We start from the raw sequence: 72089 nt of genomic DNA on the forward strand, positions 1-72089 counted from the left end.
ATGTTGGCTGTGGGTTTGTGATGTATGGCCTTTATTATGTTGAGGTAAGTTCCCTCTATGCCTACTTTCTGGAAAATTTTTATCATAAATAGGTGTTGAATTTTGTTGAAAACTTTTTCTGCATCTATTGAGATGATCATATGATTTTATCCTTCAATTTGTTAATGTGGTGTATCACATTGATTGATTTGCATATATTGAAGAATCCTTGCATTCCTGGGATAAACCCCACTTGATCATGGTGTATGATCCTTTTAATGTGCTGCTGGATTCTGTTTGCTAGTATTTTGTTGAGGATTTTCACATCTATGTTCATCAGTGATATTGGCCTGTAGTTTTCTTTTCTTGTGACATCTTTGTCTGGTTTCGGTATCAGGGTGATGGTGGCCTTGTAGAATGAGTTTGAGAGTGTTTCTTCCTCTGCTATATTTTGGAAGAGTTTGAGAAGGTTAGGTGTTAGCTCTTCTCTAAGTGTTTGATAGAATTTGCCTGTGAAGCCATCTGGTCTTGGGTTTTTGATTTTGGAAAATTTCTAATCACATTTTCAATTTCAGTCCCTCTGATTGGTCTTTTTATATTTTCTATTTCTTCCTGGTTCAGTCTCAGAGGTTGTGCTTTTCTAAGGATTTGTCCATTTCTTCCAGGTTGTCCATTTTATTGGTATATTGTTGCTGGTAGTAATCTCTCATCATCCTTTGTATTTCTGCAGTGTCAGTTGTTCCTCCTTTTTCATTTCTAATTCCATTGATTTGAGTCTTCTCCCTTTTTTTTCTTGATGAGTCCGGCTAATGGTTTATCAGTTTTGTTTATCTTCTCAAAGAACCAGCTTTTAGTTTTAGTGATCCTTGCGATTGTTTCCTTCATTTCTTTTTCATTTATTTCTGATCAGATCTTTATGATTTCTTTCCTTCTGCTAACTTTGGGTGTTTTGTTGTTGTTGTTATTCTTTCTCTAATTTCTTTAGGTGTAAGGTTAGGTTGTTTATTTGAGATGTTTCTTGTTTCTTGAGGTAAGTTTGTATTGCTATAAACTTTCCTCTTAGAACTGCTTTTGCTGCATCACATAGGTTTTGTGCCATCATGTTTTCATTGTCATTTCTTTCTAGGTATTTTTTTATTTCTTCTTTGGTTCCTTCAGTGATCTCTTGGTTATTTAGTATTGTATTGTTTACCCTCCATGTGTTTGTATTTTTTACTGTTTTTTCCTTGTAATTGTACCTAGGCTCATAGCATTGTGGTTGGAAAAGATACTTGATATGATTTCAATTTTCTTAAATGTACCAAGGCTTGGTTTGTGACCCAAGAAATGATCTATCCTGGAGAATATTCCATGAGCACTTGAGAAGAAAGTGTATTCTGTTGTTGTTTTTTTTTGATGGAATGTCCTATAAATATCAATTCAGCCCATCTTGTTTAATGTATCATTTAAAGCTGTGTTTCCTTATTTATTTTCATTTTAGATGATCTGCCCATTGGTGAATGTGGGATGTTAAAGTCCCCCACTATTATTGTGTTACTGTCGATTTCCTCTTTTATGGCTTACAGTATTTGCCTATGTATTGAGGTGCTCTTATGTTGGATGCATAAATATTTACAATTGTTATGTCTTATTCTTGGATTGATCCCCTGATCATTATATAGTGTCCTTCTTTATCTCTTGTAATAGTCTTTGTTTTAAAGTCTATTTTGTCTAATATGAGATTTGCTACTCCAGGTTTCTTTAGATTTCCATTTTCATGGAATATCTTTTACCATCCCCTCACTTTCAGTCTGTATTTGTCCCTAGGTCTGAAGTGGGTCTCTTGTAGACAGCATATACACGGGTCTTGTTTTTGTATCCATTTATCCAGTCTATGTCTTTTGGTTGGAACATTTAGTACATTTTCATTGAAGGTTATTATTGATATGTATGTTCCTATTACCATTTTCTTAATTGTTTTGGGTTTGTTTCTGTAGGTCTTTTCCTTCTCTTGTTTTCCCTGCCTAGAAACGTTCCTTTAGCATTTGTCGTAGAGCTGGTTTGGTGGTGCTCAATTCTCTTAGGTTTTGTTTGTCTGTAAAGGTTTTAATTTCTCCTTCGAATCCGAATAAGTTCCTTGCTGGGTAGGGTAATTTTGGTTGTAGGTTTTTCCCTTTCATCTCTTTAAATATGTCCTGCCACTCCCTTCTGCCTTGCAGAGTTTCTCCTGAAAGATCAGATGTTAACCTTATGGGGAATCCCTTGTATATTATTTTTTTTCCCTTGCTGCTTTTAATATTTTTTCTTTGTATTTAATTTTGAAAATTTGATTAATATGTGTCTTGGTGTGTTTCTCTTTGGTTTTTTCCTGTATGGGACTCTCTGTGCTTCCTGGGCTTTACTGACTATTTCCTTTCCCAAATTAGGGAAGTTTTCAACTATAATCTCTTCAAATATTTTCTCAGTGCCTTTCTTTTTCTCTTCTTTCTCTGGGACCCTTATTATTCGAAAGTTGGTGTGTTTAATGTTGTCCCAGATATCTCTGAGACTGTCCTCAGCTCTTTTCATTCTTTTTTCTTTATTCTGTTTTGCAGTAATTATTTCCACTATTTTGCCTTCCAGGTCACTTATCCATTCTTCTGCCTCAGTTATTCTGCTCTTTCTAGAGAACTTTTAACTTTATTTCTTGTGTTGTTCATCACTGTTTCTTTACTCTTTAGTTCTTCTAGGTCCTTGTTAATATTTCTTCTATTTTCTCCATTCTATTTCCAAGATTTTGGTCACCTTTACTATCATTACTCTGAATTATTTTTCTGGTAGACTGCCTATTTCCTCTTCATTTGTTTGGTCTGGTGGGTTTTTACCTTGCTCCTTCATCTCCTGCATATTTCTCTGTATTCATTTTGCTTAACTTACTGTGTTTGGGGTCTTCATTTCACAGACTGCAGTTTAATAGTTACCATTGTTTTTGGTGTCTACACTCAGTGGGTAAGGTTGGTTCAGTGGTGTGTGTAGGCTTCCTCATGGAGAGGACTGGTGCCTGTATTCTGGTGAATGAGGCTGGATCTTGTCTTTCTGGTGGGAAGGACTGAGTCCAGTGGTGTGTTTTGTGGTGTCTGTGACCTTTTTATAATTTTAGGCAGCCTCTCTGTTAATTGGTGGGGTTGTATTCCTGTCTTGCTAGTTGTTTGGCATGGGGTGTTCAGCACTGGAACTTGCTGGTCGTTGAATGGAGCTGAGTCTTAGTGTTGAGATGGAGATCTCTGGGAGATCTCTCTCTGATTGATATTACATGGTCCAGGAGGTCTCTGGTGGTCCAGTGTCCTGAACTCGGCTCTCCCACTTCCAAGGCTCAGGTCTGACACCCAGCCAGAGCACCAAGACCCTGTCAGCCACACCACTCAGAAGAAAAGAAGAAAGAAAGAAAGAAAGAAAGAAAGAAAGAAAGAAAGAAAGAAAATGAAATAAAATTATTAAAATAAAAAATTTTAATATATTATTCACATAAAAACTAAAAACAGCAATTAATAAAAACAAAAGAGCAACAAAACCAATAAACTAATTCATGAATGATAACAAGTGCTAAAATCTAAACTAAGATAAACATATAGATCAGAAACTAGTCAATAGCATACAGCAAACCCCAAGTCTACAGTTGCTGTCAAAGTCCACTACCTCAATTTTGGGATGATATGTTGTCTATTCAGGTATTCCACAGATGCAGGATACATCAAGTTGATTGTAGAGATTTAATCTGCTGCTCCTGAGGCTGCTGGGGGAAATTTCCCTTTCTCTTCTTTGTTAGCACAGCTCCTGGGGTTCAGCTTTGTATTTGGCCCAACCTCTGCATGTAGGTTGCCCTTTGAAGTCTGTTCTTCATCCAGACAGGAGGGGGTTAAAGGAGCGGCTGATTATGGTCTCTGGCTCACTCAGGCCAAGGGGAGGGAGGGATACGGAATCTGGGGCGAGCCTGTGGTGGCAGAGGCCGGCGTGATGTTGGAACAGCCTGAGGTACACTGTGTGTTCTACTGGGGAAGTTGTCCCTGGATCACGGGACCTTGGCAGTGGCGGGCTGCACAGGCTCCCAGAAGGGGAGGTATGGATAGTGACCTGTGCTTGCACAGAGGATTCTTGGTGGCTGAAGCAGCTGTGTTCATTTTTCATGCCCTTCTCTGGTGTCCACACTGATAGCCACAGCTCGTGCCCATCTCTGAAGCTCATTTAAGCTGTGCTCTGAATCCCCTCTCCTCATGCACCCTGAAACAATGGCCTATTGGGCATGTCCAGACTTTTTCCTGGATACACTCCTGGCTAGCTGTGGCGAACTAGTCCCCTTCAGTCTGTGTTCACGCAGCCAACCCCAGTCCTCTCCCTGGGATCTGACCTCCAAAGCACGAGCTTCATCTCCCAGCCCACACCCGCCCTGGCGGGTGAGCAAACAAGCCTCTCAGGCTGGTGAGTTTGGTCAGCACCGATCCTCTGTGTGGGAATCTCTCCACTTTGCCCTCCACACTCCTGTGGCTGCACTCTCCTCTGTGGCTCTGAAACTCCCCCCTCCACCACCCTCAGTCTCTGCCTGCAAAGGGGCTTCCTAGTGTGTGGAAACTCTTCCTCCTTCACAGCTCCCTCTCAAAGGTGCAGGTTCCGTCCCTATTTTTTGTTTCTGTTTTTCCTTTTTTCTTTTGCCCTACCCAGGTACTGGGGATTTTCTTGCCTTTTGGGAAGTCTGAGGTCTTCTGCCAGCATTCAGTAGGTGTTCTGTAGGAGTTGTTCCACATGTATTTTTGATGTATTTGTGGGCAGGAAGGTGATCTCTGTGTCTTGCTCCTACACCATCTTGAAGGTCCTCAAGCTTTTTTAATTTGATGCAGTCTCACCCATCCATTTTTGCTTTTGTTGTCTGTGCTTTTGGACTCATGACCAAAAAATTGTTGTCAAGAAAAATGTCAGGAAGCATTTTCCCTATTTCCTTCTAGTAGTTCTACAGTTTCAGGTCTTACATTTATGTCTTTAATCCATTTTGAGTTGATTTTTATATATGGTGTGAAGTAAGAGTCCAGTTTCATTCTATTTTATGTGGTTATCCAGTTTTCCCTTGGCCATTTAATGAAGAGACTATTCTTTCCACATAGTGTGTGCTTGGCAACCTTGTTGAAGATCAGTTGACTGTAAGTGTGTGTTTATTCCTTGGCTCGTTATTTCCTTCCATTTGTCCATGTGTCTCTTTTTATGTCAGTACCATAATGTCTTGATTATTGCAGTTTGTATTATATTTTGAAATCAGGAAGTGTGATACCTCCAGTGTTTTCTTCTTTTTCAAAATTGCTTTGGCTGTTTAGGGTCTTTTGTGGTTCCATATGAAGTTTAGGATTGTTTCTTTCCATTTCTGTAAAGAATGAAATTGGAATTTTTATAAGTATTGCATTGAATCTGTAGATCACTTTGTGTGGTAGATATTTAAACAATATCAATTCTTCCAATCCATGAACACAGCATGTCTTTCTATGTGTCTTCTTTAATTTCCTTCATTAATATTCTATTGTTTTTAGTGTATATATCTCTCTGTTCTTTGGATAAGTTTTTCCTTAGTATTTTACTCTCCTTGTTGTTATGGAATTATTTTCTTAATTCCCTCTTCAGATGGTTTGCTGTTAGTGTATTGAAATTCAACTGATTTTTGAATGTTGATTTTGGACCCTGAAACTTTTCTGTATTTAATAGTTATAACAGTTTTTTTTTAATTGAGTCTTTAGGGTTTCCTATATATATAATTATATATTATATATATAATATATTATATCTCTTTGCTGTCATAGCAAAGAGATAGTTTTTCCTTTTCCTTTCCCATCTTGGATGCCTTTTATTTCTTTTTCCTGTTTAACTGCTCTGGCAAGGACTGCCAGTATTATTTTGTTTTGTTTTGCTTTGTTTTGTTTTTGTGGTATGTGGGCCTCTCACTGTTGTGGCCTCTCCCTTTGCAGAGCACAGGCTCCGGACGTGCAGGCTCAGCAGCCATGGCTCACAGGCTCAGCCACTGCGTGGCATGTGGGATCTTCCCAGACCGGGGCACAAAACCATGTCCCCTGCATTGGCAGGCGGACTCTCAACCACTGTGCCACCAGGGAAGCCCTGCCAGTATTATTTTGAATAGGAATGGTCAAAGTGGGTATCTTTGCCTCATATCAAATCTTAAAGAAAAAAACCTTCAATTTTCCCATTGATTATGATGTTTTCCCATTGAGTATTGATTATGATGAATGGAAGTTGAATTTTGTAAAATGTTTTTTCTATATCTATTGATATAATCATATAGATCTTATTTTCATTCTCTTAATGTAGTGTATCAAACCGATCAACTTGTGTAAGTTAAAACATCTTTGTATTCCAGGGATAAATCCCATTTGATCAGGGTGTGTAATTCCTTTACTGTGCTGCTGAATATGGTTTGCTAGTATTGTATTGAAGATTTTGCATCTATGGTCATTAGGGATATTGACACATGGTTTTCTTTTCTTGTGATATCTTTGGTATCAAGGTAATGCTGGCTTCATAAAATGAGTTTGAAAGTGTTCCCTCTTCAATTTTTGTAATAGTTTAAGAAATACTCGTATTAAATGTTTGAATGTTTGGTAAATTCACTAATGAAAGAATCTGGTCCTCGTTTTTTCTTTGCAGGGAGGGTTTTGATTACTGCTTTTTCTGCTTCCGTCTCTTTGTCTTTTGTCTGTTCAGACTTTCTATTTCTTTTTTATTTAGTCTTTGTAGGTTTTACATAACTAGGAATTTATCCACTACTTCTAAGGTATCCAATTTGTATGTAATTGTTCATAATAGTATGTTCTGATCCTTTTTATTTCTGAAGCATTCATTATTTGGTTTTAATTGGGCTTTCTAAGTGTGGATTTCTATTTCTGTACATGGGTTTGGGAAGTTTTCAGCTATTATTTCTTGGAACAAACTTTCTGCTTCTTTACACCTCTCTTCTCTTTTTCTGGAGCTCCCATAGTACATATATTGCTTCACTTGGTGAAACCCTATAGCTGTAAGCTACCTTCACGCTTTTTCTTTCTTTCTTTCTTTTTTCTCTTCTGACTGAATGATTTTCAATGATCTGTCTTTGAGTTTCCTGATTCTTTATTCTGATTGATTGAGTCTGCTGCTGAATCTCTCTATTAAATTTTCAGTTCAGTTACTGTATTCCTCAGCTTTATTATTTTTATTTGGTACTTTTTATATTTTCTCTCTGTTGAAATTCTAAATTTGTTCATGCACTTTCCTGACCTTGGTGAACATCTTTATAACCATTATTTTGAATTCTCTGTCCAGTAAATTATATTACCTCCATTTCATTCAGGTTAGTTTCTAGAGCTTTTTCTTGTTCTTTTATTGGGAACATATTTTTCTGTTTCTCTACTTTCCTAGACTTTCTGTGTTGGTTTCTGCACATTAGATGAAACAGCTACCTCACCCAGTCTTCGCAGGTTGGCCTTGTATAGACGGACCTCACCAATCAACTTGGCCAGAGAGCCTGAATGCCTCACAAATCTTTGTGCTAGTCTAAACTACTGTCTTTGTTCTTAGTGGCTTCCAGGGTACTATGCTATACCAAGTACTTTCAGTACCCTGAGACAGGCAAGATAGAAGCAAATTCCTCATGTAGTAGCCAGCAAAGTTGGGACAATATATCCAATTTCTTCTCTCCTCAGAGAGCAGGTGGGAACTGGAGTTTATCACCCACTCACTCCACACTGATCCAGGAATAGGAACTGCAGCACACATGCTTTCAAACCATACTGTCTTTCAAACTGTTGCTTTGCTGTCTGTCACCCTGAGAGGCCTAACAAATGCTGGGACTCATCAGCTCTCAGAGACAGGCCCTTGGGCAACAACTGGAAAAGTCAGGGTACCAGGTATATAGTCCAGATTCTTCCAGGTAGAAGCTGGAGGCTTGGTTTTTATCATTGGAGCAAGTTGCGGGGAGAAGCCCTGGGAAGTGCCCACATACCTGTTCAGATTCCCAAAGAACCCTGTCAGCTCCCAGATGCAGGCTAGTTAGAAGCCAGACTATGGGCACCAGCTGGAGAAATCAAAATACTAGATGTGAAGTCAAACCCCTTCCAGGAAGAAACTAAGAGCTAGACTTCATTTCCTGCTCACTGTGTGCTGAGTCAGGGAGAGATCCATAGGAAGTACCTGCATGCCCATTTAAAATTGTTCTTTGTTCTCTATGGCCCCAGAGGCTAACAAATGCTATGCTGTGTCAGCTCCAAGATCTAGTTAAGTTAGGAGCTAATCCCTCAGATGGTGGTCATAAAAGTTGTGGTGCTATATGTGTGGTCCAATTCTTTCTGGGAAGAAACTATAGGCTTTGTTTTATCATTGGTGTGAGTTGAGGAAAGATGCCTCAGGAAGTACCCACACACCCATTCAAGCTCTCAAAGGACAGTTTCAGCTTGCAGATGCAGTCTAGTTAGAAGCCAGACCCTTTGACAGCAGCCAGAAAAGTCAGAGCTTAAGATTTGCGGTCTAATTCCTTCCAAGGAGAAGCTGGGAGCTGGGCTTTATTGCATACACATTCTATAGTAAGCCAGAAGAAAGAGTCATGGGAAGTGCTCATGCATCCATTTAAATCCACTTCTTTGTTCCTTGTGGTCCAAGAGGACTAGTGAATGCTAGGCTCTGTCAACTCCCAGAAATGCACAAGGTAGTATCCAGTCCCTCAAATAGCAGCAGATTAAAAGTAAAATAACACATGTACCAGGCAGTCTGGAAGACTGTGTGCATACACAAGGCTAGACTATCTTAGGAGTGATCAGAGAGGGAACATACAAGTTTTTAATGAAACAAAAACATAAACTCCAGGAACTGTGACAGCAGTCTCCAAGTCATACATACATCCCATGATAAAAGGTAAATATCTATCTGCTAAAGGGGCTTAAGCACAACAATTGATCAAATTGACGTACACTGACTGAGGCAGCTGCTAGGTAACCAGGCTAAAAGATATTGAAAATAAAAGTAATAAATCTGAGCAGACATATTAGAGGCTACACACACTACGATAGACCATACAGTAGGTCATAAAACAAGTCTTAATAAACATAAAAGGTTTAAAATCATACAAAGCATATTCTCCAACCACAAAACCATAAAATTAGAAAACTAGAAAAGGAAATGTATGAGATTCACAAAGATGTGAAAGTTATTCAAAACACTCAAAATAATTGATGAGTCAAAGAGAATTCCCTGTGGAAATTAGAAAATAATTTGAGATGAATAAAATTAAAACACAATATACTAACACTTATGGGATGCAGCCGAAGCAGTGCCAAGATGCAAATTGATGGCTGTAAATGCCTATATTAGAAAGGAAAAAAGATCTCAAATCAATAATTTAAGAAACTAGAAATAAACAGCAATCTAAGCCCAAACAAGGCAGATCAAATAATAAAGATTATATTGGAAATGCATAAAATAGAGAATAGAAAAATGATTGGGAAAAACCAAAAAAAAAAAACAAAAGCTGTTTAAGTCTCAACAACATTAACAAACATTTGGCTATATGATGAAGAAAACAAAGACTGGAAAGTAAACTACCAAAATCAGGAATAAGAATATATAACTACTGACCTTATATAAATAAGGGAATATTGTGAACAACCATGCTGTACCCCTTAAACTTATACAGTGCTATATGTCAATTATATCTCAATAAAAATGGAAGAAAAAATAAATGAATGAACAAAGGTTATAGAAAAAGAAGTCTTTTTTAACATATGAACATAGTCGCTGGGATGAACCCTCCCAAAGCAATGGCATGGGAGACTGTTTCCCTTGTAGCAAAGACAGATAGGAAGCCATATGTGGTTTACAGCTACTTGAAGCCCTCTTAGCCATGTTAATGTCCATTAGAAATAATACTATATATATATATATATATATACACACACACATACAAATATATATGCACACACACATATATATACACATATACAAACAATATATACACATATACAAACAATATATACACAAACACACACACACCCCATAAAATCAAGTCTCAACCATCAGGCTTCCAGCTCTCTGTGCTAACTCCATCCACGTCATTCATTCCATATCTCAGGTTTCTGGATGACAGCTAATGTAGATTCGCATGTCTCTAAGATGTATTCTCCTTACTAAAGGATACAACAAGATTGTTTATTATTGAGAGGTTAACATACAGGAAAGGAAGAAATAGACATATTTTGCTAATTGAAATGAGAGGTGCATAAAATATGAATTATGAGTGTTTCTGTTCTCACAGACACCCTAGAGCCTCAGTTTGCACATGGTCTCTTGTTTTTCCTTGAAAACACATGCTGGTGATTCATGGCAGAGCTTTGGATTCAATTATCAACACTGTGAAGTAAATTGGCTTTTCAACAAAGGCAATAAATAATCTATACATGGTTTAATGTAAAGCAATGAATATCTTATTCTTAGTAAAAAAATGTGTCCTTTCATGAAGACACTTACACAAGCAACCTAGAGCTATCTCTATGGCAGGTTATTTTTGAGAATCTTTATATTTTCTTTAAAGGGGTTGGAGGAGAAACCACTTAAGCAATGCACAGTGCAGTGGGGGCCCTGGTGGCAAATCACACCTCTAATGAAGGCACCAGGCTAACAGACCATCTGTGAAACAATGTTGAGATTCAATTGAAAATGTTTTCCTGGCACTCTGTGCAAATGTGCATGTGTTTCTCCTGCTTGGGGCCAACTACCCTACTGTTTTTGCTTTTCTTTGGAGCAGCTAATGTGTATGATTGCAAACTCCTTAAACACAAAGCCATTTTTTAAATAACATATATTAAGCCTGTTTATATCCTATATTAAAGAAAATCATGTACCCAGTTCTTCCTCTTAATGAAGGCAATAATGATGTTGACAGATGATATAAGCTGCCCTAGGAAATGGGACCAGTCACATTAGGATCGATTTGCCCACGGTTCCTTCTTTGGCTGAAGCCAAGGTCTAGCAAAGACACTTAGGATCCCCGGGGTGAGGGAGGGAGAATTCTTCCCTCTGGAACACAGAGGCTACAGAGACAAAGAGCATTGGTGACTGCAATTACATAGGAACTCATCCTTTTATTGATAAAAGAAATGACTGGAAAAGGCCCCAGCTAAGCAGAAAGACTGAGTGGGGAGCATCTGTTCTCTGCTCCACCGTAGGGTGAAGTGTATTACATGGCTGCATTTGAGACACTGTGGTTGCCATGCCTGGTGGCTGTCCTGGAATGCTATTCCTTTTGGCTATAAGTCCCAACCCCATGATCACAGCAGTGGCCTTGTGACCCAGGTCTGGACAAATGATAATACTCCACTTTTTTGAACACAGTGACAGCTCTGGGTATATATATATATGTAACCTAGGCAGGGCCAGTCAACGGAATAATTCATTTTTTGACAGAATTGGGAAATATTGGGGAAAATAAATCTGGGGAAGCAAGCAGCTATCTTCCCCCACTACCTGAAAGGGTCCATCAGCAGAATGAGAAGTAAAACAGCACAGAAAAAGAAGAACAAGAAGATAGAGAATATAGGGTGAGAAGGGGATGTGAGGCCAGATAGCATCAGCTTGGGCTCCTGGATTGAGCAGTGCCTGAAGCTAAACCTCTCTGTGGACTTCTCCGTAACATGAGTCAACATATCACCACTTTGCTCATGCAGTTTTGAGTTGGGTTTTCTTTCCTTACAACTGAAAAGAGTCCTGACTAATCAAGTTCTAGTTCCTGAATACAGGCAGCCAGAAGGAAGACCTCTAGGGGCCTCTGTTTTAGACAGTACACACTGCAACCCATACTGGGGCTTTTTGACAAAAGCTGGCGCAAGCTCCAAAATGATCAAAACAACATCACCACTCCCTGCCCTCCACCCCTAAGTCTATCCTATAACGTTAAAAGTGGAATACTAGAAAGAAAGCAATAAGACCAACCTACAAGCTGCAGAATTAGATTATAAACCCAGTTCTCAAAAGACTTACTAATAGAGTAAGAGCAAAGCTGTCATTTGGTATCTTCATGTGGTGAAGAGGGGCAGGTTCCCAGGAGGACAACAGCTTCTGACCAAGGATTGGAGAAGCATAAGAAAGGGAGACAGGAGGTGGGAGCCAGCGTCACAGATCAGGTCCAGGACCAAGGAAGGAAGTCTGGAAAAGTCTCCAAAGACCAAAGACTCAGAGAGAAAAATCCAAGCCAGGAATTCACAGATAGAAGCAAAACAGTGAAAAGCACATCAAGAACAAACACAGCTGGTCTTGGGTGATTGACTAAATGGTGTCATCTGCACCTGGCCCATGCAAGCCCGCAGCAGAATGGTGCCGAACCTACAGGGGTGAGAAGAGAGGGAAGGGTAGAGAGGGCACAGGCCATTAGTGTACTGGAACAAAGACATTAAGCAAAGCCCTTGATAGACTCAAATGAAACACTGAAGCCCCTAAAGAGCACAGACATTAACATCTGGAAATAGACTTGGGTGATTTAAGAAGGAGCATGCTGCAGAGAAATCACTGGTCCATATCCCAGTTTCCTCTGGGATGCCTTCACCCAAGAGTGACAATCAATTCTCATGAGGGCAACAAGCCTGGTCTGATGGACATTGACCCTGCAGCGTTACAGAATTTTTCATGGAATGATTGTGATTATACTGAGCATAAAGCTCACTGCACCATGATGAACCTCTGGTCTGGAATATATTGCCTCAGACAGCCATCCAGATCCTCTGCAATCTGCAATCAACACAGCAGAAGACTACAGCAATCACAGGGAATTCCAGAGAGTACATTTTCTCTATAATCCACCATGTCACACTTGGAGAGTGACCACAGGATGGGCATCTACCTCCTGCTCGTGTCCGTTGCAGGACACAGGACAACATCCCAGCAGAAAAGACTGTGTGGTTGTTCTATGCCAGAAGAGAAGGATGGATTGGAAATGAGTTTCTGTGGGCAATCCTGGCATGTCTGTGGGCTCATGTCACCCATGGGTGAGCTGCTCAGTGGCACCAGAGAAAGAAGGACATCAGGGCATCACAAGCCCCTAAGCAATTCCTGCACAAACAAATTGAGTGACACTCAATAAAATGATATGCACCATTTTCTGAACAGCTTTCTTAACTATGGAGAAACTTCTGGAAAGTATAAACAAGTGCATCAGAGAGTAAGCAAACAGAAGTCACCTAGGTGGGACCGCTGGGGTCAGGGGGGAAGAAGAGGAGTATGCATAGCCCTGAGCGCTGCTGTGCTCTCTCAGCAAGTCACCAAACTCTCTGAGCCTCCCTCTCCTCAACTGGAAACTAGAGGGAGGGTGGCTGGTCTCACAGCCAAAGAGGACCTGGGTCTCTTCTTATTTGGATGCTGATACCACAAGTACACTAAGCCTCTGCGGTGAAGGGTCACCACCTGCGTGCTCCAGGCTGTCTTGTAGTTGAGGCACGATGCTCTCACTAACTGGGTGTGCCCACACTTTTCTACACAGAACCTGCAAAGGGAACTTGGCTAAGCAATTGCAAGGTCTAAGGATTCAGGGAACTCTGGAAAGTTTCCTGCTGACCCTCAAAATACTTCTGTCCTTTGCCATAAATTTCATCATCAAGCCATAGACATGAAATCAGGTTGGCCCAGGTTTCTAAGAGGCTGTACCACTATCAACTCTGGTCACTTGGGCAAGTACTCACTTTTTTTTAAATTGGGGTATAGTTGTTTTACAATGTTGTGTTAGTTTCTACTGTACAGCAAAGTGGAGTTCCCTGTGCTATACAGCAGGTTCTCATTAGTTATCTATTTTATACATATTAGTGTATATATGTCCATCGCAATCTCCCAATTCATCCCCCAATCTCCCCCCTTGGTGTCCATACATTTGTTCTCTACATCTGTATCTCTATTTCTGCCTTGCCAACCAGTTCATCTGTATCATTTTTCGAGATTCCACATATATGCTTTAATATATGATATTTGTTTTTCTCTTTCTGACTTACTTCACTCTGTATGACAGTCTCTAGTTCCATCTACATCTCTACAAATGACCCAATTTCATTCCTTTTTATGGCTGAGCAATATTCCATTGTATATATGCACGACATCTTTTTTATCCATTCATCTGCCGATGGACATTTAGGTTGCTTCCATGACCTGGCTATTGTAAATAGTGCTGCAGTGAACACTGGGGTGTATGTGTCCTTTTGAATTATGGTTTTCTCTGGGTATATACCAAGTACTCACCTCACCTTTTATAAACTTCAGATTGCATTTCTGAAAATGGGTAATAATATCCAATGGAGTCCTGAATATGAAAGTTTCATAAACCATAAAGCATTAACCAAATGCCATCACCAAAGTTACTATTCAAGAACAATAAATAGTTCAATACCTCTTAGGATGAACATTGCTGAGGCAGGAGCAATACAAGCTTATCCATCATTTATTCACAGAATTACAATATATTAGACCCAGAGATAACCTGTCAAGGTTTTCCAGTTCAACCCCATAACCTCATAAAAGAGGAAATTAAAGCCCAGGAGAGGTCAAGTGACCAAAATTACATATCAAACAACAACCACCTGACCCCCTGAAGTCCCAGAGCAGAGTGTCCACATATCCTTTTTGCTAGTTGGGAATCAGGCCTCCTTAGAACGTTAAATATGAGAGAATCATAAGTGACAGACAAGATTCGTTAGGTCAACGCACCAACAGCTGATCTCGCTGCTCTGTGCATCAGCTGGGAATGTCCGTTGGGAGACACCATCACAGTGGACCGAGCAGGCTTCCAGTCATCATGGATGAGGGTTCAAACCCCAGCATGGAATCTCTCATCATGGATTTCTCATGTATTCAACCCTGGCAATCATAATGGCTTGATGGGGCTGTGGTGAGGGTTAAATTAAATGAGGAAGTTGACCGTGGAGTCTAGCTGATTTTGTATTCTAATCACAGGGGCCTTCTGGAGACTCTCAGGACAGTCATGCAGCAGAGGGGTGGAGGCTGAGCCTGACAGCAGTCACATGCATCTGGGGTGAGGGTGTCTAGGTCGGGGTGGGACTCGGGAACTGCCCCCAACCCCTCCTAGACACCCAGGCCCCTCCAGACTCCACCCCCACCCACACCAGCAGACATCAGATATCAGAAAATCAGGCACTTACATAGACAAAGCTGAGAAGTAGTGGCAGTTGAGCCCCAACCAAGGGCAGAAGGGTCTTCCAGTCCCATCTACAGAACAGCTTCTGGACCCAGATAAAACCTGGGAAGAATCTAGGAGAACAGGCCTTCCCTTTTCAGGGAGATGGAACAGTCTACCCTCAGGTAGCACTATTTCACAGGAAAGGCCCGAAAGCCTTAGAGAGAAGTTCACTATGTTCAGCTCACTGATGTGGCTCAGGGGCTGGGCCTACATGGGCTCCAAACCTGTTACTGTTACCCCAGAGATGCCTCTCCTAGTCCAGATCCAGGTCAGTCCAAGCAGCTGACCACAGCCAAGGCCTTAATGAGTGGAAATGGCAGAGAAAGGTCATGCCTCGGAGTGTAGAAAAAAATAGAAAATCATGATTAAATGAAAGGTTACCCCACCAAATTGCAGAAGACTAAGTTGTTCAAGATAGCAGCAGCCAGCCTCCATCTTTGGGGTCTTTGAGGACAGTGCCAGGGCTCTGTCTGTGCCTACAATCTGCAGAGGTCCTACTCCAGCCACTGCCAATTACTCATTTCAGACCCCTCCCCTGAACTGACGGTTCTTACATCCAACCACTAGACATGAGAGTGGTTTGGTTTCTTTTAAATGATGCTGCTGAGAACTACCCTCTCTCTCCAAAAACAGGGGACAGCAGAATCTATCAAAACATGTTCCATGAGATACCATTTGGTTTGGATGTTACTAGGCTACTCTAGTAGACTCAGGGAAGCTTGGTGCTGGATGTACCATTGAATGGAAAAATGCCACTGATCTCCTGAAGACTGTACTCTTTCTGAGTACTTACAAAGACAGGGGTTCCATCAGCTGTTAAATAGCACTAAGGATAAAAGAAAAGGAAGTGGGATAGGTGGGGTAAAACCATAATCTCTGTACTCAGAGTCTCTTTCACATTTCAGCTCTGCCAGTTAGTAGCTCTGTGACCTTGTAAATGTATTTAATCTCTGATTTTCAGTTTCCTACTCTACAAAATATGGATAAGGAAGCCTACCTATAAGGCCATCAGAATCACAGAAAATTTATATAAAGCAGTTATTTCAGTTTCTGTCAAATGATACTTTCAATAATAATTTCGTCTCCTCCCCTTCCTCCCTCTCCTCTTTCTCCTTAAAATCAAATCAAATGTTGCCTGAAATATTCTGTCCCTTTGCCCCAGTTCTGCCTTTTAAGACCCCACAAGAGCAGCAGAACCATGGGAAAAATAACCAGCCAAACCTAGGTTTAAATTCTGGCAGTTATGCATGGTTGCTAATTTTCTTAAAAGGTAAATATAAACATACAAATTCTCTTCTTAAAAACAACCAACCAAAAAAAAAAAAAAGGAAAAAAACCCTATTTTGTAGTCAAATACAGCTCAAACAAAGCTTGCTAAAATTGGCAAAACATTTCATGTCTGGTTGAGAGGTAATGTAAGAAATGTATTCAGTTCAGGCCATATGTAAAGATTTTATAAAGCAATTAGAGAACCAGCCAAATAAATACAGTTGACCCTTGGACAACACGAGAATTAATCTGCTTATAAGTTATAGTTCGCCTGCCTCCCCGGTTCCTAGAATCCATGGATTCAACCTACCATGGACCATGCAGGACTGTAGTATTTACCAGTGAAAAATATCTACATGTAAGTGAACCCGTGCAGCTCAAACCCGAGTTGTCAAAGGTCGACTGTACTCATACGTGGAGGTTGTCTCTCCTCTTGATCTGCATGTTCTGGTTTCAGCACTTGTTCTTTTTGTGTCACTGATGGATCGCTCCCATTTCTGAAAAGGCAAGTCGTCTGGGGACAGGAACCACAGAGACACCCATCTTTGAGTCTCCAGAATGTGGCAAATAATCTCTTCTTAGCAGGTGACAGCTGACATCAACTCCAGTAGAAACATCTCGGGGTGTTGAAGTCTTGGCTTAGATGGCCCTTCTTTCTCCAACACAGCTTCATTCATTCCTTCCACAGGAATGGCCCTCATTAAACTAACCCTCCAAGCCAGGGCCACTTAGAGCAGGAACAAACTCTCTTTCCAAATTGGGTCAGCTAGAGCCCCTTATCTGATCACTCTGATTTGGAACCCACAATGAGAGTTGAACCCCTGGAAGAGAAGGAACAGTGACATCCACCTGTGAGCTGCAGGCTGCCACATCCCCCATCATGCTCCAAGAGACTGAGAAAGCTGGGAGGCACTGAGAGGTAAAGAAATGATAAGTAAGAGGAGCTTCAAGATGGCGGAAGAGTAAGACGTGGAGATCACCTTCCTCCCCACAAACAAATCAGAAATACATCTACACGTGGAACAACTCCTACAGAACACCTACTGAACGCTGGCAGAAGCCCTCAGACCTCCCAAAAGGCAAGAAACTCCCCACGTACCTGGGTAGGGCAAAAGAAACAAGAAAAAACAGAGACAAAAGAATAGGGATGGGACCTGCACCAGAGGGAGGCAGCCGTGAAGGAGGAAAGGTTTCCACACACTAGGAGCCTCTTTGCGGGCGGAGACTGCGGGTGGCGGAGGGGGGAAGCTTCGGAGCCGTGGAGGAGAGCACAGCAACAGGGGTGCAGAGGGCAAAGCGGAGAGATTCCCGCACAGAGGATCGGTGCCGACCGGCACTCACCAGCCCAGAGGCTTGTCTGCTCACCCGCCGGGGCAGGCGGGGCTGGGAGCTGAGGCTCGGGCTTCAGTCGGAGCGCAGGGAGAGGACTGGGGTTGGCGGCGTGAACACAGCCTGAAGGGGGCTAGTGCACCACGGCTGGCCGGGAGGGAGTCCGGGAAAAGGTCTGAAACTGCCGAAGAGGCAAAAGACTTCTTCCTGCCTGTTTGTTTCGCGGTGCGTGAGGAGAGGGTATTAAGAGCACAGCCTACAATGGTGGGTTAGTTTCTGCTTTATAACAAAGTGAATCAGCTATACATATACATATGTTCCCATACCTCTTCCCTCTCGCGTCTCCCTCCCTCCCACCTTCCCTATCCCTCCCCTCTAGGGTGGTCACAAACCACCGAGCTGATCTCCCTGTGCTATGCGGCTGCTTCCCACTAACTATCTATTTTAAGTTTGGTAGTGTATATATGTCCATGCCACTCTCTCACTTCATCCCAGCTTACCCTTCCCCCTCCCCATATCCTCAAGTCCATTCTCTATTAGGTCTGTGTCTTTATTCCTGTCTTACCCCTAGGTTCTTCATGACCTTTTTTGTTTTGTTTTGTTTTCTTAGATTCCATATATATGTGTTAGCATACGGTATTTGTTTTTCTCTTTTCTGACTTACTTCACTCTGTATGACAGACTCTAGGTCCATCCACCTCACTACATATAACTCAATTTCGTTTCTTTTTATGGCTGAATAATATTCCATTGTATATATGTGCCACATCTTCTTTATCCGTTCATTCGATGATGGACACTTAGGTTGCTTCCATCTCCTGGCTATTGTAAATAGGGCTGCAATGAACATTGTGGTACATGACTCTTTTTGAATTATGGTTTTCTCAGGGTATATGTCCAGTAGTGGGATTGCTGAGTCATATGGTAGTTCTATTTGTAGTTTTTTAAGGAACCTCCATACTGTTCTCCATAGTGGCTGTACAAATTTATGATGTTAAAAAAAAATAGGCAAATGATTTGATTAGACATTTCATCAAACAAGTTATGAATAGCTGAAAAGGATATGAAAAGATATGCAACATCATTAGTCATTAGGGAAATGTAAATCAAAATCCCAATTAGAAACTACTACATATCCACTAGAATGGCTATAATAAAAAATACAAATGGTACTAAGTGTTGGGGATGCAGAGAAGGCAGACCACCTGTGCATTGTTAGTGGGAACATAATATGGTACAAACACTTTGGAAAATATTTTTCAGTTTCTTAACAAGTTAAACATAAATGTATCATATAACAGTGATTTTACTTTTAGGAATCTAACCATGAGAGATAAAGATATATGTCCAAAAATATATGTCCACACAGAGGCATGTTGTAACTATTCATAGTAGAACTATCCATAATAAGAAAAAACTGGAAAAAATCCAAATGTCCATCAACTAGTAAATGGATGAACAAAATGTGATATATTTACACAATGGAATGCTATTAATCACTTAAAAGGAACAAGCTATTGATACATGCTGCAACATGAATACACCTTAAAAACATGCCCAATGAAAGAAGCTACACACAATGGACCACATATTATATGATTCCATTTATATGAAATGTATAGAAAAGGCAAATTTACAGAGAAAGAAAACAGAAGAGTATTTGCTTAAGCCTGGGCATGGGAGAAGAGATTAACTGCTAATGAATATCACAGAATTTTTGGATGATGGAAAAATTTTTAAATTGAATTGTGGTGATTGTTGCACGATTCTATTAATTTACTAAAATCATTGAATTATACACTAATAAGAGTGAATTTTATAGTATGTATACTACTTTTCAATAAATCTGTTAAAAAAAAAAAAAAGAGCACCACCTAAACGAGCTCCAGAGACTGGCGTGAACTGCAGCTATCGGCACAGACCCCAGAGACGGGCACGAGACACCAAGTCTGCTGCTGCAGCCACCAAGAAGCCTGTGTGCAAGCAGAGGTCACTGTACACACCACCCCTCCCGGGAGCCTGTGCAGCCCACCACTGCCAGGGTCCCGTGATCCAGGAACAACTTCCCCAGGAGAACACCCAGCATGCCTCATGCTGGTGCAACGTCACGCTGGCCTCTGCTACCTCAGACTCACCCCACATTCTGTACCACTCCCTTCCCCCAGCCTGAGTGAACCAGAGTACCCTAATCAGCTGCTACCTTAACCCCGTCCTGTCTGAGCAGGAACAGTTGCCCTCAGGCGACCTACACGCAGAGACAGGTCCAAATCCAGAGCTGAACCACAGGAGCTGTGCAAACAAAGAAGAGAAAGGGAAATCTCTCCCAGCAGCCTCAGGAGCAGCAGATTAAATCTCCACAATCAACTTGATGTACCCTGCATCTGTGGAATATATGAATAGACAACGAATCATCCCAAATTGAGGTGGTGGACTTTGGGAGCAACGATATATATATATTTTTCCTTTTTCTCTTTTTGTGAGTGTGTATGTATATGCTTCTATGTGTGATTTTGTCTGTATAGCTTTGCTTTTACCATTTGTCCTAAGGTTCTGTCTGTCCGTTTCTTGTTTGTTTGTTTTAGTATAGATTTTAGTGCTTGTTAACATTGGTGGATTTGTTTTTTTTGGTTTGGTTGCTGTCTTCTTTCTTTCTTTCTTCTTTTTTTTTAAATTACTTGTTAATTTTTTTATTTTTAATAATTATTTTTTATTGTAATTATTTTATTTTATTTTATTTTTTCTCTCTTTCCTTCTTTTTTTCTCCCTTTTATTCTGAGCTGTGTGGATGCCAGGGTCTTGGTGTTCTGGCCAGGCATCAAGCCTCTCTGAGGTGGGAGAGTCGAGTTCAGGACATTCGTCCACCAGAGACCTCCCAGCTCCACGTGATATCAAATGGCAAAAGACTCCAAGAGATCTCCATCTCAATGCCAAGACCCAGTTCAACTCAACGACCAGAAAGCTACAGTGCTGGATACCCTATGCCAAACAAATAACAAGACAGGATAAGAACCCCACCCATTAGCAGAGAGGCTGCCTAAAATCATAATAAGGTCACAGATACAACAAAACACACAACCGTAAGCAAACCTGCCCACCAGAAAGACAAGATCCAGGCTCATCCACCAGAACACAGGTACCAGTCATCTCTACCAGAAAGCCTACACAACCCAGTGAACCAACCGTAGCCACTGGGGGCAGACAACAAAAACAATGGGAAATACGAACCAGCATGCTGGGAAAAGGAGACCCCAAACACAGTAAGTTAAGCAAAATGAGAAGACAGAGAAACACACACCAGATGGAGGAGCAAGGTAAAACCCCACCAGACCAAACAAATGAAGAGGAAATAGACAGTCTACCTGAAAAAGAATTCAGAATAATGATAGTAAAGATGATCCAAAGTCTTGGAAATAGAATGGAGGAAATACAAGAAATGCTTAACAAGGACCTAGAAGAACTAAAGATCAAACAAACAGTGATGAACAATGCAATAAATGAAATGAAAATTTCTCTAGAAGGAATCAGTAGCAGAATAACTGAGGCAGAAGAATGGATAAGTGACCTGGAAAATAAATAGTAGAAATAACTACAGCAGAGCAGAATAAAGAAAAAAGAATGAAAAGAATTGAGGACAGCCTCAGAGACCTCTCGGACAACATTAACACACCAACATTTGAATTATAGGAGTCCCAGAAGAAGGAGCAAAAAATAAAAGGGGCAGAGAAAATATTTGAAGAGATTATAGTTGAAAACTTCCCTAATAGGGAAAAGGAAATAGTTAATCAAGTCCAGGAAGCACAGAGAGTCCCATACAGAATAAATCCAAGGAGAAGCATGCCAAGACACATATTAATCAATTTATCAAAAATTAAATACAAAGAAAACATATCAAAAGCAGCAACAGAAAAACAACAAATAACATACAAGGGAATCCTCAAAAGTTTAACAGCTGATATTTCAGCAGGAACTCGGCAAACCAGAAGGGAGTGGCAGGACATATTTAAAGAGTTGAAAGGGAAAAACCTACAACCAAGATTACTCTAACCAGCAAGGATCTCATTCAGATCTGATAGAACAATTAAAACCTTTACAGACAAGCAAAACTAAGAGACCTCAGCACCACCAAACCAGCTTTACAACAAATGCTAAAGGGACTTCTCTAGGCGGGAAACACAAGAGAAGGAAAAAACCTACAATAACAAACCCAAAACAATTAAGAAAATGGTAATAGGAACATACATATCAATAATTACTTAAATGTAAATGAATTTAATGCTCCAACCAAAAGACATAGACTGGCTGAATGGATACAAACCAAGACCCATATGTATGCTGCCTACAAGGGACCCACTTCAGACCTAGGGACACATACAGACTGAAAGTGAGGGGATGGAAAAAGGTATTCCAAGCAAATGGAAATCAAAAGAAACCTGGAGTAGCAATTCTCATATGAGACAAATACACTTTAAAACAAAGACTATTACAAGGGACAAAGAAAGACACTACATAATGATCAAGGGATCGATACAAGAAGAAGATATAACAATTGTAAGTATTTATGCACCCAACAGAGGAGCACCTCAATACATAAGGCAAATGCTAACAGCCATAAAAGGGAAAATCAACAGTAACACAATCATAGTAAGGGACTTTAACACTCCACTTTCACAAATGGACAGATCATCCAAAGTGAAAATAAATAAGGAAACACAAGCTTTAAATGATACATTAAACAAGATGGACTTAATTGATATTTATAGGACATTCCATCCAAAAGCAATAGAATACACTGCTTTCTCAAGTGCTCATGGAACATTTTCCAGGGTAGATCATATCCTGGGTGACAAATGAAGCCTTGGTAAATTTAAGAAAATTAAAATTGTATCAAATATCTTTTCCGACCACAACGCTATGAGACTAGATATCAATTACAGGAAAAACTGTAAAAAACACAAACACATGGAGGCTAAACAGTACATTATTTAATAACCGAGAGATCACTGAAGAAATCAAAGAGGAAATCAAAAAATACCTAGAAACAAATGACAATGAAAACATGATGACCCAAACCTTTGGGATGCAGCAAAAACAGTTCTAAGAGGGACGTTTATAGCAATACAGTCCTACCATAAGAAACAAGAAACATCTCAAACAAGGAACCAAACCTTACACCTAAAGCAATTGTAGAAAGAAGAACAAAAATACCCCAAAGTTAGCAGAAGGAAAGAAATCATAAAAATCAGACCAGAAATAAATCAAAAAGAAATGGAGGAAACAATAGCAAAGATCAATAAAACTAAAAGCTGGTTCTTTGAGAAGATAAACAAAATTGATAAACCATTAGCCAGACTCCTCAAGAAAAACAGGGAGAAGACTCAAATCAATAGAATTGGAAATGAAAAAGGAGAAGTAACAACTGGCACTGCAGAAACACAAAGGATCATGAGAGGTTACTACAAGCAACTATATGCCAATATAAGGGACAACCTGGAAGAAATGGACAAATGCTTCGAAAAGCACAACCTTCCAAGACTGAACCAGGAAGAAATAGAAAATATAAACAGACCAATCACAGGCACTGAAATTGAAACTGTGATTAAGAACCTTCCAACAAACAAAAGCCCAGGACCAGATGGCTTCACAGGCGAATTCTATCAAGCATTTAGAGAAGAGCTAACACCTATCCTTCTCAAACTGTTCCAAAATATACCAGAGGGAGAAGCACTCCCAAACTCATTCTATGAGGCCACCATCACCCTGATACCAAAACCAGACAAAGATGTCACAAAGAAAGAAAACCACAGGCCAATATCATTGATGAACTTAGATGCAAAAATGCTCAACAAAATAATAGCAAAGAGAATCCAACAGCACAATAAAATCTTACACCAGGATGCAGTGGGGTTTATCCCAGGAATGCAAGGGTTCTTCAATATATGCAAATCAATCAGTGTGATACACCATATTAACAAATTGAAGAATAAAAATCACATGATCATCTCAATAGATGCAGAAAAAGCTTTTGACAAAATTCAACACCGATTTATGATAAAAAAAAAAACACCCTCCAGAAAGTAGGCATAGAGGGAACTTACCTCAACATAATAAAGGCCATATATGACAAACCCACAGTCAACATCATACTCAGTGGTGAAAAATGAAACCATTTCCACTAAGATCAGGAAAAACACAAGATTGCCCACTCTCACCACTATTATTCAATATTATTTTTGAAGTTTTAGCCACAGCAATCAGAGAAGAAAAAGAAATAAAGGAATCCAAATCGGAAAAGAGGAAGTAAAGCTGTCACTGTTTGCAGATGACATACTATACATAGAGAATCCTAAAGATGCTACCAGAAAACTACTAGAGCTAATCAATGAATTTGGTAAAGTAGCAGGATACAAAATTAATGCATAGAAGTCTCTTGCATTCCTATACACTTATGACCAAAAAATCTGAAAGAGAAATTAAGGAAACCTACCCATTTACCATTGCAAGAAAAATAATAAAATACCACGTATAAACCTGTGTAAGAAAAGCAAAGACCTGTATGTGGAAAACAATTAGACCATGGTGAAAATAATTAATGATGATACAGAGGGAGAGATATACCATGTTCTTGGATTGGAAGAATCAACATTGTGAAAATGACTGTACTACCCAAAGCAATATACAGATTCAATGCAATCCCTATCAAACTACCACTGGCATTTTTCACAGAACTAGAACAAAAAATTTCACAATTTGTATGGAAACACAAAAGACCCTGAATAACCAAAGCAATCTTGAGACAGAAAAACGGAGCTGGAGGAATCAGGCTCCCAGACTTCAGACTATACTACAAAGCTACAGAAATCAAGACAGTATGGTATTGGCACAAAAAAAGAAATATAGATCAATGGAACAGGATAGAAAGCCCTGAGATAAACCGACGCACATATGGTCACCTTATTTTTTATAAAGGAGGCAAGAATATACAATGGAGAAAAGACACCCTCTTCAATAAGTGGTTCTGGGAAAACTGGACAGCTACATATAAAAGAGTGAAATGAGAACACTCCTTAACACCATATACAAAAATAAACACAAAGTGGATTAAACAACTAAATATAAGGCCAGACACTATAAAACTGTTAGGGGAAAACATAAGCAGCACACTCTATAACATAAATTACAGCAAGATCCTTTTTGACCCCCCTCCTAGGGAAATGGTAATTAAAACAAAAATAAACAAATGGGACCTAATGAAACTTAAAAGCTTTTGCACAGCAAAGGAAACCATAAACAAGAAGAAAAGACAACCCTCAGAATGGGAGAAGATATTTGCAAATGAAGCAACTGACAAAGGATTAATCGCCAAAATATATAAACAGGTCATACAACTCAATATCAAAAAAACAAACAACCCAATCCAAATTGAGCAGAAGAACTGAATGGACGTTTCTCCACAGAAGATATACAGATTGTCAACAAACACATGAAAGAATGCTCAACACCATTAATCATTAGAGAAATGTAAATCAAAACTACAATGAAATATCACCTTACAACACTCAGAATGGCCATCATCAAAAAATCCTCAAACAATAAATGCTGGAGAGGGTGTGGAGAAAGGGGAACCCTGTTGCACTGTTGGTGGGAATGTAAACTGATACAGCCACTATGGAGAACAGTATGGAGGTTTCTTAAAAAACTAAAAAAAGAACTATCATATGACCCAGCAATCCCACTACTGGGCATGTACCCTGAGAAAACCATAATTCCATGTAGTCATGTACCACAATGTTCATTGCAGCACTATTTACAATAGCCAGGACATGGAAGCAACGTAAGTTTCCATTGACAGATGAATGGATAAAGAAGATGTGGCACATATATACAATGGAATATTACTCAACCATGAAAAGAAATGAAATTGAGTTATTTGTAGTGAGGTGGCTGAAGCTAGAGTCTGTCATACAGAATGAAGTAAGTCAGAAAGGGAAAAACAAATATCATATGCTAACACATATACATGGAGTCTAAAAAAAAAAAAAAAAAAGGTCATGGAGAACCTAGCGGCAGGATGGGAATAAAGATGCAGACCTAGCAGAGAATGGACTTGACAACACAAGGAGGGGAAAGGATAAGCTGGGACAAAGTGAGAGAGTGGCATGTACATATAAAAACTACCAAATGTAGAATAGACAGCTAGTGGGAAGCAGCCTCATAGCACGGGGAGATCAGCTCGGTGCTTTGTTACCACCTAGAGGGGTGGGATAGGGAGGGTGGGAGGGAGGGAGATGCAAGAGGGAAAGGATATGGGCCTATATGTGTATGTATAGCTAATTCACTTTGTTATAAAGCAGAAACTAGCATGCCATTGTAAAGCAATTATACTCCAATAAAGATGTTTAAAAAAATAAGAGAAAAAAGAAATGATAAGTACACAGAAGGTGAAGCTCTTTGCCTGTGAAATAGGTTCACAGGTACTGTTCATTTTCCTAAAAAAAATAGCTATACCTCTATCAGTCATCTATCTATCTGTGCCTGTGCATTCATACACACACATTCATACACATATGCTCATATATGTGTACATACATACATATGTGTGCTTGTGTGTAATTACCCATATTAGCTAAGGATAGGCTAAACCTGGGGTTGCCAAACAATGGCCTATAGCGAAAATGTGGCCCCAACCTCTTTTTGTATATAAAGTTTTATTGGAACACAACCATGATAGGTAATGAATAGTCATTCACATATTGTCCATGATAGTTTTCAAGCTACAGTGGAATTGTGACAGAGAACATATGGACCACAGAGCCTGAAATATTTATTATATGGCCTTTACCCACCCCTGATTTAAACAGTCTTCACTGTCATAAATAACTAATATCTTCTGAATATCCATATGTGCCCAGCACCGTAACAGGCGCTACAAAAATGACAAACATAATGTCATATATGCCTCTTGTGTTTAAGTTCTGTGTTTACAAGATGTGCAAACAATTCCCTTCAAGAATGGGGAATTTTGATGACAGTAAACTGTTTTTCTTTCCTTTTCTCCTTATCTTTCTAAACAGCTAACACTTGCATATTTTCATAGAATACACAGCTCTCTTGTTGTTGAATAAATGCAATTCACTGTGGAATTAGTGGACCCTTCACTGTTTTCCCTAGTGAGTTTCTTAAACTATGTGCAATTCTTAACTGAGAGAGCATGTATAATGATTCAGAGTGTGGCATCTGGCCACAGACTGGAGTAGGCATCCCACCTCCACAACTTGAGAAAGTTCCTTAATCTGACTGTGCCTCAGTTTCTTCAACTGTAAAATGGGGGTAATAACAGAATTGTTTTAATGACTATGTGAGCTAATGCATGTAAAGCCATTAGAATTTTGCCTGACACACAAAACATATTCAACTAGGATTAGCTGTTTTTATATTAGGGAAACTATGCCATCAAATATCAACATAAATAATTTGGAAACCTCAGTAATGTTCTAGGTGCTGTTCCAATCCCAGGGAAGGCAAACTTCCTCTTTCCAAGGTGTCAGCTTATAAAATAGAGTTTAATAGGGTTTTCCTTTATATGAGAAATTGTGAGCCCATGTTCTCCTCCAGCTATATCCTTGTATGGGCTGGATGCCCCTCTGCAGAAGGAACAGCTTTAATTGAACAATTGCTACCATCTCCGGGCTGCTCCCACAAGCCACCAAGACACAACTTTGCTGCTTCCCAGGCCAGTGTGACTTCCAAACAGCTATGGCAACAGGGGGCCAACAGGGACCCACAAAACACCAGTCTGGTTATGATGGCTTGGCTACATCAGTAGGAGAAACAAAGGTTTCCTAAGTAGGCATGGATTACAGGTTCTACAAACTCAGTAAAATCCCTTTTATCTAAAAAGCAAATCCTTCCCCTGGTCCTTGTGACACCATCCTTTGCACAGCACACAACCAGCACCCTCCACCTCTCCTAGTTCTCGCAAACTTGCTTCAAACTGCCTTCCACTTACCAATCTACTTCCTCTTCCCACTCTTCCATTCACCCTCCCACTTCTCTACCAAATGAGTCCTTGCTCATTTCAAGGACTCCAATGACCTCCGCATTGCCAAAGGCAAAGGACGTCTCACAGTCTTTGTGGTAGAGTATCGCCCAGTGGCTTTGACCACTTAGGGCTCCTTCCACCTGAAGATAGATACTCCTTCCTGAGCTTCACCACCTTACACTCTCCTGATTTCTGCTCACCTCACTGGGAGCTTTCTGAGGCTCCTTTCCTGGTTCTTCTCCACCTGACTTCTGTTTCAGGGGGTTGTGCTGGGTCCTGTTCTTTCTCTGTACTCCCTTCCTTGGTGACCTTGTTTTGTTCTGTGGCTATACTGTTGTCTTACATATTTGTATATGCAAGCTTCCTTCTCCCATGACCTCCAGCTCAAATAAACAACTCAACTTCAGGGCCTGAGACATCTCAAACATAACACACTCACCATGACACCCTTGATCCAGCCCTTCTGCCCATACACACCAACATATTTCCACACACACAAAATTAAAGGTTATCATTGGTTTCTGTCGTGTTCCTCATCCACATCCATCCAATCCATTAAAAGTCTTATCTGCCTCTTGCGTTTTCCTCCCACCCTCCCTATCCCACCCCTCTAGGTTGTCACAAAGCACCGAGCTGAGCTCCCTGTGCTATGCAGCTGCTTCCCACTAGCTATCAGTTTTACATTTGGTAGTGTATATATGTCCATGCCACTCTCTCACTTTGTCCCAGCTTACCTTTCCCCCTTCCTGTGTCCTCAAGAACTAACATACCATTATAAAGCAATTATACTCCAATAAAGATGTTAAAAAATATTAAAAAGTCCTATCTGGTTCTCTCTTCAAGGCACACTGCTCCATCCAGCAACCTCCTTGTCTTCTTCCATCCAATAGTATAACCATCACCATGTCTTTCTGGCACTATGTTTATAGACTCCCTGACCCCGTTCATTTCCCATACAATTCATTCTCCAAAGAGCAGCCAGAAAGAGTTTTTAAATCGAAATCAGATCATATCACTCTCTGTTTAAAACCCATTAATGTTTCCCGTTGCACTTGCAATAAAAGCCAACAATGGCCCTGCGTGAACTGGCTTCCTTCAACTTTCCAGCCTCTACTTATGTGGTTCAGACCCACTGCCCTGACCATAACTTTAATTTCCACCATCCTTTACCTCTCTGAAAATATTATTCTCATTGTTCAGGAGTCATCTCAACTCAAATATTCTCCTCTCAGATAAATCTTCCCTGAAGATATTATCTAAGTGAGTCAGTCTTCTATGTGGCATTTTATGCATCTAATGTCCTGTTTTATAGATTTCCTTTCTTTTCTTTCTTTTTCTTGATTCTCTTCCTCTTTATATTGATTTGGCTATTTTCCCTCCTCTTATCTTTCATTCTTTGTTGTTTATTAGTTATACACTCTATCATTTCATATGTTGGCCACAAAACTGAAATACACATACTTACCTTAACGATATCCTTAATTTCTTGCCAATTTAAGAGATTCAGAATGTTTATCACCTATCACTTTATTTAGTCTCCCCCTTCCCAAATTATATTATTGTTACGAGTTTTAGGACTAGTTTGACTTTTGAAACTCTAAAAATAGATTATTGCTAACGTTTCATACAGTGACTATTTATTTTGATTTTCTCCAGGTTTTTGTCCACTGTTCCTTCTTTTACCTCACTGGGATCATTTTCCTTTTTCTGAAGTATATACTTTTGATATGCTTTGACTAGGGACTGTTTTACTGAATTCTGTTTTATTTTTTAATCTGTCTCATTTCTCTTTATTCCTAAAGAGAGTTTGCAGAATATACAATTCTATTTTGACGATTTGAAGATATTGTTACACTGTATATGGGCTTCAATTATTTCCTTATTAACTATCTATCTAGTCATGTTCCTTTGAAGGTACCATGTCTTCTCTCTGCCTCCTTTTAAGACTTCTTTCTTTTTGGAGTTCTGCTGTTTTACTACACTACTCTACACTACTCTGTATGCTGCTTCAGGTTCACTGGGTTTCCTAAAACAGAGAGATGGAGCCTTTCATAAATTCTAGAAAGTTCACACTCATTATCTTTTTTGCATTATTTTCTACTCTTCTTGTTCTCTTCTCCCAAGACTCTGATCAGTATACTTGAAACCTCTCACTCATATCTCTTGTGCTCTCATAATTTCCATTTTCTTTGCCCTCTGAAGTTCATTCCAAGTGCATATCTTTAAATATATGTTCCGGTCAATGACAGTTTGCTATCTGGCATTACCTAGTCTTATGTTTAACACATTCCTAAGGTGCTTTTATTTTTAATAAGCTTTTATAAAATTTTGAAATAAGTTTAAATTTACAGAAAAGATACAAAAATAGTGCACAGAGTTCTCGTATACTCCTCACTCAGTTCCTTCATTGCTAACATCTTACATTACCATGGCACATTTGTCAACATTTAAAACCTGCCAACAATACAATACTACTCACTAAACTACAGATATTATTTGGATTTCACCAGTTTTTCTATGAACATCCTCTTTCTGCTCCAGGAACCAATCCAGGGTATGGCACTGTATCTACTCATTATGCTTCCTTAGTCTCCTCTAAACATTTCACAGGTTTTCCTGGTTTTAATGGTTTACAGTCTTGAGTCATATTGTCCAAGTAACCTGAAGAATGTCCTCCAGTTTGGTTTTGTCTGATGTTTCACTTTTGGTTTTGTTTGTTTGTTTGTTTGTTTTTATGACTAGACTAGATTGAATTTATAGGTGGAGTGCCCTTCTTGTCACATCCTACCTGGAGCTACATGACATCCACAGGTCATCTCTGGGGATGTTAAACTTCATCACTTGCTTAAGGTGATGTCTGCCGGGCTTCTCCACTGTAAGTGACTATCTCCCCCTTTCCTGTTCTTCAGAAGCAAGTCACTATGTCCATCCTCAAGGAGGGGTGTACATTCCTGAATTTTTTAATTCAATTGTTATCTTTTTTGTTTTAAAGTTTTATTTGCTTCTTTTACAAATCTGGCTGGTCAATTTTGACTGTCTCTGATTTCTGTTTTTACTTTCAACCCCATATTTTATGTTCTTAAACATTTAAACATCCTTATTTTATGTTTTGTATCTGACAAGTCCAGCACCTGGAGGGTTTGCAGGTCTGATTCTGCAGTGTTTTGTTTCTGCTGACTTTCATGCATGGTGGCCAGTTTCCTCATATGTTTAAGGAATTTTACAGTTATGAGCTCAGGTTCCTTAGAACTTTATTTTTGAGAACTACTTGAGGCTAATGTTTAAAATTATTGCTCCAGAGATAATTTCAGCTTGATTCTGACATTATCTATAGGTACTACCAACTTAGGTCTACTTTACATTAAAATTTTCAACCCCCATCATCTCCGGGCCTAGGCAACCACTAAGCTACTTTCTGTCTCTATAAATTTGCCTCTTCTGGACATTGCATATAAATTAAATCATACAAATGAGATCCTCTATGACTGGCTTCTTTCATTCAGCATAATGTTTTCAAGGTTCATCCAAGTTTTAGCATGTATCAGCACTTTGTTTCTTTTGATTGGCAAATAATATTCCATTGCAAAGATAGACCACTTTTTATCAGTTCATCAAGTCATGGGCATTTGGATTGTTTACATTTTTTGGCTATTATGAGTTATGCTACTATGAACATTTGTGTACAATTTGTGTGTGTAAGTGTGTGTGTGTGTGTGTGTGTACAAATGTTTTCATTTGGGGGTGTATATCTAAGAGTGATATTGCTGGACTGTATGGTAACTCTATGTTTAATCATTTGCGGAACTGCAAGACTATTTTCCAAAGGAGCTGAAACATTTTACATCACCACCAGCAGTGTATGAAGGTTCCAATTTCTCCACATCTTCACCAACACTTTTTAATTCTCTGTCCTTTTGACTATAACATCCTAGTAGGTGTGAAGTGGTGTCCCACTGAGCTTTTGACTTGCATTCCCCTAATGGCTAATGATGTTGAGCATCTTTTTACATGATTGTTGGAAAGTTGTTTATCTTCTTTGCACAACTGTCTGTACACATTGTTTGTGCCTTTTTAAACATTGAGGTTTTGTCTTTTTATTATTGAATGTTATTTACATACTCTTGGTAAAAGTCTCATCAGATATATAACTTGAAACCATTTTTTAACACTCTGAGTTGTCTTTTCTCTTTCTTGATGTTGTCCTCTGAAGCACACATATTTTCTTTTTTTTAATTTATTTTATTTTTGGCTGTGTTGGGTCTTTGTTGCTGCAAACGGGCTTTCTCTAGCTGTGGCGAGCAGGGACTACTCTTTGTTGTTGTGCGCTGGCTTCTCATTGTGGTGTCTTCTCTTGTTGCGGAGCATGGGCTCTAGGTGTGCGGGCTTCAGTAGTTGTGGCAGGCGGGCTCAGTAGTTGTGGCACATGGGCTTAGTTGCTCTGTGGCTTGTGGGATCTTCCCTGACCAGGGCTCGAACCCTTGTCCCCTGCATTGGCAGACAGATTTGTAACCACTGCGCCACCAGGGAAGCCCCCATATTTTCATCGGTTCCAAAAATGTTCTCCTTTACCTCATGAATCACTGTTATACGAGTGATTTAAAGTCTATCTGACAATTCCAACATCTGAGTCATCTCTGGGCTGGCCGCTTTTGATTGTATTTTCCCTTGAGAATTGGTCACATTTTCTGAAAAATTTAAATATTATGTTATGCGACTCTGGGTCGTGTTAAAATTCTCTGAAGAATGTTGGTTTTCTGTTGGTTTTACAGTCAGTCAACCCAATTAGGCTTAGATTGCAGGTTCTTCCTCACCTCTGGGCGTGGTGGTTCTGGTTTTGGTTCAGTTTTCACAGCTCTGGCTACGTGGCTGTGTCCATCCCTCACCTGTGCCACTCAGATTTGGTCCAGGATGAGGGCTGTGGTTTTCATGGTGCTTCAGTCTTCAAAATCTTTACCAGGCTTATCTGGGTATGTTCTATACAGGTTCAGCCTAGGGGTGGTTCATACATACATTAGTCTTCTCCAACTCCCCTCGCCCAGATTTCCCCCCATACTGTCTACCTCCGGGGGCTCATTTTCCTCATTCCTATAGCCAGAGAGACAGAGTTCTCTCCGTTTCCACAACCTGTACTGTGCTACATGACTGTGTCTGCCTTTGGGACAAAGTGGTGAGGGAAAAAAAGAGAAAAAGTACATCTGGAATACACCCCACACTCTTTGTGAAAAGCTTTTTTCCCAGTCCCTCTCTCCGATGGGACGATTTCCTCTTACCTACTCCATGGTAGCACAGTGTGTGACTGGGACTGGTCTTGGAGCAGAACAGGAGAGAAAAAAATTAGGAAAAGAAGAACAGCTGTGAGGATTCTCTCCATGCTCCCCAGCTCACAGGGGTTTTCTTCTCTATCCTCTCTCCTGATAAACAGACCTTTCTTGGAGTTTTTGCCAATAGCACTTGCTATATAGTTTCCCATTTTGATTTGTCTTTGGATCAAAACTGAGAATTAAAAGAGGAAAAAGAAAAAAGCCAGGAAACTCACAGCCACCTTCTTGGTCATTTTTCATGTTGGGAGTTTTGACTCGGCTTCCCAGTCTCTCTACTCTTATTATTTTTAGAGTTCTCAGGTAGTGGCTTTTTGTATGTTGTCCAGTGTGTTTGGTTGTAACCACTGTGAAAAATAAGCTGCAATTAGCTTACTTCATTTGGGCGAGAAATGGACAATTTTAAGGCACTTTTAATGATACATCACCTTCTTAATTCCTTAATTGTTTATTGAATGGTTCCCATCCCTGACTCAAAGGAGCGCTTCCGTGAAGAAGGTTTGGTTCTTAATTCACTGCTATATTCCCAGCACTTAGAGAAATACCTGGTACATGGTAACTCTCAATAAATATTTATTGAATAAATGAATCTTTATGCATAGTGCTTTCTCAGCACTTTAGATTTTACTTAAGATAATTTCCTAGAAGTTAAATTACAGCCCCCAAGGTGCAATTATCTTTTAGGTTGTATTCATGTTGTCAAATTCTTTGCAAAAGTGTTCCATTCTGCACTAATAAGTGAGAGTCCCTGTGTCATCACACTAAAACAAACTTTTTTTAAGCATTTTCTAATCTATAGGTGAAGATGTTATCTCATTGTTATTTTTGTCTATACCAAATATTTTTAACCCAAGCGTCCCTGATCTTCTAAAGCAATCTTCATTACCAGGACAGGAGCGCTCTTCCAGAATGCTCTGTATCCTCTGCCTTTGAAATTCCCACCAAAGGGGTTCTTCTGCAGATCCTCTTGCTGGAGAAAGGAGAAGTGTGGTGTTTTTTAAAGCAAGAGCTAAATCATGAATATCGCTTTGCAAAAATACTCCTAGGTTCCACTAACTTCTTAACTGGACATCCCCCCATCCAAAAAAATGTTGTCAATTCACTTCTGAAATAATTAGAGTGGTACTTTTCAACTAGATAATTTCATGTAACAATCATCTCTTGTGCTTCTTGTTTCCAATCCAAGGTTAGGTCACTTCAATTGAACTAACCTTCTTGTTAAAGACAATTTAAAATGCTGGATAATATTTGGAAAACATTTAAAAGTTGGAGATGAGAGAAATTCCCCAATGATTTTTAAAAATTAAATTTTAATTTTAAAAATCAAAGCCTTTAACCAAGGTAGTAAGCCAAATACTGGGGTTCCAATGTCCTGTGGAAATTTGCCAATACCAAACACCTGACCTTAGATTTAGTGGCTTTGGTTGACAGACCTTATGGCCCAGGAACCACTTAAGCTGGAAAATCTTTTTTTTTTTTTTTTTTTTTTTTCTTTTTGCGGTATGCGGGCCTCTCACTGCTGTGGCCTCTCCCGTTGCGGAGCACAGGCTCCGGACGCGCAGGCTCCGGACGTGCAGGCTCAGCGGCCATGGCTCACGGGCCCAGCTGCTCCGCGGCATATGGGATCCTCCCAGACCGGGGCACGAACCCGTATCCCCTGCATCGGCAGGCGGACTCTCAACCACTGCGCCACCAGGGAGGCCCCAAGCTGGAAAATCTTATAGGTGACATTGTAAGCCTACTGAATTTACCTTCATGGTAATTGAAAAATAAATATTTCCCATGTCCCACTCCCTCTAACCCTAGGAAGGTATAGAGAAAACAGTCTTGGGAGGAGGGAGCAGGAAAAGTAAAAGAAAATGTGGAGGGAAAAAAGTACCTGAGGAGTTTTGTCCTTCACACATATTTTCACTCTGGGAAAGCATATCTGAGTCTGTCATGGGACCTCAGGCCGCACATCTGGTCTGAGGTGGTCCACACGTGTGGCACCAACAGATTTGGAAACAGCAGATACAATACCCCTCTGAAGGAGTATCCACCTTTGTCTTCAGGAAACACCTACCAAACTTTCCAAGACAAGTGACCATCAGGCACTCAGAAGTACCTCCCACCTTAATAGAGAAAGTGGAACTGAAGCAGTTATGACACAGGGAGAACAGGGTCATCCGTATCTCTGCAAGAGGAGGCCAGCAGATCAGATGGCCTGACTCTCTCTCCATCCTCCCTCTAGTCTCCTCCTTGGACTTCTCATTGGCCCAACCAAACCAGAAGCCTAACAATGTAGTCTATTCAGTCCATTTAGGTCAACTTTCCAGGGCACCAAGCAGGATGGAAAGCAGAGAAGAGCACATGTGAAGGTGCTCAGTGCACACAGGAGGCTGAACAAACACAAAGAAACTCCTCCTGAGGAATTGCTATATTCTGTTCCAAATTACCACCCAAGTTATGGAATTCTGCCGGCCAAACTATTGGTCTGTATATGCGTGTACTGTTTAACAAGTAACTTAGCACTGCCAATAAATGTTCATTTCCTTCATCCTACCATAATTTAAAACACATCCGTCACTGGGATAAGTTGCACATTAAATTACTAACAATCCATAAAGGGGAGGAAAAAGCTTCACCCTTCTCTGCATTCCCTCCTCACTCTTCTTAAAAATGAAGGAAACACTGACCTAATGAATCATGTTCTTTGGGGACTATGTTTGCTAGTAAATAGGATCCCTTTGTTTTACAAGGCATGCAAGTGGGTGTAAACTTCTCCAAGGTCTCTGTCACCCACAGACACCACACTGAGTGGAGGATTCCCCCCGGACAAGCACAAGTAACTTGCTCTCACTTTACTTCACTCTGGAACATTAAGGCTTTTAAAAAATTATTTCTGGTGCCAGAGTTGGTTCGTTGGTAAAATTGGACACCGTAAGCCTAACCCTAAGCTATGTGTTTCAGTCTAACTAGCATCCATTATGAGGATTTAGATGCACTCATCAAGTTGCTAAAGCATCATCGTGTCCTGAGTATATACCTAGAATTTGATGAAGAGAAAGAGTATTCGAAGTTAACATTCTAGGGATCCTGGGTCAAACACAATTAATAGTTACAGAATCACACCCTCCTTTACATCAGAATAATCATCTCTGATATTTGAATCTGATTTTTATGATTGTCCTATGATCTTATCTCTACTAGGAACAACCTTTATTTTAGTCCCTATTCCACTGTATTACAAAGGCTTTTCTTCGCCACTAGATAAAAATCAAGCACACTGTGTTATTTATTTATGTGTCCCCAAACTTATCAGGGTCTAATGAGTAGTAGGTACTCATTCTTTCATTAATACTGTCATTCAGCAAAATTTTGTTGACCACCTACTATGTGATAGGCATGATACTGAAGCTGGGTAATACAGAAGTGAACAAAGCAGTCAAAAAATTACTGCCCATATGAAAATTATATTCTAATGGGAGAGACAGCTAATCTATAAGATATATGGATAAAATATATAGTATATCAAGAATTGATACTAAGGAAAAAACAACAGAAAAAGCAGTATACACTGTCACCAGCTACACTGGCTTGTGAAAGCCAACTGTTATATTTTCAGGAACTTTGGAAGGCAGCTGTTGTCACTTTGATTGCTTAAAATTAGCCTTGCTAGGGACTTCCCCAGTGGTTAAGACTCCATGCTTCCACTGCATGGGGCACGGGTTCAATCCCTGGTCAGGGATCTGCATGCCACATGGTGCAGACAAAAACAAACAAAACAAAACCAAATTAGCCTTGGTAAAAGTATTCACCTTGCAGAAATCAGCAAGCACTACAGATTGGTGCTCCCCATCCCCCCAACCATGGGTCAGTTGTTGCATATTTATCAGAATAGCCTGTACCACTGGCACGAAGAGGAGGAGAGCTCCCTTGTTAGGGAGAGTGGTGAAGGAAGGCACCAGTAGGAAGGGAGCATCTGAGCAAAGACTGCCATGAGGGGAGGGAGCTGGACCACGTGGCTGCCAGAGGGAAGAGCATAGCAAGTGTAAATTGCACGAAGCTGTGTGGAGTGACAAGGGGAACACAGTGTGTCACAAGGCCAGAAGAGTCAAGGGGGCCAGGTCATATTGTCTTACAGGTCACCATAAAGACTGACTTTAAGTGAGACTCAGGTATCAGAAGCTTTTGAGCAGTGTGGTAACATGATTCAGTTTACATTTTAACAGGTTCATTCTGGAACCTGTTCATTGTTGGCAATCAACCAAAGTTAGCAAGGATAGAAGAAACATCCCAGGAGGAAGTTACTGCCATAACCCCGGTAACCCAGGTGACAAGGAGCAGTGGGTGGGGCAGTGTCCATATAGAGTGGTGAGAAGTGGTTGGTTCTTGCATACGTTTTTATAGTGGAACCAACAAAATATGTTGAAAGGCCAGAGACTCCAAATTTTCTTGAGCATCTGGAAGGACCAAAATGCTACTTACCAAAATGGAGAAGACTGTGAGAGGGACAGGTTTGGGAGTGAAGTGACGGGTCCTGGGTAGAGCAGTAGCTCAGGGTCAGAAATGTTTATCAGTTGTCCAGTTAGTGGATGTCTTCAGTCTGTCCTCATACAGACTGCCTTCCCTTCCAGGTCTCCACAAGCATCCTACCTGGAATAGTTGCCTGCCAACTAGTAACTCCTCTGTGTATTTGGAGCAACAAAGTGACATGTCTCATTTTGTCACTATGACCAGGAGCTCTGGCTGACTGTCCATTTCTGTCTCTGAAGCCCTTCACTCTGACTTGAGTGACCCAGCCCTTGGCATGGGTTGGCATGGAGCCGAAGACTTAGTGAGCTGACCTCTTGAAAACCATCACTGAGTTTCCAATTTTTTGATCTGGTCCAAGGCCCTGGGAAGGTACAGGATGATGGGCACATAGACATGGATTCTCACTGATGACTCTACAGTGACCCTTGGTCCTGGGATGTCTGCCCAGAGTCAGGTGATGATGTACTCAGGAGTGTCCCACGCAAAGGACGGCTGGCAGAAAATAGGAGTCAAAGGACACTAATGAAGGAGAGGAGGTGGGGGCAAAAGTTTCTTGTCCACATTGAGAAAGTGTGAAAAGACAAGCAGACATCTGAGAGCCATGTTTGCATGTGTGTGTATGTGTCCTCAAGCATCAACCATCTCTCTTTCACCTTGGGGCAGCCCGGTGTGGAAGGGGTGGGGAAGGGAGATATTAACATGCAGCTGGGAGTCTGGATTTTATACCTTCATGCTATGTCTCAATTAATCAAAGATATGCCATAAAACTTAACTGGCAGTGCTCCACACCAAGACATGTCATAAAATATTAGCTGATTAATTTCCTTCTAATTTGTATGATCATTAAAATTCTAACTTTAATTCTGTTAATTGTCCTCCAACAAGGAGGCTGATTGGGCTTTCCCCATGCCCTCCGTTACAGTCCTCTTCCCACAGGGTGGCTTCATTGCCTTTATGGTACAAGGTTTCCCTGTCATTCATCAAGGCCCAGAGATAAGTGTGTGTTTATCTCTCCAGCCATTCTGTCAGGAGCCAAGCCTGTGCCCATAAATCAAACATTGAAAGTCATTTGGTATTTTATCAAGATGTCAGGCCAGCTCTGTGAATGTCCCTTCCTCTTAATGAACAATTAAGTTGCTAAAAGCAATAAGGCCCCAAATACATCTGGGCCACATGGACCATGGTTGAGCATGTCCTGGATGAACCAGGCGGCTTTCACATTAGCACGCACTGAGGAAGTCCAAGTGCACATCTGCTGTGTTGATGATGAGCTTCTAAAGGGCAAAAATGTCTGTCCAGATCCTGCCTCAGAGCACAGGATGGGAAAGGAGAAAGGAATTATTAGGAGCCCTGTTTTCTGTAAAACATTATGTTGCAGAACATTTTTTACTCCAGAATTGCACAGTAACTTCACAAATTACATATTCCATGAGGGAGATTTTATTATACTTGCTTTGCATTTGAGGAAACTGAGGCACAGTGGAATTAAATGAAAGATTAAAGTCACATAGGCTGTAAGTGGTAAGACTTTGAATTCAACTCTATATTACCTCTAAGGTCTTAAACTAGTGGACATTGCATCTATGCATAACAGAAATCCCTAATTTGTTGAGCATCCGTGTACCAGGTACAATCCTGGGATCTTTACATAAATTATTTTAATCTTTACCATGGTACTCAGACCTGGATTGAAGTATGCGATCTGCTGAGGAAAAGGACCTTCCTCGTGGTTATGTAATCTTTTCAGGCCACCCAGCTGATCAAAGGCAGAGGCAGACTTCTGAGAAGGTCCAGCTGACCTCAGAGCCTGTGTTTCTTTCACCACCCCAGAGCACAGGATCCTGGCAATTGCCAGTGCTGGCTGTGAAAATGAGCATGCACTTGGCCAAACCTATGTGGAAACCTAGCCATCAGCACGCAGGTCCTTGCCTCCCTGAAGTCATCACATGGGTTCAACCCAAAAGGATTTGGGGTGAGAGGGCCATTAGCTAGGTTGGGAAGACGGGCAAGGTCAGGGCTGGCAGAGAAGAGCAGGGAGGTGCTGGAAGAAGAAGAATGATGGGCACTTGTCCATTTGGTCAGTGATAAAATAAATATGTAAAAAGCTTGTACAGTGTGCCAGGCTTTATGATAGACAGAAGAACACAACAGTGAGCATGGTCATCCCCATCCTCCAGGATATGCAGGCCGGTGGGAAGAGAAACATGAGCAGGTCATTAATTATATAGTTATGAAGCAAATGTGGTGATAAGACTGAATCCAAGCATGTTGCAAGGTCCCAACTAGGTTGCAGAGTCAGGACAGGTGCCCCAAAGAAATTCTTGCTTGGCAGCTGTTCTAGGGGTATGATTTTAGTTATTCTACTTTTCCCATGCTCTCTGCTGTATTTTCATGGAGATATTTCAGTTCCCAACATCTGGTACTATATTGCAGGTTTCTTTTACTCCAGAATTGCATAGTAAATTCACAAAGCACGTAAACATGAGACTACTTTCTGTTATTTTTTTAATTTGCTGAAGTGTCTACAATCCTACAAAGTCTCTACCCTTGACCTGGAGTTTCCTTCTAATTACTCAATCCTCAATCTCTTCCCTCCCTTCCTAATCCAAACATTTCCCAACTATATTTCTCTGGTTATATTACAGTTCCCCAAATCTGGCTTCTTTCACCAACAATTTAATGATACTCCTTTAATTAAGGTCGCCAATTGATTCTTAATGTTAAAATACAAAAAGTATTTTTTCAATCTTTTCCCTATGGGATACCACCAATGTGTTGGTTCCTATTGCTGTTGAACAAATTACCACAATTTAGTGGCTTGGAAAAAACCACAGATTTACTATCTCACCGTTGTGGAGGTCAGAAGTCTGCCTTGAGTGTCCCTGGGCTAAAATCAAGGTGTCATCAGAGCTGCTTTCCTTCTGGAACTGCTGTGGAAGCATTCATTCTCTTGATTTTTCTAACTTCTAGAGGCTGCCAGCATTGTCTCATGACATGTTCAAATCAACAACAATGGAGTGGGGTGTTCAAGTCCCTCTCACATTGCATCACTTTGACCTCCTCTTCTGTCTCTCTCGCCCACCTTTAAGGACCATTGTGATTACTCTGGACTCACCTGAATAATTCAGGATAATCTCCCCATGTCAAAGCCCTTAATTTAATCACATCTGCAAAGTCCTCTTTGTCGTGTACTGTAAGGTCAGGACGTGGACATCTTTGAAGGGCCATTTTTCCGCCTGCCACAACTAGTAATTCTCTTTTCCTTGAAACTACCTTTTCTATTGGTTTGTGTGACTCCATCCTCTTCTGCTTCTCCTCCTATCTCTTTATTTCTTCCATGTCTCCTTGCACTACCCATTTTTTTTCTACCATTAACAGCTGGGAATCAAGCTGATTATCACTTCATACTTCCCTGGTGACCTCTACTGTGAAAAGAAGGAGTAAGTGTGGTAAGTGTGAGAATTGTTCTGCTAGCAGTAATTTTTCTCTTGCTATTGAGGTCCTATCATCCCTTTAGCCATCCAGCAAGTTACATGAGAAACACTCTAGATTCCCTACTCTCCTTCATCATACCATACAAAATTATCATTTAACCATGCAAACTTTAGCCTAAATATAGAATTTATTTTAAGTCCAGGGCATGCTCTATAAATGGCAGTTCTATAGATGTCTATAGAATGCTAAGATTAGACAAAGTTGAACTCCACAAAAAACTGTTACAATAAGTGAATTCAACAAAGTTGCAGGATACAAAATCAACATACAAAAATCAGTTGTATTTCTATACACTAACAACAAGTTATCCAAAGAGAAAATTGAAAAGCAATTTCATTTACAGTAGGACCAAAATGAGTAAAATACTTAGGAATAAAATAACCAAGGAAATGAAAATTTGCTACACTAATGAAATTAAAGAGGACACAAATAAATGGAAAAACATCCCATGTTCATGAACTGAAAGAATTAATGTTGTTAAAATGTCCATACTATCCAAAGTGATTTATAGATTCAATGTAATCCATTTCAAAATTCTAGTGGTGTTTTTTTTTCTACAGAAATTTAAAAAATCTTAAAATTTATGTGGAATCACAAAAGACTTCAAAGAAACAAAGCAATCTTGAGCAAGAAGAACAAAGTTAGAAGCATCTCACTTCCTGATTTCAAAATATATCACAAAGCTGAAGAATAAAACAGACACATAAACCAATGGAACAGAATAGAGAGCCCAGAAATAAGTTCATGCATATATAGTCAACTGATAGTTGACAAGAGTTCTAAGAATAGACAATGGAGAAAGAATAGTCTCTTCAACAAATGGTGCTGGGGAAATAGACATCCACATGCAAAAGAATAAAACTGGACCTTATATCATACATTACACAAAAATCAACTCAAAATGGAATAAAGACCTATATGTGAGATGTGAAAGAGTAAAGCACCTAGAAGACTACACAGGGACAATGTTTCTTGGCATTGGCCTTGGCAATATCTTCTTAGATATGACACTAAAAGCACAGGCAACAAAAGCAAAAATAGACTACATGATACCACTTACGAGGAACTTAAGTAGTCAAACTCGTAGAATCACAGTGTAGAATGGTGGTTGGAAGGAGCTAGGTGGAGGGAATATGGGGAGGTATTAGTCAAAAGGCACAAGTTTCAGTTACACAAGATAAATAAGACCTAAAGATCTATAGTATAATGCCTATAGTTAACAATACTTTATTGTAACTTAAAATTTTTCTGAAAGGATAAATCTTATGTTAAAGTTCTTATAATAATGGTAATAATAATGAGAAACAATAATAATAAATAAGGAGGTGGAAGAACATTTTTGGAGGTGGTGGATAGGTTTATGGCATAGAGTGTAGTGATGGTTTCATGACTGTATAATTATCTTTACTCTCAACAAATTGTATACTTATATAAATTATGTATAGATTTTTGTACACCAAAAAATTGTTTCAATAAATTAATTAATGAAAAACAAAGTTAAAAAGTTCTCCTTACCCTAGGATTTATTAGAGACTTTATAATGTTATTAGGCATTACGGAGCTTAATTGTGAGACAGCACATAGACGGACAGTGATGGGCTCCTACCCAAGCTCTGACATGTGTTTCCCCACATTGAGTATCTTCTATACGTCATGTAATAAGCTAAGTTCAACTTCTATTATCACACTTAGTCCACTCAACAATTTTGTGAAAATAACAAAACAACAGTAACATTATTATTATCATCATCACCATCATCATCACCAATCTACCATATTGTAGATTTAAAAAATCTCATAAAGGTGAAATAATTTTTCCAGCATCATACAGTTAACATGTGTTAGAGCTGGGTTAACGCTTGCCTTGGAGAGCTAGTTGTGGGATCAAATGACTTGCTAATGTGAGTCTCTAAGCTCACTTCTTGGTACACAGGAAACAGATAATCAGAACACCATTCTTGTTAACTAAGAATGTTATCAGAGGTCAAGAATTTCTTGACCTCCATTTCTTCCCAAGATGGAGTGACAGGGAAATGATTTACTTTTCCACCTGAAATAATGACAGAAACAAACAGAAAGAAATGCATTAAACGTTTCAAAACGTTGGACATCAGACAATGAAGGTCAGCAATACCTGAGAGATGAGAACAAGCTAGGTAAGCTCTATGAATCCCTCCAACTTACTGCTTTAGAGACTTTCCAGGCTGGAGTGTGGTGAGGGGGAACCCAGGCAGACCTTGCTGCTTAATCCTTAAGTTGACAAGATAGAGGCAAGAATCCAGAGAGACCAAGGCAGCTGGAGTTTGCATGACGGTTTATGAAAGAGAGGAGTGTTCATATAGATAAGCTCAGAGAACTACAGAAAGTCCCTTTCAAGTATTCATAAGGGTACTGATCAACACTTGCATAGGGAAAAAGAAACATCTGAAAGAGTGATAGAAGTGTACCAGTGCTCACATAGGGCTGGCATTAGTGCTTATTCCCAATAGCCAGAGTGGAAACACTTAGAATTCATGGGTCATTGAGTAGACTACTCAGGAATGTTTTGCCTTATTAGTGAGGAATAATAAGCAGTAGATAGAGCACAATATCATAGTGTTTCTGATTATACAACAATGTGAATATACTTAATGCCATGTGCTGAATTGTGTCCTCCACAAAATTCATATGTTTGAACCTTAACCTCCAATGTAATGGTATTTGGGAGGTAGTTTAGTAATTAGGTTTAAATGAAGCATGAGGATGGAGCTCCCATGATGGAAATAGTGTCCTTACAAGAAGAGGGAGAGAGATCAGAGCTCATTCTCTTTCTCTTTCTCTCTGTCTCTGCCATGTGAGGACACAGCATGGTGAGAGGGGAGGTGGTGATAAACCACGAAGAGCTCCCTCTGGAAACTGAAAGGACGGCACCTTGATCATCTCAATAGATGCAGAAAAAGCTTTTGACAAATTTTAACATTCATTTGTGATAAAAACTCTCCAGAAAGTGGGTATGAAGGGAATATACATCAACATAATAAAGACCATATATGACAAACCCACAGCCAACATCATACTGAATAGTGAAAACCTGAAAGCATTTCCTCTAAGATGAGGAAAAAAGACAAAGATGTCCACTCTTGCCACTTTTATTCAGCATCATATTGAAAGACAAAGCTACAGCAGACAAGAAAAAGAAAAAGAAAAAGAATCCAAATCAAAAAAGAAGTAAAACTGTCACTCTTTGTAGGTGACATGATACTATATATAGAAAATCCTATAAACACCACCAAAAACTATTAGAACTAATAAATGATTTCAGGAACTTTGCAGGATACAAAATTAATATACATAAATTTGTTGCATTTCTATACACTAACGATGAACAATCAGAGAAATTAAGAAAATAATTCCATTTACATTGCATAAAAAAGAATAAAATACCTAGGAATAAATATAACCAAGAAGGTGAAAAACATGTACTCAGAAAACTATAAGATGCTGATGAAAGAAATTCAAGGTGACACAAAGAGGTGGAAAGATATACCATGTTCATGAATTGGAAGAATTAATATTATTAAAATGACCATGCTCCTCAAGGCAATCTACTGATTCAATACAATCCCTATCAAAATACCAGTGGAATTTTTCACAGAACTAGAACAAATAATTCTAAAATTTGTATGAAAGCACAAAAGACCCCAAATAGCCAAAACAATCTTGAGAAAAAAAAAAAAACCTTGAAGTATCACACTTCCTGATTTCTAGCAACAATGCTAGAATAATCAAAACAGAATGATACTAGTACAAAAATAGACACTTAGATCAATGGAACAAAAAAGAGATCCCAGAAGTAAACCTACCCCTATAGGGTCACTTAACCTATGACAAAGGAAGCAAAAATATACACTGAGGAAAAGACAGCCTCTTCAATAAATGGTGTTGGTAAAACTGGACAACCACCTGCAAAAGAATCAAGCTGGACTACATCATCATATTCTCACATCATACTCAAAAATAAACTCAAAATGGATTAAAGTCTTAAATGTAAGAACTAAAACCATAAAGCTCCTAGAAGAAAATAGGCAGTATGCTGTTTTACACAGGTATCAGCAATATTTTTTAGGATATGTCTCCTCAAGCAAGGTAAACAAAAGCAAAAATCAACAAATAAGACTACATCAAACTAAAAATTTTTGCAGGATGAAGGAAATTATCCACAAAACAAAAAGTTCAGCTACTGAATGGGAGAAGATATTTGCAAGCAATATATCCAAAGGAGGTTAATATCCAAAATATACAAAGAACTTGTACAACTCAACATCAAAAAAAAAATTGAAAAATAGGCAGAAGACCTGAATAGACATTTTTCCCAAGAAGATATACAGATGGCCAACAGAAACATGAAAAGATGCTGAACATCACTAATCATTAGGGAAATGCAAATCAAAACCACAATGAAATATCACCTCACCCCTGTCCGAATGGCTATTATCAGGACAGGAAATAAAAAGTATTGGTGAGGAGGTGAAAAAAGGGAATCCTCATGCACTGTTCATTGGAATGGAAATTGATGCAACCACTATAGAAAACAGTATGAAGTTTCCTCAAAAGTTTAAAAATAGAACTACATTAGATCCATCAATTTCAGTTCCTAGTACTCTTCCAAAGAAAAAACCTATATGACCAACAATAGATGAATGGATAAAGAAGATGTGGTATATACATATAAAATGGGAACTTAACCATAAAAAGAATGAAATCTTGTCATTTGTGACAACATGAATGAACCTAGAGGGCATTATGCTAAGTAAAATAAGTCAGAGAGAGAAAGACAAATACCACATGATTTCATTTATATGTGGAATCTAAAAGACAAATGAACACACATAACAAAATGGAAACAGCTTCATAGATACAGAGAACAAACAAGGTGGTTGCCAGAGGGGAGGAGGGGAGGAAAAGAAAGTTATAGCTGAGAGGGATCAAAGGTACAAACTTCCAGGTAGAAAATAGTAAGTCACAAGAATGAAGTGTACAGCATGGGGAATAGAGTCAATAACAATGTAATATTTTTGTATGATGACAGATGGAAACTAGACTTATTGTGGTGATCGTTTTGCAATGTATAGAAATATTGAATTACTATGCTGTGCACCAGAACTACCATAGTGCGGTCGGTTGATTATACTTCAAAACAAACTCATAGAAAAAGAAAGCAGATTTGTGGTTACCAGAAACAGGAATGAAGGGTGGGGGAGTTGGACGAAGGTGGTCAAAAGTCCAAACTTCAAGTTGTAAGATAAATAAGTACTAGGGATGTAATGTTCAACATGATAAATATAATTAAAACGGCTGTATGTTACATACAAACGTTGTTAGGAGGGTAAACCCTAAGAGTTCTCATCACAAAGAAAAACATACTTTTTTCCTTTTTCTTTTATTTTGTATTTATATGAGATGATGATGTTCACTAAACTTATTGTGGTAATCATTTCATGATGTATGCAAATCAAGTCATTATACTTTATACTTTAAACTTGTACATGCAGAAAACCCCATACCTCTTCAGAACCTGGGAGTCCATAGAAACTGTCCCATGACAGCCTTCCACAGGGCAGGGAGGTGAGCAAGAGATGGCCTTGGAACAGCTCTTCACAGGCCTCCATCCTCTCATGTTCTGATAGGATCACAAGGCATCCTACCAAAACTCCAACAAGCTGCAGTTCAGAATTTTGGCGGTGTAGCCTATATGGAAATTATGAGGTCACTGGGGCACCAAGGCAGAGCCTTCCCTCCAAGTTCACACATCCTCAGGTGGCACCCCACCTGTTCTCCAAGGAGCAGTGCTCACCTTCTGCTAGGCAGACATCCTTGGCTGCCTTCCCTGTAAGGGGCAGAGGTGTGCAGCAGGGAAGGGGCCCTGAAAGCCTAGAGGACCATGTTGCTGGTGGTCCTGGCTTCAGCATGGAGAAGGGAGTGGAAGAGGCAGGGACACATTGAGGACTGTCCTATTGGTCCATGGAGAGATGAAGGTGGCCAGAACCAGATGAGAGCAGGATGGAGAGGCAGGCACACATTCTGGAGATGAGTGGGGGCAGGATGAGGATGCACCTCTTCATCTTGACAGCGTGTGGAGGAAATGGGGACCGCGGATTCAGATCCCTGCCCAGGCCCGCAGCGTGGGCGCTGCCATTCCAGGTGAGGGAACACTGGTGGGACAAGTTCCAGAGGAATGTGGACCTTCTGCACAGGAGGCCAGGGGCCCCAACAGCAGGGGTTGAGAGTATGTGAGCCGGCACATGAGGATTTTGTCATCCAAAGGCTCAGAAGATGTACATTCAATAAGGATGCTCGGACACTCACAGTGCAGCAAGGTGAGGTAGCAGAAGGTACCAAATAGATGAGTAACCATGACTAAGATAGAGGAGCACAGGACCTGGGGGCACAGACAGAGGATACCAGAGACAGGAGGAGGCACTGCGTGCAAGCTGAGCATTGAAGGGGAAATCAAGTGTATTGCATTAGAGGAATCAGGTGAATAAAGGGCGTCGGAGGGACAGAGCAGCTGGTGAGACCCCAGGAGGCAAGTGTAACACCAGGTTGTGCTCAGGAACTCACAGGGGATGGGGGAGGAGAAGCAGCGTCACCCATACTGAGAGGACACACAGGATGGGGGCTTGATGCTCTACCTGTATGGCTGCCTCACCCCCACGTGGGCAGGACCCATCACTTGGGGAGACATTACCTGCTCTTTCCCAAAGCAGCATCCTGCAAACCCAGTGCTCAGGCCGTGGAAGTCCTCTAGGACAGAAGTGGTGACGTCATGATGATACTGAGTAGAAGTCTGCGTGCTCTGGCCGCACAGACTTTGAAATATTAGTGCTATACCTCATAGGAAAACTATTTCTGATCATGGATCTGAATAATGGAAGGGGGAAGGAAATGAATTCAGTGTCAGCTAAGCACTGAAAAATGGCTTTTTTCTCCATGTACTAAAGTGAATCAGAATCCTTAGGAACACTTAAACTTAAAACACATAAAACAAAAAATGAGTCGCATCTGTTTCAGTGGCACTAGATGTAGTGAATCTCAATGAAGGCTTCCCCCGCCTCTTGTGCTACTTTAAATCACATCATGGGTTTCCTACAGCTTAGTGTTCAGACATCCAGGTGAAATCTTCCTCTGGACACAGGTTGGCTACAGCCCCGCAGGCTGTTAGCCCCCTTCTCCATGAGGGCTCCTAAGGTGTTTCCACTGCTGGGTCTGCTTCCTAAAATTTTCTAAGATAATGGGCTAACAAGGGCACCTTACATTCTGTGTGCTTGCATGTTCACAAGAAGCCCTGAAGTGCATGTGCAGTACCCTCCTTTGTTTGCTAAGTTCACAATTTCTCACCCAACACTCTCAACAGTGTGCTTATAAATTCACACTATTTTGTTACAAATCATATGCATCCTAAGAGGTTTTGCCCTGTCCTCCATACAACAATTATGTTTTTATTTTCTTTCCATACTAATAAATATTCATTAGTTTCACTTTGGGAAATAGAAGTTTGAAGAGAAATGGAGTCATACGCAAATACAATGTTAGAACAAAATCCATTGCCTTTTGTTTCTATCACCCAAGTTCAGGACCATGCCTCCTGTATCCCCATGTGGCTCCCATATGGCCCCCACGCATCCCAGAGCCTCTCTCACAGCCCAGAGCCCTCCTCTGCCTTTCCCAAACCTTCTGGACAAACCTCTCCATCAGCACAGCCTTTCTCCTACTCCTTTAACAGTTCCCAATGCCCAGGGTAATTTCTTTCTGATCTGCCCTTAATTTCTCCTGAAGGCAGAGACCATGAGGTTCCTGAGGGGGTGCCACTCAGGAGACTACTCACGGGAACACACATGCCTTGGTGGATGTACAGCAGGGCAAGTACATGCCACTGCTGGGTTTCCAGGGAGCTGATGGGCAGCCCCTCTTCCTAGCCTGTGGAAATGCAGACTACCAGGGTCCCCTCTGATGGGGGATACACTGCGGAAGTCCAAGTTATGGCATTTATCATGTGGAGAACAAAAGTGAGCAGGGTGGGAGTTTGTTTCTTTTCCTCTGACTCTCACTAAACTTTATCTACTATTACTTATATCTAAAGTGAGGTCATTCTGCTGCTTATCTGCAGTAGAAACAAATAAGCCAACTGCTATGACTGACAAAATGTTCAAAGCCAGAAATGCCCACATGTTATCTGCTAACCAAATCCAACAGACACACTGAAACCAATTCCGCTTAAAACTGAGTTCCTCTGCTGAGTTTATAATTAACCTCTCTACTCAAAACTTTACTCCCTTACTTTTCGTGAACCTGATCCCCTCAAGATTGAGGAGTATCAAAGAAAAGGGGGGATTGAAACCATATACAAGTCCCTGTGTCCTAGTCCTTTGAAGTAAAAGACTTGCTTTAGTCTCCCAGGCCTCACTTGAGTCTCAAAAGTCTGCTCAAGAGTTAATAATTCGGAAATGTGAAGATGTAAAAACAAAGAATATCTGTTGGGCTGGGAAAGCGGTAACAATTTAGACTATAAATCCACCACATAGAATCATCGAACTCCCAGTTCCCTGAAAGATACAGATAAAGGCCTGACACACATTCCTAAGTTGTTTTTACAGGAAGCTGACCCCTGCCAGATGAAAACTGTTGACTGCAACAACACAAACCCTAGACTGGTTGAAACCAGAAGGCTGATGATGCTTGAAACTTCACCTTGATGCCAACCAATCCTAGAATCGTGCACGAGCTGATCACGCACCCTGCAGCCGCTCCCTCACACAGCCTTTAAAACCCTTTCCCTGAAAACCATCGAAGAGTTTGGGTCTTCTGAACGTGAGCTGCCCATTTTCCTTGTTTGGTGCCCTGCAATCAATGCCATACTGTCCGTCACCACAACCCACAATCAGTAGATTGGTTTTACTGTAAGTGGAGAGTGGACTGAAGTTTGGTTCAGTAACGACATTACTGTTTTAAAAGGTGTCATGTGGTTTAATAGAAAAATCACAGTCTTTAGCATTGGGGAGACCTGGCCCACAATGAACTGGCTGCGAGACCTAAGGAAAATATGTTCATTTCACTAAGCCTCAACATTCTCATTATAAATTGAATATCAGAACACTTAATCTAGAAACCACTGAAAACGAAATGTTGACAGTGACTTAACCAGATACCAACTTACCCTGGATACCAATATGGATCAGCCAGAGAAAGGCAGATAAGCCAAAACTAAGAAACATTATGGGAATTTTACCTCTAATTGAAAGTTGCACCTGTGCCTTTTCCTTAGTAGCAGCGCCCCTATCTCAGCTTTGCTCACACCCAGCTTTAATCAAGAGCAACACTGGTCTAACTCTTCAGTTGTAATCATTCCAGCTATTGTTGAAAACTAATTAATGAGGTTTTTTTAATGAGCCTGGCCATTTAGCAGCCACAGCCTCACAAATGCTTTCCCTATTCTTAATTAGGTATCAATAACGTTGTGTCACTAAATACCAAATAAATAGTTAGAAGGAGCTCTTTCCGCACTCAGGTGCCCACATACATACATGTAAGTACAGAGATATGAAAAGACCTCCGTCCTCTCCTTGTTCCTCCAACTTCATGTTTCTTCTTAATTGTCTGACCCAACCAAGCGATAGCACTAATTCTGGAAAAAGACACTTTCTAAGGAAACATTTAAGACTGGTTAACACATACGGCTTTTCTGGTGGAGTAGTTTTTACTCAGAGCCCTCAAGAAGGACCTGACATTGCAATGGCCCCAGCTTCGGGAGTGTCTAATGGGCTGACATAAGTAACTACCTATCTGCAAAAGAAGATTCTAATGTCATTAAAAAGTCAGTTTGACTCACCTCACACCCATGAATTGTGGTGTTTAACAGTGTCTGGAATAAAGTAATTGTTCAAAGAATCATTAGTATTATCTCTGACTAATGCCAGAAGTTTATACCTGGGGCTAGATGCTTTTATAATAATAATAGTAAGAATAATAATAATAAATATTATGGAATATTTCCTATATGTAAAAGAATATAACAACTTTAAGTTATAAAAAATCAAATTATTTTATTAATTTCCACCTGGCTCCTTGTTGCCTACTTCCAATCACATCCCTATCTCCTTCTTGAAATGTATGTCCATAATCCCCTTCCCTAAATAAATATAGTTAAATATTTATCACTTAAGAATTTGTTATAAATGGTAATGTATATGTTTATTTCTCTATGACTTGCCTTTTCCACCCACCAGTAAGTGTTTGAGATTCATTCATGCTGGTGTGTATGGCTGTAGTTCCTTCATCTTCTCTGCTGTCTAGTATCCTATTAAATGAGCTTTCCATTTATGGATGGACATTTGCTTCATTTACATTATTTCCAGAATTTTTTTTTATCACAAACCCTTCTGCCATAAACCTTTTCATACGTGTCTCCTGGTACAAGTGTGCAAGATTTTCCGTAGAGAAAATTTTTTCTAATAGGCTTAGAATTGCTTGATGATAAGATATGCATATCTTCGACTTTCTAAGAAAATGCCAATTGTTTTCCAAAGGCATTGTGTCAACTTCCACCAGCAGTCGGTAAGAATGTCTTTGCTCCATATTTTCACCAAAACTTAGTGTTGTCCTTTTTTCTATTTCCTAATTGAATGGGCGCCAAATACCACCTTATTTTTTGTGTGTATATTTCCTTGATTACTAGTAAGGCTGAGCATTTTTTACATATGCCCGAATCTTTCATGTTTCTCCCATGAAATGCCTGATCATGTCTTTTTGCCCATTGTATCTATTGGACTGTTAGGATTTTTTTTAAATTTACTTCTTAATATATTCCACATTATATCTCTTTGTTTTATGCATTATAAATGTTTTCTCTCAGTTTGTGGTCTGTTTTTCTCACTTTTTTAGTGAACAGAGATTTGTTTTGATTTGTTTCACCTTTAATGTGTTTAAATGTATCAGTCTTTTTCTTTATAGTTTGTCCTTTTAAATGTCTTATGGAGAAAACCCTTTCTCAAATTCATAACAACCTTTTCCAGATTTTCTTGTAAATTTTTAAAACCTTTGTCTTTTAATTGAGTTCTTTAAACCAACTCTCATTTAACTTATGTAGGATTATTCAGTTGATAGTTATTCTATTAGGATAGAATAAATTTTTCCATCAGTATAACTATCAATTGAATAATCAATTCTTTCCTCTTCATCTGAAAGGTAGTTATGTCATATCATATCTGCATGCATGTGTGGATCTATTTCTGTCTGTCAAACCCTGAACCAGTTTTAGTCTCAATTACTATAGCTTCTCTAAAAGCCTTGCTGTCTAATACATCTAAGTTTGCTTAGCCCATTCTTCTTTGAGAATATCTTTGATGTTTTAGGCCTCTCATTCTTTCCAATACATTTTAGAGTTAGCTCATCCTTTTCCTCAAGAACTGAGTATAATTTGGGAAGAGGTAGTATTTCTGTCACATGAATCTGTCTATCTGTGAACATGTTATCCCTACCCATTTACACTGGTCTACTTTGATGTCTGAAAAGTTCTAATTTCTTCTATAACAAGATTATACAGCTCTTGTTAGATTAGTCTTAGTTCATTCATTTTTACTGCTGAGTAATATTCCATTGCATGAATATACCACAATGTATTTACACCTTCACCTACTGCTGGACTTTTGCTATGAACACTTGTCTGCAAGTAATTGTGGACTTATGCCTTAATTTCTCTTGTGAAAATCCCTAAGTTGAATCTTGTGATAGAGTATGTGTTTAAATTTTTAAGAAACCTCCAAGTGGTTTTCCAAAATGGTTGGATATTTTACATTCTCAGCAGCATTCTCATTCCCTCCAACACTTAGTATGTTCAGTTGCTTACATTTTAGCTGCTTTAATAGGTGTGTCCTAGTATCTCATCATTCATTTTTGTAATATGTTTTATTGATGTGTAACTGATGTTTAATAAACTGCACATATTTAAAGTGTAAATTTTATAAGTCCCAACATATATATATATACCATGACCACCCCACAGTCAAAGTAATGAACATAACTGTCACTCCCAAAAGTTTCCAAGTTCTCCTTTGCAGTTCCTCCCTCTTAGCCTTTCTCCCTTTATCCAAATTTAAGGAACCACTGATAAACTTTCTATCACTATAGAATAGTATGCATTTTCAGGAGTATTGTATGAATGGAATCACACAGTGTGTATTTTTTATTTGATCTGGCTTCTTTCACTTTTTTTTTCTTCTTAAGCATTTACTTATTTTTTTATTGGAGTATAGTTGCTTTACAATGTTGTGTTAGTTTCTACTGTATAGCAAATTGAATCAGCTATACATATACATATATCCCCTCTTTTTTGGATTTCCTTCTCATTTAGGTCACCACAAAGCCCTGAGTAGAGTTCTCTGTGCTATACAGTAGGTTCTCACTAGTTATATATTTTATACATATTATCAATAGTGTATATATGTCAATCCTCATCTCCCAATTCATCCCACCCCCCCTTTCCCCTTGGTATCCATACATTTGTTCTCTACATTTGTGTCTCTATTTCTGCTTTGCAAATAAGATCATCTATACCGTTTTTGTAGATTTCACATATATGCATTAGTATGCGATATTTTTTTTCTCTTTCTGACTTACTTCACTCTATATGACAGTCTCTACTTTCACTTACTACACTTCTTTTTGAGATACATCTATGCTACTTCATGTATCAATAATTAATTCCTTCTTTAGCTGAATAGTATTTCATTGCATGGGTATACCATCATTCATCTATTCATCTCTTGATAGATAATTGGGTTGTTTCTAACTTGGGGCTGTTATAAGTAAAGATTCGATAAACATTTATACACAAGTCTTTGTGTTGACATATACTTTAAATTCCCTTGGGATAATACCCAGGAGTGGAATGACTGGATCATATTGTAGATAAGTGTTTGGCTTTTAGTCAAACTGCCAAACACTCACCACAGTGAATGTACAAATTTGTATCCCCACAACCAGTATTTGAGAGTTCTAGTTTCTACTTATCTTTCCAATACTTGGTAATGTCAGTCTTTTTTTCCATCTTCAACTTTGTTATTATGTTAAAATTTACATAATATGAAATTTACTGTTTAAATATACAGATCAGTGGCATGAAGTACATCTGTAGTGTTGTGGAACCATCACCTCTATCCACCTCCAAAACCTTTTCATAATGCAACTGAAACTTTGTACCCATTAAATGCTGAATTCTAATTCCCCCTCCCACCAGCTCTTGGTAACCAATGTTCTACTTTTTGTCTCTATAGATGTGATTAATCTAGGTATCTTTTTAAGTGGAAGCATAATATTTGTTCCTTTGTGTTTGGCTTATTTCACTTAGCATAATGTCTTCATGGTCCATCGTGTTGTTCTTTTTTTTTTTTTTTTTTTTTTTGTGGTACACAGGCCTCTCACTGTTGTGGCCTCTCCTGTTGCAGAGCACAGGCTCCGGACAGGCAGGCTCAGCGGCCATGCCTCACGGGCCTAGCTGCTCCACGGCATGTGGGATCTTCCCGGACCGCGACACGAACCCGTGTCCCCTGCATCAGCAGATGGACTCTCAACCACTGCGCCACCAAGGAAGCCAGTGTTTTTCCTTTTTAATCTGAATAGTATTCCATTGTATGTATATATCACATTTTTTATCATTACTTGATCTATGGCCTAGCACATGATCTATCTTGGAGAATGTTCCATGTGTACCTGAGAAGAATCTGTATTCTGTTTTTCTTGGGTTGAGTGTTCTGTATATGTCTTGTAGATCTAGTTGGTTTATTGTGTTAAGTCCTCTATTTTCTTATTTACCTTCTATCTAGTTGTTCTATAATTGAGAGTTCAGTATTAAAGCCCACAACTATTATTGTACAATTGAATTCTGTCCATTTCGCTTCATATATCTTGATGACATTTATCGAGTGTGTAAATGTCTATAATTTTTATATCTTCTTGCTATATTGAAACCTTTCTTAATACATAAATGTCCTTCTTGTCTCTTGCGATTTCTATTGATTTAAAGTCTATTTTGCCTCATATTAGTATAGCCACACTACTCTCTTTTGGTTATTATTTCCAAAGAATATCTTTTTCCATCCTTTTGCTGTCAACATAGTTATATCTTTGGAACTAAAGTGAGTCTCTTGTACACAGCATATAGTTAGATCATGTTTTCTTATTCATTCTGCAAATTTCTGTCTTTTGCTTGGAGAATTTAATCCATTTAAATTTAACATAATTACTGATCAGGAGGGGCTTACTCCTGCCATTTTTTTATTTGTCTTCTATGTACCTAATAGCTTTTTTTTTGGTCCCTTATTTCCTACATTACTGTCTCCCATATTTATTTGATTTCTTTGTAGTGAAATATTTTAATTTGCTTCTCATTTTCTTTCGTGTATAATCTATAGATATTTTCTTTGTGGTTACCATGGGGATTACATTTAACATCCTAAAGTTATAACACTCTAATTTGACTTCATACCACCTTAACTTCAATAGCATACAAAAATTCTCCTCCTATACAGCCCCTTCACCAACCCTTTCAGTTACTGATGTTACAAAATCACATCTTTATGCATGTGCATCAAAAAATATAGACTATTTTTAATGCATTTGTATCATATCGTGGGGAAAACAAAAAGTGGAATTACAAACTAAAGTTACAATAATACTAGCTCTAAAAATTTCTCATATGTTTACCTTAACCAGGTATCTATTTTTTCATATAGCTTTGAGTTACTGTCTCATGTTCTTTCATTGCAACCTATAAGACTATCTTTAGCATTTCCTTCAGGATAGGTGTAGTGATAACAAATTCCCTCATCTTTTGTTTATCTGGGTATGTCTTAATCAATCCCTCACTTTTGAAGAACAGCTTTACAGGATATATGATTATTAGTCAATAAAATTTCCCTTCTGCATTTTGAATATATCAACATACTGCCTTCTGACCTCCAAGGTTTCTGATGAAAAATCAACTGATAATCTCAAGAATGCCTTGTGTGCCCTCTTTGGAAAAATGTCTATTCAGGTCTTCTGCTCATTTTTTAATTGGGTTGTTTGTTTGTTTGATGTTGAGTTTATGCATTTGCTCATATATTTTGGAAATTAACCCCTTATTGGTTATATCATTTGCAAATATCTTCTCCCATTCAGTAGGTTGTTTTTTCATTTTATCGATGGTTTCCTTTGCTGTGCAAAAGCTTTTAAGTTTAACTAGTTCCCATTTGTTTATTTTTGCTTTTATGTTCCTATGCTTTAGGCAACAGATCCAAAAAAATGTTGCTACAATTTATGTCAAAGAGTGTTCTGTCTATGTTTTCCTCTAACTGTTTTATGATTTCCAGTCTTACATTTAGGTCTTTAATCCATTTTGGGTTTATTTCTGTGTATGGTATTAGAGAATATTCTAATTTCATTCTTTTACATGTAGCTCTCCAGTTTTTCCAGCACCACGTATTGAAAAGACTGTCTTTTTGCCATTGTATATTCTTGCCTCCTTTGTCATAGATTAATGGATCATAAGTGTGTGGGTTTATTTCTGGGCTCTCTATTCTATTCCATTGATCTATGTGTTTGTTTTTGGAGGGTATTATGCTAAATGTAGTAGGTCAGACAGAGAAAGACAAATACTGTATGATATCACTTTTATGTGGAATCTAAAAAAATACAACAAGTTGTGACTATAACAAAAAGGAAGGAGGCACAGATATAGAGAGCAAACTACTGGTTACCAGTGGGCAGAGGAAATGAGGGAAGGGCATCACAAGGGGAGGGGAGTAAGAGGTACAAACTGTTAGGTATAAAGTAAGCTACAAGGATATATTGCACAACACAGGGAATGCAGCGAATATTTTATAATAACTAGAAAGAGTATAACTTTTTAAAATTGTGAATTACTATATTGTACACCTGTAACATATAATATTGTACATCAACTCTAATTCAATAATTTTTTTTTTAATTTCAAAAACTCCTTGTAAATGATCAGTTGTTTTTCTCTTGCTGCTTTCAAGATTCCTTCTTTGTCTCTGTCTTTTGACAGTTTGATTCTAGTATGTCTCAGTGTGGGTCTCTGATTTATTCTACTTAGGATTTGCTGAGCTTTTTGGAAGCTTATATTCATGTTTTTCATCACATTTGGTATGTTTTTAGCTATTATTTCTTCAAATAATCACTCTGTCCGCTTCCTTCTCTCTTCTCCCTTTGGAATTCCCACAATGTTTATGTTGGCTAACTTTGTGGTATCCCACAAGTCCCTCAGGCCCTCCTCACTTTTCTTCAACATTTTTCTTTCTGCTCCACAGAGTTGATAATTTTAATTGTTGTATCTTCAAGTTCACTAATATTGTCTTCAGCCTGCTCAAACCTGTTTTTAAATAACCCTGGTGAATTTTTCACTTCAATGGTTACAATTTTCAGCTCCAGAATTTCATTTGGTTCCTTTTTGTGTTTTCTATCTCTTCATTGATATTTCCATTTTGTTTGTACATTGTTCTCTTGACTTTGACCACATCTTCTGTTACTTCTTTGAGCATCTTTAAAACAGCTGTTTTCAAATCTTTGCCTAGTAAATTCACCACCTGGTCTCTCTCAAGGATGTTTTTATTGATTTTTTCTTACTTTTTTTTTTTATTGAAGTATAGTTGATTTACAATGTCGTGCCAATCTCTGCTGTACAGCAAAGTGACTCAGTTATACATATATATATATATATATATATTCTTTTTTTATATTTTTTTCCATTATGGTTTATCTCAGGATATTAAATATAATTCCCTGTGCTATAGATTAGGACCTTGTTGTTTATCCACTCTAAATGTACTACTTTGTGTCTACCAAGCCCAATCTTGTTTTTACTTTTAAATGGGCTGTGTAGTTTCCTGTTTATTTGTTTATTTTTTTTTATTGAAAACTGGATTTTCGAATATTGTAATACTTAGCTCTTAAAATCAGATTCTCTTTTTGTCCAGGGCTTGCTTGGTGGTTTTTTTGTTTGTTTATTTGTTTGTCTGTTTTTGTTTTAACTAGTGTAAGGTGTCTCTCTATGCCAGGGATAAATTTAAAGTTTCATTAGGTCATTTCTGAGCATGTGTCTTTCCCTGGGCATGTACAGTGACTTTCTAAAGTCCACCATATATGCAGTGCATTTTGAATGTCCTAGTCTTTAAATGCCTGGCTCCCCAACAGGAAAAAGAAAGTGAATGGAAAAAAGAAGACTCTGCCTCTTTAAATCCCCAGCCCATGGGGGTTGCAGCAGTGGTGGCCAGCCTCTTTATCTGTGCCTCCACAATCAGAAGCAGCAATCAGTGATCAGTACACAAATCCCCAATATTTGAATGATGAGGTCCTCCCTGCCCACTGTGGCTCCAGCATGTCGCCTGCAAGCAGTTCCAGGAAGGAGGGTATGACTGCCTGCTTTGAAGCTGGGGTTTAAGAATGGGTAACCACTACCACACCAAAGCCAAAGTTGACTGAAATTACCAATAATTTACTATCCAAGCCTTCCCATGGAAACTAGAAATCTTTGGACAAACACCAGTGTTTAGGGCGTAAGTTAATATCTAATGTGGTTTTACTTGGCATCTCCCTAATAACTATTTATGGGTTTTGCATCTATTTGCCATTCATTTACTATCTTTGTTAAATTGTCTACTCAAACTTTTAGCCAATTTTTTTAATTGGGTTGTTTGTTTTCTCACTGATGAGTCATAAAACTGGATACAAGTCCCTTATCAGATATAAGATTCCTAAATATTTTCCACAGCCTGTCTTCACTTTTTGCTCTCTTAATGGTACATTTTGATAAACAGAAGTTTTTTATTTTGATGAAATCATATTTATCAATTTGTTATTTTATTATAGACAGTGCTTTTAGTGCCATATGTAAGTAATTGTTGCCTAACACAAGGTCACAAAGGCTTTTCCCGCCTATATTTTCTTCTAAAAGTTTACAGTTCAGGTTTCTCAAGTTGATTATTGAGTTAATTTTTGTATATAGTACACAGGATGAATCAAAGCTTTTATGCATATAGATATTGAATTATTCCTACAGTATTTGTCAGAAAAAAAAAACACCTTTTCTTCACTGAGTTGCCTTTGCACTTTGTTGAAAATCAGTTGGCTATATAAGAATGGGTCTATTTCTAGACTCTGTTCTGATCTTTTGATTTATGTGTCTATCTTTATGACAATATTGCACTGTCTTGATTTCTATAGCTTTATAATAAATCTTTAATCCAAATGTGTTCTTCATGTTCAAAGTTGGATTTTTCAACGCCCTTTGCATTTCCAAATGAATATTAGAACTAGTTAATCATTCTTACAAAAATACATGGTGATATATTATTGAGACTGCATCAGAATTTATAGAATATGAAGAGAACTGATATTTTATCAGTACTGAGTCCTCTGATGCAAAATGATAATATATCTCCTAAATTCTTTGGGTCTTTTAAATATTTTATTTGACAATGTTTTGTAATTTCAACACATAGATCTTTCATAAATTTTTTATCAAATTTACACCCAAGTAATTCATATTTTTAGATGCTGTAAGAGGTTTACTTTTTAATTCAGTTTTAGTTTTTTTTTATTGCCAGTATACAGAAATACAATTTTTTAGTTCTATGATTTTTTGGTGTTTTTCTTATCTTTCATCAGGTTTTCTACATAAGTAATCATGTTGTCTACAAAAGAATTCAGTCTTAATTTTTTCTTCCTAATTTAGGTGCCTCATTTGTTTTACCCACCCTAGAAACTCCTTTTTAATTATAACACATGTATATACATAGTTTGTATTTTTCATTTTTATGCAAGCAGTCATATCATCAGGAAATAATGACTATCTCTTTTTTTTTAATACTTCTATCCTTATTTCTTAGTATATTATTATTTTTCATTGCACACCCTAGGAATCCCATGTGGTGTTATAAAGAAATTCTGAAAGTGATCACTCTTGTCATGTTTCACCACTACTGTTTCAGCATTAAATCTGTTATTTATGGCAGATTCTGTTATTTGACATTTATCATGTTTTTTATCACAAATATGACTAAATGTTATTATTATGAATACTTATTTTGCAACCAATGAGATGATCATCTTGTTTTTCCCCTTCAATCTGTAAATGTGGTAAATTGTGCTTATAGGTTTTTCTAATCATAAGTCAATTTGGTCATGAGTGCTATCTTTTTATATAAATTCTCTATTTTAACAAAATTTTGTTTAGCTTTTTTTGTAATGTTTGTAATATGGCCTGTAATTTTCTTTTCTCATTCAGTCCTTGTCATATTTTAGTATCAAGGAGTTTTAGCCTCACAAATTGCATAGAAAGTGTTTTCTCTTTGTCTAATCTCTAGAAGTTTTTAATTGGAATTACATATTCCTTGATCATTTTATAAAACAATACTAAAACCATGAAGGCTGAATCTTTTCTTACGAGGAAGGTATATAACTACTCATTCAAATTATCTAATCGTTTTAATAGTATTCAAGCTTCCTATTTATTCTGAAGTGAGTCTTGCTAAATTATATATTTCTAAGATTTTGTCTAAGTTCTCAAATTTATTGATGTATAGTTCTTCATAGCATTATCTTTCTAAAAACATTTCTGCTCTATTTGTATTCATCCCTCCTATTTATATTGATCATTCTGGCAGAAAATACTTAATTTAATTAGTCTTTTAAAAGTCTTTTAAAAGACCCAGCTTTTAACATCATTTAACATCTTGCTATTTAAGAAATGTTTTATGCTACATTTATCATTTTTATCTTTCACTTTGATTTTATTCTTTCTTTTACTAACTTAGTAAATAGGATGTTTAACTCATCATGTCATTATTTTTAGAATTTCCTCTTTTCTAATAAATATATTTTATGATATACATTCCCTTTTATATTTTCTATACCTGCAACACATGAGTTTTTATCATAGCATTTTCAATATCATTCAGGTCAAAGTATTTTAATTACCATTATGATTCCTTCTTTGCATTTTGAATTATTTAGAAGTGTGTGTTTTATGTTCTAAATAACTGAGTGATCATTTTTTATTGATTTATAAATTACTTAGAAAAAAGTATTTTTTAACATCTTTATTGGAGTATGATTGCTTTACCATGGTGTGTTAGTTTCTGTTTTATAACAAAGTGAATCAGTTATGCATATACATATGTTCCCATATCTCTTCCCTCTTGCATCTCCCTCCCTCCCACCCTCCCTATCCCACCCCACTAGTTGGTCACAAACCACCTAGCTGATCTCCCTGTGCTCTGTGGCTGCTTCCTACTAGCTATCTATTTTACATTTGGTAGTGTATATATGTCCATGACACTCTCTCACTTTGTCACAGCTTACCCTTCCCCCTCCCCATATCCTCAAGTCCATGCTCTAGTAGGTCTGTGTCTTTATTCCCATCTTACCCCTAGGTTCTTCATGACCTTTTTTTTTTCTTAGATCCCATATATATGTGTTAGCATACGGTATTTCTTTTTTTTGTTGTGACTTACTTCACTCTGTATGATGGACTCTAGGTCCATCCACCTCACTACAAAAAACTCAATTTCGTTTCTTTTTATGGCTGAGTAATATTCCATTGTATATATGTGCCACATCTTCTTTATCCATTCATCTGTCAATGGACACTTAGGTTGCTTCCATGTCATGGCTATTGTAAATAGGGCTGCAATGAACATTTTGGTACATGACTCTTTTTGAATTATGGTTTTCTCAGGGTATATGCCCAGTAGTGGGATTGCTGGGTCGTATGGTAGTTCTATTTTTAGTTTTTTAAGGAGCCTCCATTCTGTTCTCCATAGTGGCTATATCAATTTACATTCCACCAACAGTGCAAGAGTGTTCCCTTTTCTCCACACCCTCTCCAGCATTTATTGTTTCTAGATTTTTTTATGACGGCCTTTCTGACAGGTGTGAGATAATATCTCATTGTAGTTTTGATTTGCATTTCTCTAATGATTGATCATGTTGAGCATTCTTTCATGTCTTTGTTGGCAATCTGTATATCTTCTTTGGAGAAATGTCTATTTAGGTATTCTGCCCATTTTTGGATTGGGTTGTTTGTTTTTTTGATATTGAGCTGCATGAGCTGCTTGTAAATTTTGGAGATTAATCCTTTGTCAGTTGCTTCATTTGCAAATATTTTCTCCCATTCTGAGGGTTGTCTTTTCATCTTGTTTATGGTTTCCTTTGCTGTGCAAAAGCTTTTAAGTTTCAGTAGGTCCTATTTGTTTATTTTTGTTTTTATTTCCATTTCTCTAGAAGGTGGGTCAAAAAGGATCTTGCTGTGATTTATGTCATAGAGTGTTCTGCCTATGTTTTCCTCTAAGAGTTTGATAGTTTCTGACCTTACATTTAGGTCTTTAATCCATTTTGAGTTTATTTTTGTGTATGGTGTTAGGGAGTGTTCTAATTTCATACTTTTACATGTACCTGTCCAGTTTTCTCAGCATCACTTATTGAAGAGGGTGTCTTTTCTCCACTGTATATTCTTGCCTCCTTTATCAAAGATAAGGTGACCATATGTGCGTGGGTTTATCTCTGGGTTTTCTATCCTGTTCCATTGATCTATCTTTCTGTTTTTGTTCCAGTACCATACTGTCTGGATTACTATAGCTTTGTAGCATAGTCTGAAGTCAGGGAGCCTGATTCCTCCAGCTCCAATTTTCGTTCACAAGATTACTTCGGCTATGCGGGGGTTTTATGTTGCCATACAAATTGTGAAATTTTTTGTTCTAGTTCTGTGAAAAATGCCAGTGGTAGTTTGATAGGGATTGCATTGAATCTCTATATTGCTTTGGGTAGTAGAGTCATTTTCACAATGTTGATTCTTCCAATCCAAGAACATGGTATATCTCTCCATCTATTTGTGTCATCTTTAATTTCTTTCATTAGTGTCATAATTTTCTGCATACAGGTCTTTTTCTCCTTAGGTAGGTTTATTCCTACATATTTTATTATTTTTCTTGCAATGGTAAATGGGAGTGTTTGCTTAATTTCACTTTCAGATTGTTCATCATTAGTGTATAGGAATGCCAGCGATTTCTGTGCATTAATTTTGTATCCTGCTACTTTACCAAATTCATTGATTAGTTCTAGTAGGTTTCTGGTAGCATCTTTAGGATTCTCTATGTATAGCATCATGTCATCTGCAAACAGTGACAGCTTTACTTTTTCTTTTCCGATTTGGATTCCTTTTATTTCCTTTTCTTCTCTGATTGCTGTGGCTAAAACTTCCAAAACTATGTTGTATAAGAGTGGTGAGAGTGGGCAGCCTTGTCTTGTTCCTGATCTTAGTGGAAATGGTTTCAGTTTTTCACCATTGAGGACGATGTTGTCTGTGAGTTTGTCATATATGGCCTTTATATGTTGAGGAAAGTTCCCTCTATGCCTACTTTCTGCAGGGTTTTTATCATAAATAGGTGTTGAATTTTGTCAAAAGCTTTCTCTGCATCTATTGAGATGATCATATGGTTTTTCTCCTTCAATTTATTAATATGGTGTATCACATTGATTGATTCACATATATTGAAGAATCCTTGCATTCCTGGAATAAACCCCACTTGATCATGGTGTATGATCCTTTTAATGTGCTGTTGGATTCTGTTTGCTAGTATTTTGTTGAGGATTTTTGAATCCATGTTCATCAGTGATATTGGCCTGTAAATTTTCTTTCTTTGTGACATCTTTGTCTGGTTTTGGTAACACGGTGATTGTGGCCTCATAGAATGAGTTTGGGAATGTGGCTCCCTCTGCTATATTTTGGAAGAGTTTGAGAAGGATAGGTCTTAGCTCTTCTCTAAATGTTTGATAGAATTCGCCTGTGAAGCCATCTGGTCCTGGGCTTTTGTTTGTTGGAAGATTTTTAGTCACAGTTTCAATTTCAGTGCCTGTGATTGGTCTGTTCATATTTTCTATTTCTACCTGGTTCAGTCTCAGCAGGTTGTGCATTTCTAAGAATTTGTCTGTTTCTTCCAGGTTGTCCATTTTATTGGCATAGAGTTGCTTGTAGTAATCTCTGGTGATCCTTTGTATTTCCGCAGTGTCAGCTTTTACTTCTCCTTTTTCATTTCTAATTCTGTTGATTTGGGTCTTCTCCCTTTTTTTCTTGATGAGTCTGGCTAATGGTTTATCAATTTTGTTGATCTTCTCAAAGAAATAGCTTTTAGTTTTATTGATCTTTGCTATCATTTCCTTCATTACTTTTTCATTTATTTCTGATCTGATCTTTATGATTTCATTCCTTTTGCTAACTTTGGGGGGTTTTTTGTTCTTCTTTCTCTAATTGCTTTAGGTGCAAGGTTACATTTTTTATTTGAGATGTTTCCTGTTTCTTAAGGTAGGATTGTATTGCCATAAACTTCCCTCTTAGAACTGCTTTTGCTGCATCCCATATGTTTTTGATTGTCGTGTTTTCATTGTCATTTGTCTCTAGGTATTTTTTGATTTCCTCTTTGATTTCTTCAGTTATCTCTTGGTTATTTAGTAACGTATAGTTTAGCCTCCATGTGTTTGTGTTTTTTACATTTTTTCCATGTAATTCATTTCTAATCTCATAGCATTGTGGTCAGAAAAGATGCTTGATATGATTTCAATTTTCCTAAATTTACTGAGGCTTGATTTGTGACCCAAGGTGTGATCTATCCTGGAGATTGTTCCATGCACACTTGAGAAGAAAGTGTAATCTGCTGTTTTAGTATGGAATGTCCTATAAATATCAATTAAATCTATCTGGTCTATTGTGTTATTTAAAGCTTCTGTTTCCTTATTTATTTTCATTTTGGATGATCTGTCCATTGGTGTGAGGTGTTAAAGTCCCCCACTATTATTGTGTTACTATTTATTTCCTGTTTTATAGCTGTTAGCAGTTGCCTTATGTATAGAGGTGCTCCTATGTTGGGTCCATATATATTTATAATTGTTATATCTCCTTCTTGGATTGATCCCTTGATCATTATGTAGTGTCCTTCCTTGTCTCTTGTAACATTCTTTATTTTAAAGTCTATTTTATCTGATATGAGTATGGCTACTCCAGCTTTCTTTTGATTTACATTTGCATGGAATATCTTTTTCCATCCCCTCACTTTCAGTCTGTATGTGCCCCTAGGTCTGAAGTGGGTCTCTTGTAGACAACATATATATGGGTCTTGTTTTTGTATCCATTCAGCAAGCCTGTGTCTTTTTGTTTTTTGGGTTTTGTTTGTTTGTTTGTTTGTTTTGCATTATGCGGGCCTCTCACTGTTGTGGCCTCTCCCGTTGCGGAGCACAGGCTCCGGACGCGCAGGCTCAGCAGCCATGGCTCACGGGCCCAGCCACTCCGCGGCATGTGGGATCTTCTCAGACCGGGGCACGAACCCGTGTCCCCTGCATCGGCAGGTGGACTCTCAACCACTGCGCCACCAGGGAAGCCCAAGACTGTGTCTTTTTGTTGGAGCATTTAATCCATTCATGTTAAGGTAATTATGTTCCTATAACCATTTTCTTAATTGTTTTGGGTTTGTTTTTGTAGGTCCTTTTCTTCTCTTGTGTTTCCCACTTAGAGAAGTTCCTTTAGCATTTGTTGTAGAGCTGGTTTGGCGGTGCTGAATTTTCTTAGCTTTCGCTTGTTTGTAAAGCTTTTGATTTCTCCATCAAATCTGAATGAGGTCCTTGCCGGGTAGAGTAATCTTGGTTGTAGGTTCTTCCCTTTCATCACTTTAAGTATATCAGGCCACTCCTGTCTGGCTTGTAGAGTTTCTGCTGAGAGATCAGCTGTTAACCTTATGGGAGTTCCCTTGTGTGTTATTTGTCATTTTTCCCTTGCTGCTTTCAATAATTTTTCTTCGTCTTTAATTTTTGCCAATTTGATAACTATGTGTCTTGGCGTGTTTCTCCTTGGGTTTATCCTGTATGGGACTTGCTGCACTTCCTGGACTTGGGTGGCTATTTTCTTTCCCATGTTAGGGAAGTTTTCGACTATAATCTCTTCAAATATTTTATCTGGTCCTTTCTCTCTCTCTTCTCCTTCTGGGACCCCTATAATGCAAATGTTGTTGTGTTTAATATTGTCCCAGAGGTCTCTTATGCTGTCTTCATTTCTTTTCATTCTTTTTTCTTTGGTCTGTTCCGCAGCAGTGAATTCCACCATTCTGTCTTCCAGGTCACTTATCTGTTCTTCTGCCTCAGTTATTCTGCTATTGATTCCTTCTAGTGTAGTTTTCCTTTCAGTTATTGTATTGTTCATCTCTGTTTGTTTGTTCTTTAATTCTTCTAGGTCTTTGTTAAACACTTCTTGCACCTTCTCGGTCTTTGCCTCCATTCTTTTTCTGAGGTCCTGGATCATCTTCACTATCATTATTCTGATATCTTTTTCTGGAAGGTTGCCTATCTCCACTTTATTTAGTTGTTTTTCTGGGGTTTTATCTTGTTCCTTCATCTGGTATATAGCCTTCTACCTTTTCATCTTGTCTATCTTTCTGTGAATGTGGTTTTTGTTCCACAGGCTCCAGGAATGTAGTTCTTCTTGCTTCTGCTGTCTGCCCTCTGGTGGATGAGGCTATCTCAGAGGCTTGATGGGAGGGACTGGTGGTAGGTAGAGCTGACTGTTGCTATGGTGGGCAGAGCTCAGTAAAACTTTAGTCCACTTGACTGTTGATGGGTGTGGCTGGGTTCCCTCCCTGTTGGTTGTTTGGCCTGAGGCAACCCAACACTGGAGTCTACCTGGGCTCTTTGGTGGGGCTAATGACAGACTCTGGGAGGGCTCAAGCCAAGGAGTACTTCCCAGAACTTCTGCTGCCATTGTCCTTGTCCCCACGGTGAAACAGAGCCTCCAACACTAGCAGGTAGGTCTGGTTCAGTCTCCCCTGGGGTCACTGCTCCTTCCCCTGGGTCCCGATGCGCACACTACTTTGTGTGTGCCCTCCAAGAGTGGAGTCTCTGTTTCCCCCAGTCCTGTCAAAGTCCTGCAATCACTTCCCCCTAGGCTTCAAAGTCTGATTCTCTAGGAATTCCTCCTCCCATTGCCTGACTGCCAGGTTGGGAAGCCTGATGTGGGGCTCAGAGCCTTCACTCCAGTGGGTGGACTTCTGTGGTATAAGTGTTTGCCAGTCTGTGAGTCACACACCCACCAGTTATGGGATTTGATTATGCTGTGATTGCGTCCCTCCTACCATCTCACTGTGGCTTCTCCTTTGCCTTTGGATGTGGGGTATCTTTTTTGGTGAGTTCCAGTGTCTTCCTGTCGATGACTGTCCAACAACTACTTGTGATTCTGGTGTTCTCGCAAGAGGGAGTGAGAGCACATCCTTCTACTCCTCCATCTTGGTTCCTCCTCAGCCAGGAAGACACTTTAAATGGTAATTAGTCTCTCTCTCTCTCTCTCTCTCTCTCTCTCTCTCTCTCTCTCTCTATATATATATATATATATATATATATATATATATATCTCCAACAATGCACATAATATATTTGAAGTGACACTAGCTATGGATAAGGAGACTTTGCAATGTATAACCACACTGCAACACCTTTGGGAATAAAGGGATGCTATTAATAATAAATACAGGGCAACTGACATAGCCAGGACTGTCCCCAGCAAAATGGAATGTGAGGTTACCCCAGCTATGACCAAGTTCGCATATGCAAGCAATGACAACCACAACACAAACGTTTCACATCCTGGATACCATTGTATAAGACACTATCGATTGTACGATGCATCACAACTGATTGCAGAAATGTTAAATGTGGGGGAAAAACGTGCATCTAGAGTTAATAAAGGATGATATACAACCTGTCAAGGTCTTTCTTATCATTTGGTAAGGGTTTCGTCCTGTCTACAGGGAGCTGCCTTTTCTCCAACCTCTTGTCTGTCTCTCCCTTGGTCTGTAATGATCAATTTCCATCTCTGAGAGCCTTGTATCTCCTGACATGTTAGTGCATTGCAGGAGGCTGAGTCTTGGTCATGAGGTAGGCACAGCCATTAGTGCATTCCATCCATCCTGTTTGGATGACCTTGCCCTCAACTGTCAACATCAGAGCCAAGTCAAGTCCAGGAGGCAGCATTAAGAGCCCCTCAGCTCCATCCACTTCCACCCAACAGGTAAGGTGATGCCTGGATCACAAGAGCTCCCTCTCCTGAGACAGAATGGGATATGGCAGCAGGAGGCAGAGGTCTGTACCTCCCTCTTTGGTTACCGCATCCAACCAGCAGCCCCTTTTTCTTTTTCATGTGCCCACTGCACACCCTCAGTCCCAGGGGAGTGACTGACAGTCAGTACGTGACACACTTTCTTTGGCTCAGGTAAGCTCAGGGTTAGCTGCAAGGATTTGTTAGGTGGATTTGTCAGTTGCCAATTTTTAAGCTTCAAATGTTTGTTAAGGGTTTCCTCTCCACCTGCTCTTCCCTCTGTCCCGATGTTGCCCCTCCTCTTCCACACCTCACTCTGGGTGGCAGCGGAGCCCAGTGGTCCATGGAGTCCCAATCCTATGACGCCCCAAGCCTCAGCCCTTTACCTGTGAGCTGGGGATTGTCAGCAGCACTCACACCCTGGCTTTTGTGAGGCTTGCAGAGTTGATATAAATCCCCGAGAACATAGCCTGGGACGTGATCAGTACAGTGTAAGACTAACTCTATTATTAGCATGCGTATTTGCTTAGTCAGTGCCTACAAATGCTTTAGCTCTCAGCTCAAGTGCCATTTTCCCAGGGAGATTTCCTGCTTCCCTGGACCAGGTCAGCCCCTGCGATAAGTTCCAAAGTGTGTCCTCCAAAGTATTTATCACTGTTTGCAGTAGAGTTTGCACTTTCTTAATTACTTAATCAATGCTTGTCTGCTCCCATGGGGCTGTGGGCCCCTGAGGTCAGTGTCCAAGGCAGTTGTCTTCATCATCACGTCCCCTGCACCTTCCAGGACAGTGTCTGGCATAGAGTGTGTTTACGTTAAAGATTTGTTGGATAAGTGGATGAATGATTAATAGATGCCGCATCCATACGTATTGTATTAAGATAAATCTGTGTGTTTCACTGACTCACGCAGGGATTGGTGTGAGTCTTGAGATAAGCAAAGATTCCCAGGCAATTGAGGAGAAGCCAACAGAGGCCACCGCCCACCTCGGTGAAGCCCACCCACAAGATTCTGTGGATGCAGGTTCCTGATGATCCTGAGGACAGAGGTGTCAGTAGGTAAGGAAAAAGCCTGTGGGCTCTAAGGAAGCCCCTTGTTTCTGGATGCTCCTTTCCTGTTAGTCCACAGGCCTTACCAGGTAAAGCTCCCTCTGCCAGCCCCGCCATTTCTTGGCCACATGAGCTGATAAGAAGCAAGATTCCTGGGCTGGCACCTGGGGATGTGCCCAAGGTAATCTGTCAGCATCTCACTTCTTACATTTACAGGTAGGAAGGGAGGTGGCGTTCCCAGAAGCCAGCAAGCTTGGAGCTGCAGAGGGATCTGTGCTCAGCCTGGGTGCTGATGTGGATCCAGGCTCACAGGGCTGGGCCCTCTGCCCTCAAGGCTTAGGGGGAAATGCAGCACTGCGACCAGCCTCCAACCAGACTAGAAGGCAGGCACTTCCATTGTTCACCTACCAGGTGAGATCAGAGGAAGTGAAGCTTGGTGATGAGGACTGGGGAGGGGAAGCCCCCTCCACAGAGCCGGCCAGAATGCCTTATCTAACTTGATTTGTCACATGGAGCTGGAAGAAAAATTAAATCCCATTTGAGCAGGTATTATGTCACATTCACACTCCGACTTCATGTTGGGCTTCGGAGGGGGAGTGGCTGACCGGACAGGTGACAGATATTTACAGAACACCTACTCAGGCTCAGCCCCATCTAGACACTACATACATGGTCTTGTTTCACCTACAGTAGCCTTGTGAGGATCCTGTCATTTACTATCTATGCAACTGGAAGAGGAAACAGAGGGTCCGAGAAGCGTGTCCTTCTTTTCAGGATGAACAGCTTGTAAGTGGCAACCCAGGAATCGAACTTGGACCCACGCTCCCAAATGCATGCTCTTCCTCCCCCCTGGGGCCTTCGTGACCCAGAAGGGGCTAGACCAGAGGTAGAAAGAAGCTGGATCAGAGCCATTCCACACGTCAGACGAGGCTGAGGACTGTCAGAACAGAGCAGGAGGCAGCTCCGCGCAGGGGCCTGGAATGCCTGTTCTTCCTCACTCCCTCTCCCTGCTGGGTGTGGAAATGCCCCAACTGGGCTGCGACAGTGGATCAGGAGGATGAAGCGGAGCCATGGGAGGGACTTTGTAGGTGGCGTCCTCCACACCATTAGTGAGCGCAGGGTCGTGGCTCTCCAGCCGGCGATGGTCTGGCCCCCATACAGCCAGTCCTCCTGCCCTGCCCCGACCCTGGCCTTGACCTCTGAGCAAGAGGTTCCTCACAGGTGGGGGCAGAGCCTCCGAAACTTGACCGTGATGTGGAGAATGGCAGTGGGATCACCAGCAAGGTTACCTGCAGGGTCACGGACCTCACCCTGTTACAGTCTGGAAGTCTGATCACTTCTGTGATTCTGTTCGGTCCCAAAACAGCCACGCTCCTTACCCGTGGCCTCGCCTGCCCACCTCGTGCCATTACCTGCCCCTGCAGTGCCCTGAGCAGTCTTATTTGAAACTTCATACTTTGTCTATATACTTTCTTTTAGAAATATAAGTGTTATTTCTGCTTATAAAAAATATAGATAATACAGAAGTCCATATAAAATTCCTTTTTTCCTCCCCAGATATTCCAGTTGGCTGCATAAACTTCTGGACCTTGCTAGCTCATGCAAGCTCTTGCTTATAAAGCTGCATCTACATGGGGCGGGGGCGAGGGGAGGTAGTCCATCGTCTTCCTATGATGCAGTTTCCTGTGCTGTTGCATTGCTGTCTCTCCTTCCACAGAGATCTAGTTCATTCTTTGCAGTGAGCTTTCTTTGTTCTTGCTCATCTGCAGGGAGCTCCCTGATTCCCCAGTTGAACGTGCTTTGTTCACGCTGCTCTCCTGCCCAGAATACATCACCCACCACCCACCACGGCTCATACCCTGGGTAGTTCCTGAACCGCAGTGCAGACTCAGCAAGTGGACCCTTCCCAGGGTGGAGTGGCCAGTCCAGAGCAGAGGCCTTCCAGTGTTCCAGCAGGGGAGCTGCCCCCTGCCCAACAGGGCCATGCGACACCTCTCCGTCTCCCCAGTATCTGGGAATGGCAGGACAAGAGGAAACCCTGGAGGAAGGAGACCAAGCCAGCATGGGCTCTGGAGGCTCCTCATCACAGGGGAAGAAGCATGTGGACTATGATCCAAATGCTGATGAAGCTGGGACATCTGTGATGCTGACGGGTTTAACATCTCTCTGCCCCTCCTCCCAGGTATCCACCCCTCACCCACCACAGAGGAGCGCCCTGCGCTGAGTGCCGACCCAACAGCCCTGTACCAGGCATCCTGAGTGGGCCTGGTGGGAGCTGGTGGGAGTGGGAAGGCTTCTCAGAGGAGGTGCCCGTGCAGTGGTCCCAAAGCGTCAATAGGATCTTCCAAGCAGAGGAGTGGGCAGGAATGTCCTAGCAAAAGGTGGCGCAAAGATTCAGTTGTGCAGGATGTGTAAGCTCTGGGGATCTAATGCACAGCGATGTGGCTATAGTTTACAAGGTCGTATGTGGCCTTGAAATTTGCTACCAGGGTAGATCTGAAGTGTTCTCATGACCCACCCAGAAAAAAGAGAAGAAAATGGTAAGTGTGCGGGGTAACAGATGTGTGAATTAGCTTGAGGGGTGATCATTTACAGTGTATAACTATATCAAAACATCAAGTCGTACGCTTTAAATATATACAGTTTTTGTTTGTCGATTATGCATCAAGAAAGCTGGAAAAAAAACAAAAAAGAAAAGAAAATGCTTTAAAACTCTAAAAGAAAGTCAACTCTACCTGTA

This window comes from Mesoplodon mirus, assembly GCF_964341445.2.
Source record: "Mesoplodon mirus genome assembly, chromosome: 8".
Taxonomy (NCBI): domain Eukaryota; kingdom Metazoa; phylum Chordata; class Mammalia; order Artiodactyla; family Ziphiidae; genus Mesoplodon; species Mesoplodon mirus.